General features: G+C 35.4%; 6 protein-coding genes, 2 long non-coding RNA genes and 2 pseudogenes across 8 annotated transcripts; 5 read left to right on the plus strand and 5 right to left on the minus strand.

Annotated features, from left to right (window-relative positions):
• The first annotated feature begins 2165 nt into the window (after positions 1 to 2165).
• LOC113321721 lies at positions 2166 to 5445 on the plus strand. The gene is made up of 7 exons (XR_003346856.1): positions 2166 to 2244; positions 3353 to 3537; positions 3729 to 3827; positions 4516 to 4592; positions 4703 to 5006; positions 5112 to 5324; positions 5408 to 5445. It is a non-coding gene; the product is annotated as an uncharacterized LOC113321721 (long non-coding RNA).
• A 23-nt stretch (positions 5446 to 5468) lies between these two features.
• LOC113321733 lies at positions 5469 to 6158 on the plus strand. The gene is made up of 4 exons (XR_003346863.1): positions 5469 to 5524; positions 5648 to 5755; positions 5923 to 5970; positions 6108 to 6158. It is a non-coding gene; the product is annotated as an uncharacterized LOC113321733 (long non-coding RNA).
• Positions 6159 to 6819: 661 nt separating this feature from the next.
• LOC113274638 lies at positions 6820 to 15828 on the minus strand (annotated as a pseudogene).
• Positions 15829 to 18744: 2916 nt separating this feature from the next.
• On the plus strand, positions 18745 to 20180 carry LOC113274645. The gene is made up of 3 exons (XM_026524046.1): positions 18745 to 18932; positions 19458 to 19472; positions 19571 to 20180. Exons 1-3 carry the CDS (start codon positions 18745 to 18747, stop codon positions 20178 to 20180), a joined length of 813 nt encoding a protein of 270 aa, XP_026379831.1.
• Positions 20181 to 22473: 2293 nt separating this feature from the next.
• LOC113274652 lies at positions 22474 to 23909 on the plus strand. Its single transcript, XM_026524051.1, has 3 exons — positions 22474 to 22661; positions 23187 to 23201; positions 23300 to 23909. The coding sequence occupies exons 1-3, from the start codon at positions 22474 to 22476 to the stop codon at positions 23907 to 23909; spliced, it is 813 nt and encodes a 270-aa protein (XP_026379836.1).
• A 6017-nt stretch (positions 23910 to 29926) lies between these two features.
• LOC113321660 lies at positions 29927 to 31225 on the minus strand (annotated as a pseudogene).
• A 147-nt stretch (positions 31226 to 31372) lies between these two features.
• Positions 31373 to 33153, minus strand: LOC113321653 (cysteine-rich receptor-like protein kinase 10). The gene is made up of 5 exons (XM_026569567.1): positions 32773 to 33153; positions 32456 to 32666; positions 32093 to 32330; positions 31844 to 31994; positions 31373 to 31757 (listed from the first exon to the last, which is right to left on the minus strand). The coding sequence occupies exons 2-5, from the start codon at positions 32487 to 32489 to the stop codon at positions 31398 to 31400; spliced, it is 783 nt and encodes a 260-aa protein (XP_026425352.1). The 5' UTR covers positions 32490 to 32666; positions 32773 to 33153; the 3' UTR covers positions 31373 to 31397.
• On the minus strand, positions 32522 to 33619 carry LOC113274661 (cysteine-rich receptor-like protein kinase 10). The gene is made up of 5 exons (XM_026524061.1): positions 33301 to 33619; positions 32992 to 33120; positions 32773 to 32900; positions 32583 to 32666; positions 32522 to 32533 (listed from the first exon to the last, which is right to left on the minus strand). The coding sequence occupies exons 1-5, from the start codon at positions 33617 to 33619 to the stop codon at positions 32522 to 32524; spliced, it is 672 nt and encodes a 223-aa protein (XP_026379846.1).
• Positions 33620 to 49674: 16055 nt separating this feature from the next.
• On the minus strand, positions 49675 to 53027 carry LOC113274670 (putative receptor-like protein kinase At4g00960). Its single transcript, XM_026524067.1, has 7 exons — positions 52175 to 53027; positions 51299 to 51427; positions 51072 to 51196; positions 50746 to 50959; positions 50384 to 50621; positions 50127 to 50277; positions 49675 to 50034 (listed from the first exon to the last, which is right to left on the minus strand). Exons 1-7 carry the CDS (start codon positions 53025 to 53027, stop codon positions 49675 to 49677), a joined length of 2070 nt encoding a protein of 689 aa, XP_026379852.1.
• Positions 53028 to 57450: 4423 nt separating this feature from the next.
• LOC113274680 (putative receptor-like protein kinase At4g00960) lies at positions 57451 to 68245 on the plus strand. Its single transcript, XM_026524078.1, has 9 exons — positions 57451 to 57468; positions 58072 to 58189; positions 58283 to 58609; positions 58942 to 59070; positions 59360 to 59484; positions 66012 to 66222; positions 66320 to 66502; positions 67596 to 67804; positions 67895 to 68245. Exons 1-9 carry the CDS (start codon positions 57451 to 57453, stop codon positions 68243 to 68245), a joined length of 1671 nt encoding a protein of 556 aa, XP_026379863.1.
• The last annotated feature ends 3615 nt before the right edge of the window (positions 68246 to 71860 follow it).

A 71860-nucleotide genomic window follows, 5' to 3' on the forward strand; every position in this document is an offset into this window, starting at 1 on the left:
GATAACTAGATAAACCAATCTATCTAAGAGAAACTGAATGAGGTCCAACGATATTGGGTAAGATTGATGGATAACAAGTTAAATTAAGTATGATAGTTTTTTATACCGAATTTGAAGTTCGGTAGTATGATAGTGTGTTATACCGAATTTGAAAAAAGGGGCGGTGGTATCAATGACAAAGCTGATTCAAGTAGTATGATAGTGTCTTATACCGAATTTGAAGTTCGAATGGACATTGAGCTTCATACTTAATGATTTCGATGATGTATCATGCTAAGTTTGAAGTCAGAACCCTCCTGAAGCTTCGTGGTTCATAGTTTGTATGCCATTATACCACATTTGAAGTACGAATCGACATTGAGATTCATATTTATCTATTTCAATGATGTATCCTTATAAGTTTGAAGTCATAACCCTCCTAGAGATTTTTGGTTCTTAGTTTCGTTGTCGTTATACCAAATTTGAAGTTCGAGTCGGCATAAAGCTTCATATTTATCGATTTTGATGATGTATCATGCTAAGTTTGAAGTCAGAACCCTCCTGAATCTTCGTGGTTCATAGTTTCTATGTCGTTATACCGAATTTGAAGTTCGAATCGATATTGAGCTTCATATTTATCGATAAATATGATGTATCATGCTAAGTTTGAAGCTAGAACCCTCCCGGACCATCGTGGTTCATACTTTCTATGTCGTGGAGTTAAAAACCACTTCAGACACTGCAAAAATTGGAGTTAAAAACCACTTCAGACACTGACAGTTCGTGGTTTGTATGCCGTTGAATCTTACCTATATATATGAATATTTGGATTCATCGTTATTACGAAGTTTCCGACTTATAGTAGTCAACTCCCAGCCAGGTTTCGAGCTCGTAGCCACTTTCTTTCTTGAAGTCTCCAGGAAAGGGTTTGTTTAAGGTTTCAGAGAATATTCCATGAAATCTTACCTCTGAATGGTTGTATTTATCATTATTACGAAGTTTCCGACTTATAGTAGTCAACTCCCAGTCAGGTTTCGAGCTCGTTGCCACTTTCTTTCTCGAAGTCGCCAGAAAAGGGTTTGTTTAAGGTTTCAGAGAATATTCAGATGGAATCTAACCTTTAAATGATCGGATTCATTGTTCTGACGAAGTTTTTGACTACAATACTCCACTCCAGGACAGATTTTGAGCTCAAAGGCACTTTATTTCTCGAAGTCGCCAGAAAAGGATTTGTTTGAAGTTCGAATCGACAATGGGCTTCATATTTATTGATTTCGATGATGTATCATGCTAAGTTTGAAGCCAGAACCCTCTCGGAGATTTTTGGTTCATAGTTTGTATGCCGTTATACCATATTTGAAGTTCGAATCGACACCTAAGTTTCATATTTATCGATTTCGATGATGTATCATACTAAGTTTGAAATCTGAACCCATTCGGAATTATATGGTCCATATCTAGTAATCTTATAACCTGAGTCTACCAGTGTGAACTAAAGCTACTTCATGACCTGTACGACTTGTCGAAATTACTTCATGACCTAAGCGCCTAGTCGAAATACAAATCGGAAGCACCAAGAGAAAGCACAAAGAAAACACACTCTCCTTGATCTGTATGATAGTTTTAAATCAAAATAAGGTATAAACACATTTCAATTTAGAATTGACACATGAAATCCATCTTTACGAGTTTCTATGATATAGCCTGCTAAATTTGGAGTTAGAACCACTTCAATTTGATCGTATAAGAAATAAACACATAGAAATTGTGTGTTAAAATGGTTTTATGGTAATTATTTCTAATCCAACGAACCAAATTTATGGAAATAAAATCATTGCCAATCTAACGGTTGGTAGCTGTGTTTGGTTTAACTAAATTTCTCAATCCGTATGCACTTCTTAAACCAATGGGATTGTCTAAAATTTGATCTAACGGCTACATATAAACTCATACAGATTTTGTGTTTCCCCACCCAAACACCCCGTCCTACTAGATTTTTTTTAAGTCAAAATCCTAATGTAATCTAACGGTTTCATAATAAAACATTTCTTTTAACGGCCACAGATCAACATCTCCTTCCTTAACGAGTTTCATTCACCTTCCTTTTCATTTCTTTCTCTTCTTCCTCTCTCTGTCTCCGAGAAGAAAAACCTCATCAAGCATTAAGAAATCAAATCCAATCGAACAATAAGAAATCAAACCCAATCAAGATATCAACCTTACCTCAAACCCTCTGCCGATTTCTGATTTAAACCTCAATCTCAGGTAGAAATTTCCTGATTAGGGTTTATTTTCTTCCGTTTTGTTTGATTTATTTATGATTTAGAGTTCTAATAGATATTGTTTTTTTTTCCTTGAAACTAGGGTTTTTATTTGATTTGCTGAGTTTTTCCCTAGAACCAAAATTATTGGTTTTTAGTTTGATTTTACTGTTAATTTTACAGAGTTCTAATTTGATTTTTCCCTTAATTCGAGAACATATGAGGAATCTAGGGTTCGATTAGCTGCTGAATTTGCAAGTTATATGGTTTTTAGTAATAAATTGGATAAATTGGTTAATTTTCCGATTTCGTTTTTGGAAATTGAAGAATATAATATCGTTTGCGAGACTAGGACCTTCTGTATATCTTCATGGTGATCTATAATCCCTAAACAAGACATTCAATGTGAACATAACATGATAAAAAAGCTTGGTGAATCTTATTTAAAAGCTCTAATCTTATTTAGTTTTTCCCTAAACCCAAAAGTATGGATTTTTAGCTTCGTTCTTCTACAAAACTGGTTTGCTTTGGCATGGATTGAATAAATTTGATCTTGCTATTTTGATACTCTGTCTTGCATTCTCTAATGGTGTTGTTTGCTCCGCTCTTTCTAAAATTTCATGGTTGTTTTTATGTCGCTTATGTTTTCTGTTATTTTGATAATGATTCATGTTGCTGGTTTGCTTTGTGTTTATTGCTCTTGCTTGTGTTTGTTGGTATTGCTAGATATTACATCTAGATTTTCCAGAGCTTGTAGTATTTTTCAAAATGTTGGTGTTGTTGTTGATATACTGGTGTTACTGTCAGTTAGTATTTTCCAGTTTGGGTTCAGTTATCATGAATGAACTCAAATAGATTAAGTTTTGTGTTAAAGTTTGCTAGTAGAAGGATTACGATCATAAAAGATTACTTTTATGTAGTCTTTGAAAGTTATGTTAAAAGTGATATTTCTATTTCATTGTTGGAGTGTTTAGATCTTTGTTATATTATATTAGTGCGGTTAGAAGCCATAGTGTATCAAGCACCCTATGTAAAAATCTAGAAATCCCATAGCATTTTGCATTTGTTAAAAGCTGCAGTTATTGTTTCTAATTTTGGACTTGTTTTTGTAGTTGTACGTTTTCAAAAATGGTGAGGACCGAGTTGTCTGCGAAGGCAAAGAATAAAGTAAGTGCATGCTTAATGAAGTAGGAACTGTAAATAAGCAAGATGAAAAATTAGAGTCTCTTCATTTGCAGAGAGACACTTAAATGGCGAACAGTGGAATGATGGACTATTATCTACAGTTAGGAAGCGGGTATTGTTCTTCTCAATACTTTACTGTAGTTAATAAAAGGAAAGCTTAATCATTATATGTGGTGCATTACTTAAACCACTATGGTGAACATGCTTTAGTTGCATTGCATGCTAAATGTTCATTTAAATTGATTTAATTGGTCAGCTACAGTTCAAGTGTGCTAATAAGCTCGATCATTTTTGTTGTATCAGGTTCACATGGAGTTAGAAAGAAAAGCAATGCAGGGGGATGCTAGCATGGCATTGAATTCTCACTTCCATGGGAAAATTACTTATAGAGCAGGAAATAAGGTATTCTTTTATCCAAGACATATAGTAATTTAGTGAATATGACTTTTTCTGTTTGCATAATATGCTAGAGTTGATGGTCAAGTCTGATTTCCAGCTTGTGGTGCTTTATGTTATCAAATTTGAAGAAATGAGTAATTCATTTGGTATTTTATTTGAGCAGGTAATTTGCTGTCTGGAGGGAGCTAGAATTGGCATCCAGTATAAGATACCTTTTGTCGTTAAAACCCATCATTTTTAATGTTTATAATTTTCTTTTCGTGGCCATACAAACACTGAAGTTCGGTCTTAGAAAGATCTTAAAAGTAAAATGCTTAAGAAACTAAAGAAATCAATGTTTTTAGGGATTTTTTTCTCTGATTTTTTAGTAATACTTGTCTGAGGCTTTAAGCATCTCATTTTGATTGTTTGATAAACATTTTGTTCCATGCTTATTATGTGTTTGTTAGTATTCCTCTGAGAAATAATTATTTTGGAGTGATTTATAGTGTAATTCATTCAGTAACTTGAAGGAAGTTCTTTGATAATATAGTTGGATTACAGTAGCCTTTGATAATATGGTTGATTATAGTAGGTCTTTCTCTGTATTGTTAGCATGAGAGATGAGGGTAAAGCTGTTAAAGTTTTGGTGAATTGAATATGGTTTAGTCTTTCATTCGTAGTCACTTATTCATTTTTGTTTCTTTCATAGTGTTTACGTTGGGATGAGCTAGAAGGGGATTATCACAAAGTCTTGGCGAGGTGATCCCTTGCACTATTCTCTGCCAGGTAGAAGTGTTTTGCAATTCTGACGAGTTGAAATTTAAGTCGCTTGACTTCTTACATTTTCTCAATTACCTTGTGTTGGTTTGCTAATTTATGCAAGTGGTTAATTGCAGGAACAGGGCAAATTAGTTCTCAATAGGAATCTGCAACAAATGTCCAGAATATAGTTTTCCAAGGGAGGAACAATTCCCAAATCCTTAACATAACGGAAGGATTTAAGTAATAGGAGCAGTGCATTAGCCGAAATGACTCAAATCAGTTGGAAATTGTCCGTTAATTTAGTCTCCATTTAGTGTTGCCTTCATCATCCTCAAAGATATCAACCTTCACATCACTCAGCACTGGTGGTGGGAGTGTAAACAATGGTGGAAGCTTCTTTCCATTACTTTGGATGGGTGGTAATATCAATGAACAAAGGTACATTTAGTATTTCACTATTTCTGTTACTACTACTTCCTTACGTTAGTTCTTATGAGATTTTTTTTGTTTCTAATAGCATTGTAATATGGCTTTATGTACCAGTACCATGCTTAGTTCAGCTTGGGATTAACCCACTGGATTAGGGTCTTCACGTGAGGGTTTTGGACTGCATATCAAGAAGGCCCTTAGAGGTGTGAAGGTTGAAGTAACTCATGGAGGAAGTATGAGCAGACTTATGGGTTTTCTATTCAATGAACACATTTTCCCTGTTTGCAAGTTAGAAATCAACAAAGGCCAAATCATATTTCCATGGAGGTTGATACATGCTCAAGCTTTTTTCTGTAGCTTTGGAGTTTTTATGCATTTCATTTAATGTGCTATAATATTTTTCGATGCAGGTTTGTAAAATTGTGGAGGGTCAAAGGTACTCGAAAAGACTCGATGAACGTCAAATAACTTCTCTTTTGAAGGTTACATGTGGGCGGCCACGGGAAAGGGTGAAAGATATTATGCAGGTAATGTTGGCATTTTAGCTAAATATTATGCCGAGTTTGTATACTTTTAGGAATTACTGCATTGTCTGCGTGTTCAGTATTCTTCTTTACCTGAAGATTGTTTGCAATAAGTTTTTGTTGTAGAATGTTCGCCACAATGCTTATTACGAGGACCCATTCGCTAAGAAATCTGGAATAAAAACCAGTGATAAGCTTGCTCAAGTTGGGGCTCGCATTCTTCCTTCCCCATGGGTAAATAAGCTTACACATCTCCACTGTTAGTTGTTATTGATAAAATTAAATTTACAAGGCCATGGAACTACTGTATGAATGAGATTGTTTTATATAGATGAATGAGATTGTTTTATATGTTGGTTCATTGTCTAAATCAGATTGGTTGTTTACACTGCTTACAACAGATGACTTTATGATCAGTGGGGGATAATGTATGTCAACGTATACAACAGGTGAGATATACAATGTCCACTCATCATCAATTATGCAAGAAATTTCTCTGAAAGCACGTAGCTCGTTTCAGTTTTTACATTTTATGATATGTTGTTGATGGTTTTGCTGACATTCATGGTTATATGTTTTCATACAGGATCAATTTGACACCATGTATTTGTCAGACAATGAGAGTTATGTTATGTACCCTCGCCCTCACTTTTTAGATGGTACGCCTTGTTTACTGTTTGGATCTCCTCCAAATTATTGAAATATGCAGTTCTATGTGTATTCTTAAATATATCCACCATCTCCTGACTATAATCATGTGAATCACTTCCCTCATGCTACAGCCTAATCCCTCACGGTGCTTTTGATTCCTTTCATGATGTTATTAGAGTGTGAGTACTCCATCAAGATCCCAATGATGAATGATCAGAGAGGAACTTAAACACAAGAATGATGGCAGTATGAATCTCTTATTATGAGCTTGGTGCTACAAAGTTGAAGGAGTGTTCATTTTTTATTTCAAAATTAAGGAAATTGTAATCATCATTTTTTAAAGAAATGATTAGTTTGTATTTTTAATCTTTTTGTTCCTGTAAAGATTGTCTTTCTTTTAAGAAATGATGTAAATTGATCTATGTGATATAAAAAAACTTGATTCATTTTTTATTTTGGTTCATAATTTGTTTTAGTATCAATTTTAATTGTAATTTAAATTTAAATTTAAATTTGGGATTATCTAAATCGAAATCGGCCAGATATTTCCGGCACCAGAACAACAGATGTAGCCGGCAAAAAGTTTGGTAGCTCAAAAACGTAAGCAACCAACTTCAGGTATTTCAGTTGCTTTATTATTATGGTTGGTCTATCTATGAAGCGATCGGCGTTTTACTTGCTCTATGATCGTTGGTGTATCTATGGAGTGATCAGCGTTTCACTTGCTGTATTTTGGGTGGTCTAGCTATAAAGCGATCACTATTTTACTTGCTCTAAGAAGGTCGGTCTAGCCATGAAACAATTAAGAAAAAAGACGCTACATGATAGTTGCTTGATTACTAAAGCGATTGCCTAGCTGCTCTAGACTTGTTGAAATCCCACCTTTTGCAACTCCAGAGCGAGAGCCAAATTAAGTCGCTTTAAGGGATAGAGCGACTCAATATGGGCTTTTCCAACCAAAAATGCCTGGTCGCTTAATCCAACTTTTCTTGTAGTGATTTCTTGAACACATAATAACGCAACATGGATGCATCTCATCGCTTCACTTCTAGAAAATGTGTCTTTCAATGTTGGATCTAATATTTCGATAGCAGATCCATTGTTCCAATGTGTCCATGCCTGCATGCATCAGTTTCTCCTCTGTTATACGTATCCATCGTCTAAACAAAATTACATTCAATGCAAAAGGGACATATTGATACTAACATAGCTTAAAAGGTCCCCTGCAATATCAGAGCTATAAAAACTTCTGTTCCTTTGTCCACAAAGAATCTCTAATACTAAGACGCCAAAGCTAAATACGTCTGATTTCACAGAGAATTCACCACGCATAACATATTTTGGAGCCATATAGCCACTGCAAATCCCAACACCCATACCAAATAGGAATACCACAATTTGTTATGATACAATCAATGAACAATTTAGATGTTCAAGAGTTTGAAGCTTATACTTACTGCGTTCCGACTATTCTGTTTGTATTATCTTGAATTTGGTGATGGCCAAAAAGCCTAGCCATGCCAAAATCTGCAATTTTAGGATTCATGTCTACATCCAACAATATATTGCTAGCTTTAAGATCTCGATGGATGATTTTAAGTCGAGACTCCTCGTGAAGATAGAGAAGTCCTCTTGCTACCCCTCCTACTATGTTGTATCGTCTTTCCAAATCCAGCTGTGTACATTTAATTGGATCTGCACATTTATCCGACAAAAAAATACAAACTTTAGACCACTGTTTTAGTCTATAAAAAAATCTCGATATCCACCTATAGTGATTCAGTAAGAATGAACAGGCACCAAACGGGATACACACCGAATAGGAATCCGTCAAGGCTTCCATTTGGCATGAATTCATAGATGAGAAGTTTTTCTTCACCAGCTAGACTGAAACCAACAAGCTTCACAAGATTTCTGTGTTGAAGTTTAGCTACTAAGGTAACTTCATTCTTGAACTCTTGTTCGCCTTGTCCAGAATTTTTGGATAGCCTCTTCACGGCTATTTCTTGCCAGCTGTCTGGAAGTGTACCTGGGGACATTTTCAAGCAGTACAAAAAACAATCACCTATAAGGAATTATATTCTAAGTTTCACTTTACATGGTTTTTATATGTTTTAGTACCTTGTAAACAGATCCAAATCCACCTTCTCCAAGTTTATTAGTTTGAGAGAAATTATCTGTTGCAGTACTTAATATAGCGAAGTTAAATTGCAATGATTCTGTAGTTAGAATCTCATCATTGATGTCTACCGGAGGAAAAAAACAATGATCAGTTCAAACCAATTAATAAGTAAGACTATCGAACTTGAGGAATAGCTACTCACAATCCAACTTCTTTGTCTTTGTTTTCTTTCTCCATAATAACCTAACGGCAGTGGCAGAAAGTACTACTACAATAGCCGACAGAACGCCTATAATAACAGCTATTTTGGAGGAGTTGTTCCCATTTGCTGCACAATTATGAACAGAACTCAACAATGAATAAAGCAAAAGGTGATAATTAATTTTATAAGAACAACCACTTTAGCTAGCACAAACATAAATAGATCATAAGAATGAATTCTTGATTGTCTAAGCAGACCTATGGGCACATGCAGAGAAAGAGTACTTCCAAACGAAAATTAAATTCTTCGATCTTAGTATCACAAATAATGAATTTAACATGAAAACAAAGGAGATCAATATTCACAAGAACTTACACTTCTATTTCTTATGGGCTGTAATGATCAAATGAAGAATATAACAAAACAAATGAGTACTACTTACAATTTGATGGTGCTGCATCCGGTGACGATGGTGGTGAATGAGCAATCGTAGAATTAAAGAAAGAATATAATTCATACCTAATACTACAACTAGGATTGATAACTCTTGCACCTTGTTTCCCATCACAGCAATCTGGTAAATAAGATATAGCTCCAAGAAAACAGTTATAACAACTAATTGGAGGTATATCTGCAGTACACCGTACTGATCCAAATATTCTTGCACTATCATAATTTGAATCTCCAGTAGCAAAATTAGTAATACTGTTATTAGCCACAGCTTCCGCTGCTATTCTAATCAGTAAACCTTTTAAGATTGGGTTAAATCAATCTCGATCCGCAACATTGCTATCATTTATGAAACCAAATCTTGGTTTGTCTTGCATAATATTAAAGTAATACTGATTTGAATACCTGATATTACATACGTCAAATCGAAGAATCGCTTGTTTAGAATTTGACATCCACCATCTCCTTTTATCTCTTGAATACCAACTTTAACACAACTTTGACAAGCATCTAATGTGACATCACCTCTACACTGTACAGACCCGTAAACAGTATCCTGGGTTCGGCCAATGGTGGCGTTACGGTAGTATCCATTTTTTATGATTGTTGGCAGTGGATAGTGAAGGAAGCAGATGGTTCAGATTTTTTTCAAATGTACTGTTAGTAGTGTAATTACTATCTCCTAAACAAAAACGATAAAAAGCTTGTGCAGTTGTGTATTGTATGGTGATCAATAGGCTAGAAAAAATATACAGCAAACAGATGAATAAGATTGAAACTAGATTCAAACAACCCATCTTCTTGTTTCTGATGCCCATTTCTCTTTTCCTTTTTTCAGAACGTTTTTTGTTTACCCCCAACCACAATCTTCAAGAGGGTACATATGGGCTGGTTATTGGCTCCAAAGTCTATTATGAAGACTAGAGAAATCATTCTTATCCACAAGTTTGTTGAATGTGGTTGTGTATAATTAAGTGTCAGTAGACAAGTCAATTAATCTGGATATTCTTCTAGTTTACTGTTTTAGCTACAATCTGTTGGGTGCAATAATCAAAAACAAGGAAAAATCAAATAAACAAAAGTCAAGTTGTTGATTCTACTTTCACCACCAGTAACAAAAAAAGGGTAGGTCTTGAAATCATTCACCTTCAGTGAGACATGTTCACAGTCAAGTTGCAGGCAGAAAATCAAGCACTAACACGGAATTTTACATGTAATGGGTAAAAGCAGTATTCTAAGTTATAACAGTAAAGAAACGTCAATCAACAGGTTCCTGAGCGAACTAAAGAAAATTCTTAAGAAGAAAATTCATAATTTGAATCAGCATAAAAAAAAATTTCAAAAATCACAAAAATAATATCTAAACGGCACAATTTGTTTTGGAAATCAAGAATTCAATTAGAAATTAAACCAGTACATTAAAACAGGAGTAAGAACAGAAACCACTACTGACCTTCTGTTACTTAACTCATTTGAAAGCTCATATTCGTGTTCTTGAAGGGTTGATTGAATCAATTATCAATGATTTACTTAATTAGAATTAGAACCCTTTCGTTCTATCCCTCCTATTTACCTTCCTCAACTTTTCATGGACAAAGTGAAGGGGTTCTAATTCTAAGGATGTTTCATGAGTTCATGTAAATCGCCATTGATGGGAGCTACACAACTTTGTTATAGTTTCTGGTTATGGTTAGTTAGTTACCCATGGTCTTATTACACTATTAGACACGTGATTAGTTACAAAAATCACGTGCAGTTCATTTCTGCTTTTCTAAACGTTATCCTGCACCACTACACCACCTTATCCGGCACCACTCATATCAGCTGCTCAAATAATTTTGGTACAATAAAACCAATATTATTCGGGCATTGCAGAACTAGTCATAAAAATCCAAGGTGACCAAACTGTGGTACAAAAAACTTCATTCAAATGTTGAGATCCATTAAATCTCCATCTTAAACAAAATTGATACAAAAACTCCAAATTTTTACAAATTGATACAAAAATCCAAATTTCAAAATTGGTTTCATCAAATTCTTTGATGTTTCATCAAGTTGTATGATGAAATCAGAATTGGTTTAATCAAATTCTTTGGGTTTTTGTGCTACTTTTGTTTTGTTTGGGTTTTTGTGTTACTTTTGTTTTGATGGATATTTTGTGGATGGATAGTGACGCATTTGGGGTTATAACTCGCGGACGGCCATGTATTTGTCTCTTTTTTTCATCTGACTTAAACTCTTAATTATTCCCTGATAAGATTGCATCAAGGTAAATTGGAATAATCCAACTTTATGGATATGAACACATCGGTTATGAAACCTTTTAGTCTTACTCAGCTTGTTTTCTAGACACCATTCTTCCTAAAATGTTTTCTGTTACTGAGAAATAGTACCGGATTTGCGATTTAGCTTCTCTACAGAGAGACAGGAGAAACCTCATATTCAGATTTCAAAAAATTTAGATGTCATGGGACGACAACCAACCTCTTGGTATGACTCAGAGACATTGTCGTGCATCCATCCCCTGCACATTTACGGGGAAATATCTCCTAGAGCCAACTAGACACCCAGAGACCTCTTTTCTTTCAAAAATGATAGAACAGTTGCAACTCCTCGATCTTTTTGATCCTCCATTTCTCTAGCAACATTCGCATTCGCCATAGCACATTTATCACTCAAAAGTGGTTGGCGATGTTTGGGCGGGGTACACTCTAAAAGCCCAAGCTTAAAACCCAAGTGATGGTCAAGTCTAAAGGACATTTTGGTTAATCACAATTTTACGTTGTCTATAAGATGAAACCCTAGATGTCCGCTTGATATTTCAGATAGAGAGAAAAGTAAGTGGAGAGACACCATTAACGCCGTCGGTGTTGAACAAACAAAAAATCTCATGGATCTGATCTGATCCGAAGAATGGAATTGGAGATCACAAGGGCGAACACAAAACAGATAGCACAACGATTTCTCCTCTCATGGTTCTCATATGTTGAGGTTTAGTGCTAGATCACAGAAATGCCCTCAAGTGGGAAACTCTATTTGTGGAATCTTAGTGTGAAACTTGGAGATCCTGTTGATCTCATTAATCAGCTGCTGTATGGATATGTTTGAAGGTCCGTTGTCTCTCTTTATACACATTCTTTTTTATTTTTCTCGGATACACTTTTTGAATGCTTAACTTGAGATCATTTGTGATGAATTTTAAGTTGAGATCATTTTTGAATGTTTAAGGTCAGCGGCAACAGGATTTGGGGTCAAAACTGCCAAACTGATCAATGATGGATGCAGTGAAAATTCTGCCATATATTAGAAGAAGAAGTGCCGGAGAAGGAGGCAGGGGGAGATACATCAAAGAGAAAGCTTAAGGTTTAAATCTATTGACATTGTAAATCAAGATCTTCCAAAAGGAATGTTTGTGACTTTGTATGCTTATGACTTGAGAGGAAATGGGTCTCTAAATATCTACTCAGAAAGATTTTGTGCTAGATGTTTATATCCTTAATTGATTTATAGCAAATATGATAATACTCATTCAAATTCTAGCAAAATGTAAATACAAAAGCTCATAATTACTCCAGACTTTGGCCGAATTGCAGTTTCATAGCAGGTTACAAATTCAATATAGACCAAAAACAAGTCTAATTCTCTGAAACTTGCATATCATTTTCTAAGTATTATTACTGTGAGATTTCAAATTTTCCAATCTGCAGCTAAAAAACGAATTAAGCTCACAAAAACGAAGTCTAATTTTCTGAAAACTGAATATCATATTACAAATATTACTGTAAGAATTGAATCTATCTCCAATTCCTAAATGAATGATGATATCATGTTGAGTATTATAAGTATGAGTGCCAATAAATTTAGAGAAAAAGCAGACAAAATAACAAGTTACAAGATTATATACATTGGAAATATAGTAGTGTATTGTTATCGAGGGTATAGTTCGGTAACTGAAATTTCATTCACGCTCCAAGTTACTGCTTGGGTGATTGGATCGGACCTCGCATTTACTTGTTCTTCACTGTAACCCAGGCTTAAGGTCGACGGGGGCTCTGTATGCCTAGTACTACCAGCAAAAAATCCAGGTAGTGATGGTGAATCGTGACTGATTACAGAATTGTTGAGCATTTGGACAACTGTAGGCATTGTCGGTCTATCTGCAACATTTTCTTGAACACATAATAGTGCAACATGGATGCATTTCATGGCTTCACTTCTAGAACATCTGTCCTCCAAAGTTGGATCTAATAACTCTATAGCAGATCCATTTTTCCAAAGTCTCCATGCCTGCATGAATTTTTCCTGTCTTTAAGTTAATCATCATGTAATAAAAATAAATTAGAGAAGATTGGATGCAAAAAAAGATATTATTGGTACTCACATAGCTCAAAAGGTTCCGAGCAATATCTGATCCTTGAAAAGAGCTATTCCTCTTTCCACTAAGAATCTCTAAAACTAAGACACCAAAACTAAAATCTTCCGATTTCACAGAGAATTTTCCATGCGTTATGTACTCTGGAGCTATGTAGCCACTGCAAAACCTAAACGAATTAAGAATCTCCTAATTTGGTTTGCTAAGAACTAGCTTGAGTTTGGTCAAGGAAAAAAAGCCTCGCCATTCTGAAATCTGCAATTTTAGGATTCATGTCTATGTCTAATAATATATTACTTGCTTTGAGATCTCGATGGATGATTTTAAGTCGAGACTCCTCATGGAGATAGACTAGTCCTCTTGCTACACCTCCAATTATCCTGTATCGTCTTTCCCAATTCAGATGTGTACGTTTAACCGGATCTAGCATTCAGCCAACCAAAAATACAAAGTTTTAGACCACCAATTTTAATCTAAAAGAAGTGCCTCTATATCTAACTATGCTGATTGAATAAGAATAAACAGACACAGAACAGTATATATACAAACCGAATAGGAATTGGTCAAGCTTCCATTTTGCATGAATTCATAGATGATTAGTTTTTCTTCACCGGCTAGACTGAAACCAACAAGCTTCACTAGATTTCTGTGTTGAAATTTCGCTACTAAGGTAACTTCATTCTTGAATTCTTGTTCGCCTTGTCCTGAATTTTTCGATAACCTCTTCACGGCTATTTCTTGCCAGCTGTCTGAGAGTGTACCCTGAGGACATCAAACAAAACTAACAATCACCTATAAGGAATTATATTCTAAGTTTCACTTTCCATTGTTTTTTTTTTTTGTTTTTAGTACCTTATAAACAGATCCAAATCCACCTTCTCCGAGTTTATTAGCTGCAGAGAAATTATCTGTTGCAGCACTCACTATACCAAAGTTGAATTGCAAGTATTCTGTACTTGGATTCTCATCATCCACATCTTCAAGAGGAAAAAAAACAATAAGTTCAAACCAAATATGTAAGATTATCGAATTTGGGAAAGGAATCAGACTATACGAAGCAGCATATATACAGCGGCGGAGCCAGGATTTAAATGTGGGGGGGATATAAAGATGTGTAAAAAAATTAAAACTAAGAACCATATATAAATTATTTTGCCAAGTAATAATGTAAAATAAAATTGTTATATATATATATCCCTGTGTGTCATGTTTGAGGGATATTTACTTACAATCAAACTTCTTTATCTTTGATTTCTTTCTCCGGAAACAGAAAAACCAAAAGGCAATGGTGAGAAATACTGCGATAGCCAATGGGAGGACTATTCTGATAGCAACTTTGGATGAGTTTTTCCACTTTGCTGCATGATTATGAACAGTTCTCTATTAGGAATCGAGTGAAAGTACGAGTAGATTGATAATTTTATGGGAACAACAATCCTACCTAGCACCAACATAAACAGATATCATAAGAATGCAACCCTTAATTATGTAAGCAGACCCTTCTATTTATTGGAAAACAAAGTATAAAAAACAAGAACCTATTGTAACATAAACTTAAGTTAAACCAACATTCATGTTAGTATCACGAGAAATGAAACCAAATTCGTTGTGTTAGGAATTATGGGCTTTTAGTTCATTATTTAAAAGAACTTAAACTTATATTTCTGAAACTATAAAATGAAAATTATGACTTAACAGAGAAGTACTACTTACAGTTTGGTTTAGGAGAAGATAACTGAGGTGGTGAAGGAGGAATCATCGTAGATTGAAAAAAAGGATCCAAATCATATCTCCAATTACAACTAGGGGAAACTAATCTACCACCACGTGTCCCGTAATATGGTATTTCAGTTATAGCTTCTGAAAGACATTGATAACAACTACTTGAAGTTATATCTTCAGTACATTGTACTAATCCATATACCCTTTGGAAATTGTTAAGCATTGCATGTCTAGTAGCAAAATTATTAGACGTCAGAACTTCTCTTGCTGTACTAATCCGTAAATCAGGTAAATCTGGACTAAACTGATCTGGCTAAGTTGCATTTTTAACACTCCAATGATAAAATCTTGGGTTATCTTGCATAATATTAAAGTAATATTGATTTGAATACCTTATCATACATATATTATACCAAATAATTGCTTGTTTAGACTTTGGACATCTATCATTTTCTTTTATCCTTTGAGTACAGTCTTTAACACAATCTTGGCAACCTTCTAATGGAACACCACCTCTACACTGTATAGACCCGTAAACGATATCAGGGTTCTTCCCAGCTGAGGTGTTGTAGTATCCTTTTTGGATAGCGAAGGGACTGCTGAGGAAAATGAAGGAAGAAGAAGGTTGAGATTATTTTGAAATGTACTATTTGTCGCGTAATTATCTCCTGAGCAAAAATGAGAAACATATCTTGATTGTGCAGTTGTGTACTGTATGGTGATGAGAAAGTTAGAAAGAGAAAAAAAGTAGATGAAGAAGATCGAAACTACATTTAAAAAACCCATTTTTTGGTTTCTGATCATATTGTACTTCTATTTTTATTTTTCTAATAACATCTTATAAAGATTCTAGTATGGATGGACTGGTTTGGCTCTAAAGTCTATGAAGACTATCGAAATCAATATTACCCATAGAAGTTTGAGAAATGTGGTTGCGTATGATTAACTCTCAGTGGAATAGTCATATGAGTGCAAAAGACTATTGAGTCAAAGTACTTTGGACATATTCCTACTTCATTCTCATCCAGTGGTTCTAGAAGAGAAACCAGAAATATCTCAATATGAAAGATCCTGTTCTGAATAGTACCACGTTTTCCTCTTCCAGCGGTAAAGAAACTTGTTAGATCAACGTAACTTCTTAGCTGATCTTCTCTAGACCCTGTTCTGAATAGAATCAGGGGTGACGGCAGAGAAAAAGAGGAGAGAACAGGAAAGCATAGAGAATAGAATTAGGGTTTGGGTTTTTCTTCGTGAGCATGTTTGATAAGTATGAGTATCGATCACCCACCCGACCTTGTGTGCGGCAAAAAACACCAAAAAGATCTCAAAATCCAAGATTCTTATTGGTTTATATTCTCTCAAGTAGGGTGAAAAGCTCCAGAATTTGGGCTTTGTTCAGCTTTTAACCACAACTCTCTAATTTGGACTCAAATTATATAGTATACAATAATTAGGGTCTGAAGAAAATCATTAATTACCGTACTCCAGATTTTATGGACTCTTCAATATCTAGCGCATAAAAATTTGGTTATCACGCAATAAGGTGCAAAATAACATAAGGAATAAGCACATTTAAACCGTCAAATATTTCATCTACTTATGTGCATCTTGTACATGTACCTTCCATTTTGACTAACCTTGCATAAATACTGTAGGAGTGAAATATCGCACATTCCTTACTTGTGCGAAGTAAAGGTCATCTAATATAAGCGAAGACTATCACATATAGTAAAATTAGGATGACGTATTTAATGATGTCAGCATAGTCACGAGTAAAGTGTGATGATCTGTGCAAAAGTGTCAAGTGTGCGAGCTTGAGTGAATGTACATGAGCGATTGTAACACACAGTGATTCCGAAAATAGGGGATCTATTAGCTGTCATCCACTATGTATCACCCTATATGAAGGGAAAGAAACTGTGTAATGAGGGATCTGTAGGGTGAGTGTTATAAAAGAAATTAGGAGAGAGAAATTTTATTTGAAGAGCAAGTAAAGTCTTTGTAATATTTTATATTCAATATTAAGATCTTGATGAATAAAAAAATGATTTTCACCATGATTTCTTAGAGAGTTACTTAATCTTGAATGGATGTGGTTGTAGGAGTTCCTGTAACTATGTTTTGGCGCTAGAAACAACTTGGAGTGATAAATCCTGTATACGAGTTTGTAGAATCTTGAAAAATTGGATCTGGAAATTTTGGAGAAGATAAAGATGAAAAGCGAAGAATCTGTAAGAGAAATAAAAATCATGACCATACAAGGAAGAGGTAGAGGCATACAGTGTAATTCTATAACTAAAACACCACTCTTTGATGCGTATTTTCAAGCAGCAATCACAGGAAAAATACATAAACGAGATTATAAAGGAAAGAAGGTGGTGAGGGTGGAAAAAGAACATCCTTTAAAGGAGTGGGAAAAAACGAAGATAATGTTTGCAGCAGGTGAAATTCCGGAAGAAAATTTAAAGCGAACAGATCCATTGGTGATTACAATAACGGCTGAGCGAAGCAAAATTGGTGAAAGGACGGAAAACTCAGAAGAGTGGGAGATTAATAGAACGTTGGTTGATACCGGAAGCATTGTTGATATTCTATTTTATCGTGCGTTCAGAGCCATGGGATAAAGAGATGCGGATATGACATGTCCAGCTTACAATATACATGGATTTAATAAAACAGTCACAAAATCAAAAGGAGATATTACAATGTGAATAATGTCGGGAGAAATAGAAGTGAAGACAACATTATGTGTGGTTGATATCGAATCACCATACAACATGTTATTGGGGAGACCATGGGTGCGCGCGATAAAAGCCGTTGCGTCCACACTACATTAATGCATTAGATTCCCAATTCCAAGTGTAATAGGTGAAATTAAAGGAGATGTTACAAGTACGAATATTTTCCATCATGTAGATGTAAAAAATTATGAAGGACGTGCAAAGAAGCGAAAGGATCGCTGGAGAAAAGCAAAGGAGTTAAGGAAAGAAAAAGAATTTCAGATATATATGATTAGAGCGAAGGAAGGGAAAGGAATACCAAGCGAGATACCAGAGAAGGAAGGTGAACCAATTCAAGAGATTAAGGAGTCAACACCAATGGGAGAACCAAGAGGGAATTTCACTGCAGCAGAACCAACGAAAGAAGTAAATGTTGGTACAGAAGAAGAACCAAAAATACTGAAAATAGGAACTAAGATGGATAAAGAAGAAGAAGAAAAAACAACAAATATCTTGTGCGAATATAGTGATATCTTCGCATGGAGTATGTAAGAAATGCCAGGAATAGATCCATCTGTTGCATTCCATAAATTGGATATTAAAAAGAATGCAAAGCCATTTAAACAAAGAATAAGGAAGATCGCAACAACATATCATCCTCAAATAGAAACAGAGTTATAAAATATGTTAGAGGCAGGGATTATAAGACCAGCAAAATATACAGAATGGATAAAAAACATGGTGGTGGTGCCAAAGAAAAATAACGGGATAAGAATTTTCATAGACTTCAGTGATTTAAATAAAACATGTCCTAAAGACAGTTATCCTTTACCAGCTATTCCACAAATGGTAGAATCGGCGTCAGAAAATGGTAGAATCTCATTGCTAGATGGGTATAAAGGTTATAATCAAATTCCTTAGGCTGAAGAAGATCAAGAACATACAACTTTTTTCATACCCCGAGGATTATACTATTATACGAAAATGCCGTTTGGATTGAAGAATGCGGGTGCGACGTATCAGCGAATGGTAGGAAAGGTGTTTGAGAAATGGATACATACAACAATAGAGGTCTATGTCGATGACATGTTAGTAAAGAGCAAAGAGGCGGAAGATCATGTTGATGATTTGAGAGAAATCTTTGAGCATATGCGAAAGTTCAATATATCAAGGTGAATCCATAAAAATATGTTTTCGGAGTATCATCAGGAAAATATTTGGTTTATATTGTCTCTAAGAAGGGAATAGAAATTGATCCAGACAAGGTACAAGCGATTAGAGATGTGCCACTCCCAGCAACGGTGAAGGATGTTCAAAATTTAAATGGATTAATAGCTTCGATGGGAAGATTTATTTCACGTTCTTCGGATAAGTGTAAACATTTCTTCAACATATTAAAGAAAGGAGCAAAATTTGAGTGGTCAGAGGAATGAGACAAGGCATTACAAAGCATAAAAAATTACTTAATGAGTTTATCCATTATGCAAAAGGTAAAGCCAGTAGAAGAATTGTTGTTATATTTGGCATCAACACCATATGCATTAAGCGCGGTCTTGTTACGTTCGGATCAGGGGGTAGAAAAACCAATATATTATATAAGCAAAACGTACAATTCTGCAGAGAAAAATTATTCAAAGATTGAAAAACTAATTCTCTCACTCGTGTATGTGTCATTTAAACTTCGCATTTATTTTCAGGCTCATAAGATTAAGGTATTAACAAAGGTACCAATTGAGCCTGCGATGAAAAATTCAAAAAGATCAGGGAGAATTGAAAGATGGAATGCACAATTGGGAAATTTTGAAATCAGTTTCGCAGTATTATCTTCACCAAAGTCACAAATCATCGCAGAGTTCCTGGCCGAATTTCCATTGGAGGAAGATGAGTATGTAGAAGATATGATGGACGTGGATGAGAAACATGGGAATCTTAAAGATTTATTGACAGATCGAAATTTAAACAGATGGGAGATACTAGTAGATGGATCGTCTAACGGAGAAGGAAATGGTATTGGTATTGTCTTTATTTCACCGGAAGGAGCGCGAATGTCTTGCTCATTCAGGTTGGAGTTCGCATCCACAAATAATGAAACCGAGTATGAGGCAGTTGTACATGCATTGAAGTTAGCAATTGAAATGGAGGTAAAGGAAGCGCGAGTAACTAGTGACTCCCAATTAGTAATTCGACAGATAAAAGGTAAATATTGTACAAATGAACCATCTTTACAGAAATACAAGAAATTGGTCATGGAATTAGCAGAGCGAATTCCAAACATAAGTTGGAGACATATAGGCAGAAAATATAATAGGCTCGCACATGCATTGGCTTTCATACCCTCCATGTTAATAGATCTAATTGCACGAGATATAAAGATGCAAACTCTTTATTTACCATCTATAAAGAAAGAAGACGAAACATAAGCAGATGTGATGATAGTAGAAGACAAGGAAGGAGAACAAATGAACGAAGACAAAGATTGGAGAACTGAGCTTCATTTATATCTAGACAAGGGAGAGCTACCAAGAAAAACATTATAATCACACAATCTAAAAAGTCGTGCCACGAATTATGAATTAAGGGATGGTATTTTGTATAGAAGATCATTTCTCGGACCTTTGCTTAGATGTCTCACGCGAAAAGAAGGAATGAAAATCTTAAAGGGATTACATTATGAGGATGCTGCAAACCATAGTAGAGGAAGATCACTCGCATACAGAGCGAAGATACAAGGATATTATTGGCCTTACATGCACGAAGATGCAAAACAAGTATCAAGACGATGCGAAGAGTGTCAACGTCATTGGAAGAAAATACACGCACCGGGAGCAATGCTAAACACGTCAGCAAACGCATGGCCATTCAGAAAATGGGGAATTGACATTGTTGGTCCGTTTATACCAGGAACAGGGCAAAAAAGATATCTAATTGTCGCAACATATTATTTCACAGAGTGGGAAGAAGTGAAAGCAGTTCAGCATATTCGTGATAAAGACATATTCACGTTTATTTTTGAAAATATCATATGCAGATTTGGGATCCCTGCATAGTTAGTATCTAATAATGGAAAAGAATTTGAGGGTGAGAATATAAAGATGCTACTCAATGCGTTCAAAATTCAAAGTGGAAAGTCTACCTCCCTCTATCCGCAGAGTAATGGACAAGTAGAAGTGATCAACAAAACGATCACAGACACATTAAAGAAGAAGTTGGATGGACATAATAAAGGTTGGTGCGAACAAGGACATAATATAGTGTGGGCATACTAAACAACAAGGAGGGAAGCGACAAGAATGTCATTATCCCTACTACAAAGAAAAAAGCTTGGGAGAAGAATCTATGTGCAGATTTAATTTTAACAAAAATTGATGACCTGGAAGAAACTCGAGAGGTCGCTTTGCAACATATGGAAAATTATCAAAGAAGATTAGCTCGAGAATACAATAAACGGGTTAAGATAAGAGAATTTCAACCAGTAGAATTAGTGTTGCGAGAAATACCGGTTTATCAGAGAGGATGAGATGGGAAGTTAGAAAAAAGTGTTGCAGAACTAGTCATAAAAATCCAAGGTGACCAAACTGTGGTACAAAAAACTTCATTCAAATGTTGAGATCCATTAAATCTCCATCTTAAACAAAATTGATACAAAAACTCCAAATTTTTACAAATTGATACAAAAATCCAAATTTCAAAATTGGTTTCATCAAATTCTTTGATGTTTCATCAAGTTGTATGATGAAATCAGAATTGGTTTAATCAAATTCTTTGGGTTTTTGTGCTACTTTTGTTTTGTTTGGGTTTTTGTGTTACTTTTGTTTTGATGGATATTTTGTGGATGGATAGTGACGCATTTGGGGTTATAACTCGCGGACGGCCATGTATTTGTCTCTTTTTTTCATCTGACTTAAACTCTTAATTATTCCCTGATAAGATTGCATCAAGGTAAATTGGAATAATCCAACTTTATGGATATGAACACATCGGTTATGAAACCTTTTAGTCTTACTCAGCTTGTTTTCTAGACACCATTCTTCCTAAAATGTTTTCTGTTACTGAGAAATAGTACCGGATTTGCGATTTAGCTTCTCTACAGAGAGACAGGAGAAACCTCATATTCAGATTTCAAAAAATTTAGATGTCATGGGACGACAACCAACCTCTTGGTATGACTCAGAGACATTGTCGTGCATCCATCCCCTGCACATTTACGGGGAAATATCTCCTAGAGCCAACTAGACACCCAGAGACCTCTTTTCTTTCAAAAATGATAGAACAGTTGCAACTCCTCGATCTTTTTGATCCTCCATTTCTCTAGCAACATTCGCATTCGCCATAGCACATTTATCACTCAAAAGTGGTTGGCGATGTTTGGGCGGGGTACACTCTAAAAGCCCAAGCTTAAAACCCAAGTGATGGTCAAGTCTAAAGGACATTTTGGTTAATCACAATTTTACGTTGTCTATAAGATGAAACCCTAGATGTCCGCTTGATATTTCAGATAGAGAGAAAAGTAAGTGGAGAGACACCATTAACGCCGTCGGTGTTGAACAAACAAAAAATCTCATGGATCTGATCTGATCCGAAGAATGGAATTGGAGATCACAAGGGCGAACACAAAACAGATAGCACAACGATTTCTCCTCTCATGGTTCTCATATGTTGAGGTTTAGTGCTAGATCACAGAAATGCCCTCAAGGATTATACTATTATACGAAAATGCCGTTTGGATTGAAGAATGCGGGTGCGACGTATCAGCGAATGGTAGGAAAGGTGTTTGAGAAATGGATACATACAACAATAGAGGTCTATGTCGATGACATGTTAGTAAAGAGCAAAGAGGCGGAAGATCATGTTGATGATTTGAGAGAAATCTTTGAGCATATGCGAAAGTTCAATATATCAAGGTGAATCCATAAAAATATGTTTTCGGAGTATCATCAGGAAAATATTTGGTTTATATTGTCTCTAAGAAGGGAATAGAAGTTGATCCAGACAAGGTACAAGCGATTAGAGATGTGCCACTCCCAGCAACGGTGAAGGATGTTCAAAATTTAAATGGATTAATAGCTTCGATGGGAAGATTTATTTCACGTTCTTCGGATAAGTGTAAACATTTCTTCAACATATTAAAGAAAGGAGCAAAATTTGAGTGGTCAGAGGAATGAGACAAGGCATTACAAAGCATAAAAAATTACTTAATGAGTTTATCCATTATGCAAAAGGTAAAGCCAGTAGAAGAATTGTTGTTATATTTGGCATCAACACCATATGCATTAAGCGCGGTCTTGTTACGTTCGGATCAGGGGGTAGAAAAACCAATATATTATATAAGCAAAACGTACAATTCTGCAGAGAAAAATTATTCAAAGATTGAAAAACTAATTCTCTCACTCGTGTATGTGTCATTTAAACTTCGCATTTATTTTCAGGCTCATAAGATTAAGGTATTAACAAAGGTACCAATTGAGCCTGCGATGAAAAATTCAAAAAGATCAGGGAGAATTGAAAGATGGAATGCACAATTGGGAAATTTTGAAATCAGTTTCGCAGTATTATCTTCACCAAAGTCACAAATCATCGCAGAGTTCCTGGCCGAATTTCCATTGGAGGAAGATGAGTATGTAGAAGATATGATGGACGTGGATGAGAAACATGGGAATCTTAAAGATTTATTGACAGATCGAAATTTAAACAGATGGGAGATACTAGTAGATGGATCGTCTAACGGAGAAGGAAATGGTATTGGTATTGTCTTTATTTCACCGGAAGGAGCGCGAATGTCTTGCTCATTCAGGTTGGAGTTCGCATCCACAAATAATGAAACCGAGTATGAGGCAGTTGTACATGCATTGAAGTTAGCAATTGAAATGGAGGTAAAGGAAGCGCGAGTAACTAGTGACTCCCAATTAGTAATTCGACAGATAAAAGGTAAATATTGTACAAATGAACCATCTTTACAGAAATACAAGAAATTGGTCATGGAATTAGCAGAGCGAATTCCAAACATAAGTTGGAGACATATAGGCAGAAAATATAATAGGCTCGCACATGCATTGGCTTTCATACCCTCCATGTTAATAGATCTAATTGCACGAGATATAAAGATGCAAACTCTTTATTTACCATCTATAAAGAAAGAAGACGAAACATAAGCAGATGTGATGATAGTAGAAGACAAGGAAGGAGAACAAATGAACGAAGACAAAGATTGGAGAACTGAGCTTCATTTATATCTAGACAAGGGAGAGCTACCAAGAAAAACATTATAATCACACAATCTAAAAAGTCGTGCCACGAATTATGAATTAAGGGATGGTATTTTGTATAGAAGATCATTTCTCGGACCTTTGCTTAGATGTCTCACGCGAAAAGAAGGAATGAAAATCTTAAAGGGATTACATTATGAGGATGCTGCAAACCATAGTAGAGGAAGATCACTCGCATACAGAGCGAAGATACAAGGATATTATTGGCCTTACATGCACGAAGATGCAAAACAAGTATCAAGACGATGCGAAGAGTGTCAACGTCATTGGAAGAAAATACACGCACCGGGAGCAATGCTAAACACGTCAGCAAACGCATGGCCATTCAGAAAATGGGGAATTGACATTGTTGGTCCGTTTATACCAGGAACAGGGCAAAAAAGATATCTAATTGTCGCAACATATTATTTCACAGAGTGGGAAGAAGTGAAAGCAGTTCAGCATATTCGTGATAAAGACATATTCACGTTTATTTTTGAAAATATCATATGCAGATTTGGGATCCCTGCATAGTTAGTATCTAATAATGGAAAAGAATTTGAGGGTGAGAATATAAAGATGCTACTCAATGCGTTCAAAATTCAAAGTGGAAAGTCTACCTCCCTCTATCCGCAGAGTAATGGACAAGTAGAAGTGATCAACAAAACGATCACAGACACATTAAAGAAGAAGTTGGATGGACATAATAAAGGTTGGTGCGAACAAGGACATAATATAGTGTGGGCATACTAAACAACAAGGAGGGAAGCGACAAGAATGTCATTATCCCTACTACAAAGAAAAAAGCTTGGGAGAAGAATCTATGTGCAGATTTAATTTTAACAAAAATTGATGACCTGGAAGAAACTCGAGAGGTCGCTTTGCAACATATGGAAAATTATCAAAGAAGATTAGCTCGAGAATACAATAAACGGGTTAAGATAAGAGAATTTCAACCAGTAGAATTAGTGTTGCGAGAAATACCGGTTTATCAGAGAGGATGAGATGGGAAGTTAGAAAAAAGTGGGACGGACCATATGTAATAAAAAGAATAGTTGGAAATGGAGCTTATGAGTTGGGGGATCCTGAAGGAAGAGATGTAGGACGAAAATTATCCATGAACATATGTGATATAAATCGCACAGGTAAAAAATGCGAAATCAAGAATGTGAGTTCATATTTTTTGAACATGGATGTAATGTTCAATTTAATAAAAAAGTTTGAAGATTCTGTTCGTTCTCAAGAATTTCTCTCATCAGAAAAAGGCAAATATAAGTCCTTATAATAAGACCTTAGTACAAGGCAACAAATTATATAACCGCAAAAGAGAGGCATCCAACTGCGGCGTGCACCCTAATTCGCATAAATGCAAGAGGCAAAAAGTAAGACCTATCGCACGTCACATTTGGGTAAAATCTGGTAAGCATGACTCAATGGAAAGCTATATCGACCCTGGAACTTGAGTCATGGATATTTTGGGTGAGAAAAAACGAAAAAGCCCATCCAGGAGAGGTGCCTTAAATTTTCAGTCTAAGTTCATTTCCTTAGAATGGAAGACCAAGGTAAGAAAGTATCTCCCAAGGAGCGCAAAAACTCGATCAGGGCTCTGAGGTACACGGTTGAGTCAAGAGTGCCCAGGCATCTGGAGCGTACCTTGATACTCTTGACAAGTCCTGACTATGATGCACTCGGTCCGAAGATACCCCACTTAGAGTGCGGTCTCGTAACCATAAACCTTATCGGTGGAGGGATAAGAGGCTGCGAAATCAAATGGTTGTTGTATTACCGGATGGGAGGATCCAACCTTAACCCGACAGAGGTAAGCTTCCTTGAAGGGGCAACCAGGGGGAATATAAGGACGACACCCTCCATTAGGAAGCTGAAATTGTGTCAAAAGACGTAAATGTCATGAGGCTTTTTATTCACGGGAGTATTAAGGCTTGTCATATTTACGCACGAGAAAAACCTGAAGAGGCAATAATACAAGAATATGATAAGGCGAGATCAAAGGGTCCTTACATTTAGGTGTAACGACCGCCTGCGATCTCGTCGGACAAAAATAAAAGATAAATTAAGGAAAGATAATACCTTTACTTAGAAAGGCAACATAAGACCTCATGAGAAAATTTATATATAAACTAATGTTGTTTTGCAGGAAATTTACGAAAAATAGCAAGATCCATAAAATTCATATACTTGTTTCTTACAAGACATATAATAAGAGGCGAGTAAGGGAGTAAAAATAAAAAGATATTATCTTTCTTGATTAAGAAACAAGTTCCAAATGTATCAAAATATAAGAGAGGAATTCAAATAATTAAGGAGTGAGAAGACTAAGCATTGTTGGAAGGTACATCTTGTTCAATCAAAGACTTTTCAGCATCAATCTTATGGCTTGGATTTGGGTCCTTAACTTCGGTATTAGTCTTATCAAATCAACATTGCCAGATTTGTTCTTATCAAGTTGATCCTCTGAAAAGGAAGCATCAATATCATGTTCATGATCTTTTTCATCATCGCTCACAAATTCATAGTCACTATCTGGCTCTAGATACTTCTCGTCTTCGCTTATATTAAGGGGAGGGACGGTTACTGAAGAAAGAGAATTGCTCAGAAGTATTTGATTAACTAAAGTCTGAGCATTAACATGAGCCTTGCGAATAACTTCTTTCTCAACATTTCTGGTATTGATTTCTGCGAAATTTTGAAGATATGTGAATCTTCTTCGCGCTCGGTCTCGAGAAGCAGTAAGAGAAACCTCAAGATTCGTATAAGCAATTTCCAGGTTCGTATGATCCTTGAGAACTTTAGCTAAGTCATATCTCAACTGGGATATAGTGGATTGATTCGACTTTTCGGACTCTGCAAATATTAATATCGAATCATAATTTGAAAGCAAAAATTCGAAGAAATAAATAAAAGGATTAGAAATTTAAGGCAGTGAACTCTAGCTGACTACCTTCGCAGAATTCAGAAAAGGAAAGAGTGTTATTCTTCATACTTTCCATAGCTTTATCGAAATCGCCACCAACTAAACCATTGAGACGAGATCGAATCTTCTTTTTATCAGCAAAGAGGGAATTATTCTTTTTCTTAAGGTTATCATGAGAATGCTTCGGTTGATCATATTGTTCTTAAAGCTGGTTCATCTTCACAGTCAAGTTTATTTTACTTTGGATGATTTTTTCATTCTGGGTGTTTAATTCCTTAAATGATGCTTCATGCTGAACTTCTAGTGAACGAAGAGCTTGTTCTTGATCATCATTTATTTTTCTGGAGAATTAAGTACTGATGCGAAAACATTGCTTCTTTCTTTAAAAAAGAGTCTTTCTCCATAGAAAGAGTATGGTTCTCTTATGATAAGGTTTGATGTCTTAAATCAGCATTATATAACAACTTAGACATTTGGGAAATATGAGCATTTAATACTTCAATATCTTGATTAAGATGACTATTTTCATGAGTTAGATTGTTAATCTGGTCAAACGAATATGAATGTTGGTTATTTAATTGATTTAATTGAATCTGCAACCTCTCATTATTCGCACGAATATCTTCAGCAAGAAATTGGAAGGTGAATCTCTCCGCAACTCGCTTCTGGTTTAAATCTTAATAAATGCATGGAGAAGTTTAAAAAGTGGGGATAAGCGAAGAAATATACTACAAGAAGCAATAAGTAAAAATAAAAATACCTCTAAGTTTTTGGTTCTGGTTGCGAAAACTTCAGAATCAAGGATTGCAACTTGGAGTTCTCCTTTCAGTTTACCAACTTCCTTTTCTAAAAGAGTGTTCCGGTGTGAAAGTTCTAGTTGAGAGCAACTAGATTTAAAATGCCCTTCAGCCAAAATCATTCGACGATGAGATTCCTAAGGAAGAAAGAAAGTAAGGATAAATAATAAAGATATTATAATCAAAAGAACACATACAAGAGGTACTTACCAAGACATCTAGAGCGGTATGAAAACTTGGATCAATTTGAGAATGGATCTCATCTCTTGTAGCTTTATTAGAAGGAAATTCACATAGAAGTTTACTTAAGCAGAACATATGGAAACTTTGTGAGGATCACTGGTGTATGACTGAGCAGAATTGATAATGTCAAGTAAAGTTTGAGAAGCAAACTTTACACTGTCCAAAGCTTTTCATATCAACAGAAAGGGATTCCAATAAGAAAGAGGAAGATAAAGAAGGAGAAGAAATAGTAAAATTCGCAGAGTTGGGAATATCCATATTATTTTGAATGGTATCAGTGCTTATGTGCAAAGGAGAGTTCACAAAGGTTGAAACAGTTTGAACAACATCCGAAGCAAACGTAGAGGCAGGAGTGGGGGTACCTTGTATACCTTGATTAGTAACGGTTTTCTCTTCGGGAGGAAAAATTTCTTCAAGAGTAACAGAGACATTCGCATGAGAAGGAAAAATATTAGTTTGAACTGTCGTTTCGAAAGGAGATGGAGAAATAACGTCTGCGACACCAAATTCAGGAATATAAATATTTGATTTAAGAGTTGTGGGCTTGCGAACTCTCTTAAGTGTCGGTCCTTTCCCTCCACCTATTTCACAATCGGAATCCTGCGAAAACAACGCAGATAAGAAATAAAGGCAACAATATTGTTTGATAAAAATAGAATATTTCTTACTCCTTTGTTGTGCGAAGTCTTCCTCTTAAGAAATTCTTTGTCCTTGATATCTGAAGAAGTTTTAGGGTTGGAAACAGTTACTTTGAGGCCACTCGAATAGGAACTTTTCCTACAAAAAGTAGGGGAGTTAAGTTAATCATAAGATCAACAATCGCGATCGAGATTAACAATTATGATCAATAATCGTAGTCAACAGAAGAAAAAGAGGATAATTTTGATAGAATGCACAAACCTTGGATTTGGATCCATGAGAATAATGGTGATAAAACAGCAGCAACAGTGACAGATGAATCAGGGAAGTAGAAGTCTCGAGGAAAAAGAAATATAAACAGAATCAAAAGAAACGAAGAAGTTATTTATCAAGGATAAATCAATAAATAAAAAAGAAAGATGACCGGTTAGAGACGGTTTGTGTCGGTAAAAAAGCAGAAGAATCGACACGTCCAGAAAGAAATGCTGAAATTACGGAAGAATGTCGGCAAAACAAAATATGAAGAAATAAACATGTGCGATAAGTTGGATGTTGAAAGTTTCTCACATCCTTCACGCTATAAAGGGAACGATGTGAGAAGGGGAAAAATGTAGGAGTGAAATATCGCACATTCCTTACTTGTGCGAAGTAAAGGTCATCTAATGTAAGCGAAGACTATCGCATATAGTAAAATTAGAATGACGTATTTAATGATGTCATCATAGTCACGAGTAAAGTGTGATGATCTGTGCCAAAGTGTAAAGTATGCGAAGTCGAGCGAATGTACAAGAGCGATTGTAACGCATAGTGATTTCGAAAATAGGGGTTCTATTAGCTGTCATCCACTATGTATCACCCTATATAAAGGGAAAAAACTGTGTAATGAGGGATCTCTAGGATGAGTGTTATACAAGAAATTAGGAGAGAGAAAGTTTATTTGGAAAGCAATTAAAGTCTTTGTAATATTTTATATTCAATCTTAAGATCTTGATGAATAAACAAATGATTTTCACTAAAAACTTTTATATCCAATGCTCCTCTCGTATTCTTTTTTGTCATTTTTATCAATAAAATCTCCTTGCAAGCTTTGTCAAAAAAAAAAAAAAAAAAAGGTGAAGAGGTAGAAGATGGAAGGCAAAAAGATTTTCCACAGTTCTTAAGACTTTGGAGATGATTCATACGCTAGTCGCAATTTTTCAAAACTGCAGCTAAAGATAGCTTACAAATAATTCCAACAGAAATTAACAACAAGTCTCATATCATCACTTTATAAACATTATTGTGAGAATTGAATTCCCAATTCTGAATGAACAATGATAAAAAAAAAATTAAGTATCGCCGAAAAGAAATAAAATAAAACCATTAGAGTGTCAGCTAAAAAATGAAAGAGACAGAATAACAAAATTAAATATTCGGGGAATGTAGTGGTGTATCGTTATCGAGGGTCTAGTTCAGTAATTGTTACTTCATTTACGCTGTGTGTTGCTGCATCACTGGTCACTGACTCGTTCTTCGAGCTTCCTTGTTCTTCGCTCTATCGTAAGTTCGACACGGGTTCCATATCTACGGTAGTCCCAACAAAAAATGCAGGTGCTAAAGGTAAACCGGGATCGGTGGCAGAGTAACTATTGAGCATTGGACAACTGTGGGCATTGTGGGTCTATCTGCAACACCTTCTTGAACACATAATAAAGCAACATGGATGCATCTCATTGCTTCGTTTCTAGAAAATGTGTCTTTCAATGTTGGATCTAATATTTCTATATAAGACCCGTTATTCCAATGTCTCCATACCTGCATAAGTTTCTCCTACATTTTTATTATCCGTTGCCTAAACGAAGTAGATTCCAAAGAAGATATTATTAATATTACTCACACAGCTTAGAAGGTCTTGAGCAATATCGGATTGATGAAAACTGTTGTTCTTCTGTCCAGAAAGTATCTCTAATATTAAGACACCAAAACTAAAAACGTCTGATTTCACTGAGAAATGACCATGCATTATGTACTCTGGAGCCATGTAACCACTGCGAATTAAAAACAAAATAGAAATATCAGTATTTTTTTTTATACGGTTATGAACAATTAGACGTTCAACATTTCGAAGTTTATACTTACTACGTTCCAACAATTTTGCTTGTACGCTCATGAGTTTGGTCATGAACAAAAAGCCTAGCCATGCCGAAATTTGCAATTTTAGGATTCATGTCCATGTCTAATAATATATTGCTAGCTTTGAGATCCCGATGGATGATTTTAAGTCGAGACTCCTCATGGAGATAGACAAGTCCTCTTGCTATCCCTCCTATTATCCTGTATCGTCTTCCCCAATCAAGCTGTCTACGTTTAACTGGATCTACACAATTATCCGGCCGACCCAAAACAAAACCTTTTAGACCACCATTCAAATCTAAAATAAGTATTTATATATCTAACTATGCTAGCTGATAGAATGAGAATAAGCAGATAGAGAACGGGTACAAACCGAACAGAAATTGGTCAAGGCTTGCATTTGGCATGAATTCATAGATGAGTAGTTTTTCTTCACCAGCTAAGCTGAAACCTACAAGGTAAAGATAGCTTACAAACTAATCCACAAGTCTAATTGTCTGTCAATTGCATATCATTTTATAAGCATTATTGTGAAATCTCCAGTTCTTGAATGAACAATGATAAAACAAAATAAAATAAAATTAGGTAATGCCAAAAAATAAAAGAACCTATAGTTTGCCAACCAACAGAATAGCAAGATTATATATTCTGGAAATGTAGTGGTATATATCATCATCGAGGGTCTAGTTCTGTAATTGTAACTTCATTCACGCTCCCCGCCCCTACTTCACTAATCACCGACTCGTTCTTCGAGCTTCCTTGTTCTTCGCTGTAGCCTAAGTTCGACTGGGGCTCCATATTTACGGTACTCCCAATAAAAAACGCAGGCGCTAAAGGTAAAGCAGGATCAGTCGCAGAGTAGCTGTTGAGCATTTGGATAACTGTGGGCATTGTGGGTCTATCTGCAATATTTTCTTGAACACATAATAATGCAACATGGATGCATCTCACCACTTCATTTCTAGAATATGTGTCTTTCAATGTTGGATCTAATATTTCTATAGCTGATCCGTCATTCCAATGTCTCCATACCTGCATCATCAGTTTCTCTTCCGTTCTATCATCAATTCCATAAATAAGAGTAGATTAGACCCAAAGACGATATTATGGATACTCACATAGCTTAAAAGGTCTTGAGAAACATCTGATTGATAAAAACTGCTGTTCTTCTGTCCACAAAGTATCTCTAATATTAAGACACCAAAACTAAAAACGTCCGATTTCACTGAGAAATGACCATGCATTATATACTCTGGAGCCATATAGCCACTGCAAATCCAAACACCCGAACAAACTAGAAATATCAGGAATTTTTTTGATACGGTTACCTACAGTTAGACATTCAAAATTTAGACGTTAATACTTACTACGTTCCAACAATTTTGCTTGTACGCTCTTGAGTTTGGTCATGAACAAAAAGCCTAGCCATGCCGAAATCTGCAATTTTAGGATTCATGTCCATGTCTAATAATATATTGCTAGCTTTGAGATCCCGGTGGATGATTTTAAGTCGAGACTCCTCATGGAGATATACAAGTCCTCTTGCTACCCCTGCTATTATCTTGTGTCGTCTTTCCCAATCCAGTTGTGTGCATTTAGTCGGATCTACAAATTTATCCGACCCAAAACAAAAACTTTTAGACCACCATTTAAATCTAAAATAAGTATCTACATATCCAATTACGCTAGCTGATAGAATAAGAATAAACAGATAGAGAACGGGTACAAACCGAACAGAAATTGGTCAAGGCTTGCATTTGGCATGAATTCATAGATGAGTAGTTTTTCTTCACTAGCTAAGCTGAAACCTACAAGGTTAACAAGATTTCTATGTTGAAGTTTAGCTACTAATGTAACTTCATTCTTGAACTCTAGGTCACCTTGACCAGAGTATTTTGATAGCCTCTTCACGGCTATATCTCGCCCATCTGGAAGTGTCCCCTGAGGACACCAAACAATACAAAAAAGAAAAAAAGTTCAAAAACAGTCACTTGCTCAGAGTTTAATTCTAAGTTTCAATATGCATGTGTTTTGTAGGTTCTAGTACCTTGTAAACAGAACCAAACCCGCCTTCTCCAAGTTTATTAGCTTCCGAGAATTTGTCTGTTGCAGCACTTATTGTACTGAAGTTGAACTGCAAAGACTCTGCTGTAACTGGAGTCTCATCATCCACATCTTCATGACCAAAACAACAAATTGTGCGAACCCATTAAGCAAGTTAGAGACACATATGCCTAGATGACATGTTTGAGGGATGGACACTTACAGTCATACTTCTTTCTCTGCGTTCTCTTTCTCCCGAAACAGAAGAACCCGAAGGCAATGGAAAAAAGTACTGCGACAACCAAAGGAACCACTATACTGATAGTAAGTTTGGATGAGTTATTCCTATTTGCTGCAAGAACATTTCTCAATTAGGATGTTTGAGTAATTTGAACTTATGTATGAGAAACAGCAGTCGTCCTGGCATGAATTTTGAATTCATTATTCACAATTACTTCCGCTTCAAAGTTGTTTCGGGTTGAAACGGTCAAACGAAGAATGTCACAAAACAAAAGAGTACAGTACTACTTACCATTTGGTACAGGTGCATTCGTTGACGATGGCGGTGTAGGAGAAGATAAAGGAGGTGGTGGTGAGGGAGTAACCGTGGATTCAAAGAAAGGATATAATTCGTATCTGAAGTTACAACTAGGTTTAATAACTCTTCCACCTATTTTCCCATCACAACAACTTGGTATTTCAGATATAGCTCCGACGAGACATCTATTACAACTTCCTGAAGATATATCCGCAGTACACTGTACTAATCCATATACTTTTGAAAAATTAGTAATATTTCTATCCCCAATAGCAAAATTATTAGACCCAGCTTCTGCTGCTAAATCTTCCATTAAATTACCTAAAATTGGGTTAAACTGATTCGGATTAGAAACATTACCTAAATTCCAATTATAAACTCTTGGTTTTTCTTGCATAGTACTAAAGTAATAATCATTTGAATACCTTAGCATACATTTCTCGTACCAAATAATCGCTTGTTTATAATTTGGACATCTACCCGTTTTGTTGAAATCTTGAATAGCAAAATCGACACAACTTTGACACTCATCTTGCTGGATATCACCTCTGCACTGTAAAGACCCGTAAACAGTATCCGGGCTTTGGCCATTGGTGGCGTTATAGTATCTATTTTGGATGCTTGAAGGAAAAAGGCGATTGAGATTAGCTTGGAATGTGCTGCCAGTAGTGTAATTATCTCCTAAACAGAATTGATAAACAAAATCTGGTTGTGGCTGTGCAGTTGTGTCTTGTATGGTGATCAATAAGATAGAAAGAAGAAATAAGTAGATGAAGAAGATCGAACAACTTTCGATCTTTTTGTTTTCGATGAACATTTTTCTATTTTTCTATTTTTTTTTTGAATGTTTTTTGCGTTACACCAACCACAATATTCAAGGGTACATATACATGGGATGCTGGTTTGACTCTGAAGTCTGTAATGCTGGTTTGACTCTGAAGTCTATTAAGAAGACTAGAGAAATCATATTTATCCACAAGTTCAAAACAGGTGTGTGGATGCGACTGACTATGTCACAGTAGACTAGTCATATGAATTCAGCAGACGTCAGTAAGACGTAAAGAAAACCGTGTGCAATTTAGAAAGAAAGGTAAAAGGCCGAATCAAGGCGGTCCCAAATGAAGAAAAATCTATGGCAACTAAAGAAAGTTCCTAGGAAGAAATTTCATAAGAGAAAAGTTCATAGGAAGATATTCAAAGGTATTTTCTTTGAATTCCATTTTTCCTATAGTAATAAAACAAGATGAACAAGATGCACCTTTTACCGTTGGAATATTCACAATATATCCGGAAGATTTAGTCAGCTAGCTAGCTGGATAGGCCTAGTCAAAGATATGTAGTTTGTTAGTTTGTTGCTATCTTTAGGTTTACTGTTTCTATCTTCCTATATAAATAGGAATCATTGTAAATGTATAATTATCCCAGAATGATCAAACTCCCTGGAGATCATTAATCTTATTCATCCTAAGGGGTTTCTCCGTGGACGTAGGACATTAGTGCCGAACCACGTAATATCGGTATGTCTCTATTTTTATTTTCTGTTCGTTATGATTTTGATATGTAGTTTAATTATTATCATTGATTTAATTTCACTGTTTACTAATATCAATGACACCCATCTTGAATTTGATCTACATATCAAAATTTAAGATGGTATCAGAGCGGGAAGATCCGCTCAAATCGCTTCCGCTACAAAATTAAAATCTTCATTTTCGCACCAATCAGCATTTTTTTGCTTGTTCGATGTTTTTATCTGTACATTGAATTTAATGAGATGTTTACATGGTGCTCATACTTTCTTTGCTACCCATATATGTTAAGGTAGTATCTTGAATAACAGGGAAGTTCAGAAAATCTAATTTCCTTGTCATCAAAATTGGGTATCAAACTTTGGAGAAGGATTAGTGTCTTTCTTCCATTATTCACTTTTGTTTGCATCTAAACTAGTCGACGCTCTTTCTGTTCCATTATTAAGGTTAGATACAAAATCTAAGATTCCTCGGTTCTATAATCTTCATACGAGTTCTATAATATCAGTATTTGGCTCGATTGAAAATTGATTATCTTATTGATTTTTTTTTCTTCTTCATTGCCATTTTATTTTGCAATTGATTCAATCAGACACGTTGTGGATGATCAATTATACATTCACCGGAATTTACTTGTTTTTCCTTGGTTTTTGTTTCCCAAGAAGAATTCAATCCCGAAAATATGATTATGGGTATAAATGGATCATCTTTATCGAGATATCCATCTTTTATCTCCTGAAAATATGATCTCTTTTCAGATTTGGTAACATCATTATTGTTTACGGTCTAAATATATCTGTTTTTAGATCTCATCTAAGCTCAAAATATTCAGCTCAAAATTTTCATGAGCTCATATATCCTTCATGGCCTAATTGATCATATTTATTATCGGTCTAGTTGATCATTATCTCAGTTTTTTTCCGTGTTCTTACTGTGATCTCCCAACACAATGACGCGTGAAATTCGTCAATATCTTGGATTTCTGCTTTTTGAAATCCTCGAGGCAAGATACTCTCATGATATTCTTGTCCGTATATCAATCATTAACCACAACAGATGCCATGATCCTTGGCATTATGCTTTTATTAGACAGGAGCTATTATAATTTTTAATTAATTGATCACATCAATCATTGGCATTTAGTGGTCTGTTAATACAGTGAAGAGATGAAGTCCATGGTCACAGTATCCATGATCTTATTATTCACGGGCATCATACACAGCGTTTAAGTTGTTGCTTTCTTTTTATCAAGGAATGTTTTCTCTTCTTCTATCAAGAGTATGGCCAATATCACGCGGAAATCTCCCTCAATATCAGGAGTTTCCTCCTCTAAAGATCGTCATTTTTCTTATCTTATTTCAAACGTTAGTTTTTCTTCCAAGAAAACTATTTTACACGTCCATTTATGTATCTCAGTATGGTCGATTTTTTATAAAAGACTACAAGTTGTTTGTATGTCTTATCTCTGTTTGTCGTCAACAAATCAAACCCATATCACTCTTTTAAACATTCTTCAAACCCCGTTATCCAATCATTCACGTTGTTGGTGTGTCTATCATGTCTTTCCTTGGTTAGTAATCAACATACGAAGCACTCGGCTACACTTTCTGGGAACATTAGGCATCGGGCAATGAAGATTACATGCTGCCGTTGAGAAGGTTATTTTGCTGCTGCCGTTGAACATTCGATACTTTTGTTCAAAGAGGATCTAAATGAAATCAAGTGACTGTTTTACAAGATTCTAATGGAAGTTTATGTTAAAGATTTAAAAAAAAAAAAAAGTGGTTACTGCTATTTCTATTATTTACTGATGACAGTTAGTCATTAGGAAAATGCGATGTTCTCCGGTCAAAGATTAATACAACATCCAGGAGTCAAGCTACATAATTCATGGTTGAAGATTTATTCAAGTTGAACACTACAAATTTTTCCGTGTCCAACTTGAGGGGGGGTGTTGGAATATTCACAATATATCCGGAAGATTTAGTCAGCTATCTAGCTGAATAGGCCTAGTCAAAGATATGTAGTTTGTTAGTTTGTTGCTATCTTTAGGTTTACTGTTTCTATCTTCCTATATAAATAGGAATCATTGTAAATGTATAATTATCCCAGAATGATCAAACTCCCTGAAGATCATTAATCTTATTCACCCTAAGGGGTTTCTCCGTGGACATAGGACATTAGTGCCGAACCACGTAATATCGGTATGTCTCTATTTTTATTTTCTGTTCGTTATGATTTTGATATGTAGTTTAATTATTATCATTGATTTAATTTCACTGTTTACTAATATCAATGATACCCATCTTGAATTTGATCTGCATATCAAAATTTAAGATTTACTAGTAAGATTTTAAAAAATTATACGATTGTTTTATCTACTTTTAGGAATCGGGAGAACTTTATGCGAAATTCAAATTCAATTTCTCTATTCGTATTTACAAGTTACAACCATCTTGTATTATGATTTATGACAATAAAATGATAAAATGCCTAATAAAACTGACAACAAGAAAATAATAACTAGCAGAATCACGATTAGTAGGATGATCGTACATATATATATACTTCATAACAATAAATTAATATATACAGGCTGTGCAGTCGTGCATTTGTATTGCAATGAAGAAGAAGATCGAAACTAGATTAACGTACTGCTACCCATGTTTTTGTTTCTGATGATCATATACCGCTTTCTCTTTTTTGGAACGTTTCTGCTTTACTTACCCCCAATGACAATCTTCAAGGATACATATACATACATACATGTTAATTTGGATATACTAGTTTACTGTTCTAGCTACAATCTTTAATAGGAGTGGTTCATCATTAATAGTAGTATAACAGAAAAATAAAACTAAAAATGAAATTCAGGTCTCGAGCAATTGTTTGCTTTTAGATTCACGAGCAGTAATCTCAAATACGAGAAAATAAATATCAGTAATAACGAAAATCCAAAGAAAAATATTATGTTGATGATTATTATGCTTTCAAAATAAAATAGATTATTAGTTGTACCATGAGTAAGAATGCCATTGCTACTTGAACCACCGCCATTTCGCCCTCACTCAGGTTCCTCATTAGGCCAACCAACTAAGTGTACAGGCTGATCGAGTCTGCACGTCGGTCAACGTTCAAAGTCCACGACTGGTCAATAATCAATAGTCAAGCATCGGTCATTAGTCAAAGTCAATTATCGATCAACGTTCAAAATCAACCGTATGTTAACGGTAGAAGCCATGTTGCTAGTGGCGCTTCCAGCCAGTTTCCGGCTTAGTTTCCAGTCTCGCTTCCAACCAGGATTTGTACCCACCACATTTGTGTCCAATTAGTTGACCATGGTCCCTTTGACTGTCGGTTTGAGTAAAAGATCTGAAAATTAGCTGAACAGAGGGCGTTTATGACTGTTTCCTTGTTTAATGGAGCTTCAGCTGCTGGGTTCCATTTCTTTTTGATTAAACCTGTCAGTACCCAAAACAAACCTATAAAGGGAATTGAAGGGGACAATAATCAATAAGATCACCACCAGATACAAAGCTTTATCAGTTTTTTGATAAACTTTAGTATTGTCGACCAACTTTAGAGCGCTTGCAGTGGCCGGGTTAAGATCTGCAAATTAATCCAAGTTACTTTCGATCCAGAAAAAGTGCTAAAGATTTGATTCACGACTCCATATTTGGTAGGTTATACGAAACAGATGTTATTTTGCCAATAAGTGACTAGTCTAGATTAAGATGTATATCTTACATATTTTAATCAGCTATAAAAAAAGAGAGGGAGGGAGTAGGTTGAAAGACAGAAATTTGAAAGACAGAAATTTGATACAAATCCATTTAAAAGCAATTGCTTAAAATCAATAGATAGATTCCTGGTTATTTTGGAATGTGTTTCATCGTTTCGATTTTCTCCAACCTCCCAACAAATGAACTAGAATGGCCACTCCTCCCATTGTTGATTTGTTATGAGTTGGATACCCACAAACTTTAACACCTCCAAGTTCCACATTATAGTGTATTTATAACTTGTAATTGTATGAAAATAATATCTGAGGTGAAATAGTTGTGTGCGGTACTATATGGCATGAGCAGTAAATAGTTTTTATGTGAAAATATAAGTAAATAAAAAAGACATGCAGCAACTTGTATGTACAGAAGGGCAATTTCGATGTCCACGAACAACAAACTTTCTTTCATTTTATTATAAAGTTGCAACTAGAAAAATTGTGAAAAGGAACACTAAGCAATTGGATTCCTATATTTAATGTCTTCTTGAATGGAAATGACAAACTTAGGTGGATTTTCCTGCACCACTGTTATCAGTTGTGCAAATACTTTTCGAAGTCCGTAAATTCCATTGTTCTCGGAACGCTATTCTTTATAAAATGTAAAATGTTTTCTGTTGCTGAGAAAGATTACCGAAAGCTAAGACCTAGCTTCTCTACTGAGAGGGTAGAATAACCTCAACATTCAGATTTCAAAAATCCTTTGTCATGCTATGACAGACAACCTTGCATGACCTGGAGGACATTGCATTTCATCCATCCCTTGCACATTTAACAGGAAAATGCCTCCTAGAGCCGACAAGACTACATGTGTCCTCTTTCCCTTTAAAAATGATAGAACAATTGCATCTTTGTGGCGTTTTCCATCCTCCATTTCTCTAGACATTGGCATTCAACTCAAATAGATTTATCACTCAAAAGTGGTTGGCCATGTTGGGGTCTGTACACTCCACTTCGAATCTCCAAAGGCCCATGCTTAAAAGTTAAAACCCAAGTGAAGGATGGTTTAAATGATATGAACCATTTTTTAGGCACCATGGTTTTTTTTGGGACCATGGTCTTATTAGGCCAACCTTCCTATACTTATAAGGGGTGTCCTAAAGTTAGGTAAGTACACATTTGCCCTTTACTTTAATTTAAATTAAAACTAACCTAATAACTATAGAAATCTAATCATATATATCTAATCTAAATGAATCTATTAACCAAAATCAAAATCAAAAACAAAAATAGGGGGAATCGAAATTTTTTAGTTTTGAAAAACAAAATTATCCTCTTCTTCTTCTCTCTTTGTTTGACGTTCCTCGTTCGATTGAAAAATGAGTATTAACCATCAAAATGAGTTGAAAATGGAAGTTGCAGAGAGAAGTTCGGCTAGGAATTATATGAAAAACTTTGTCGAACTAACCGAACCTAATGAAAATGATGAACATGAAGAACAGTTTGGCTATTTCGCAAAAAAAAATTCCCAACCGAACCCTAATAGTTCGGTTAGTAGCAAAAAACATTTCCCAATCGAACCCTAGCAGTTCGGTTAGTTGCAAAAACATTTCCCAACCGAACTAAGTAGCAAAAAACATTTCCCAACCGAAGCCTAATAGTTCGTTAGTTGCAAATAACATTTCCCAACCAAACTTTAGTTCGGTTGCATCGCAAAAAATGTTTCTTAACCGAACTTTAAGTTCGGTTTGATCGTAAAAAGTTTTAAATTTTTTTATAACCGAACTATTTAATGGTCACACCAAATATAGAGTTCGGTTTGATCGCAAGGAAAAATTTCAATTTTTTGTAACCGAAATTCTTACTGGTAACTAATCATTACTAATCATACTAATCACTAAGTTCGTTTTTGGTCTTAATAGCAAAAAAAATTAAAATTTCTCCCAAATTTTTTTTATAGAACTTCTTAATGGTAACTAATCATTACTAATCATTACTAATTATTAATTAATAACTAATTAATCATTAAACTAACACATTTAATTAAGGAGGGTAAGTTTGATATTAAGAAAAACATTTAGATAAGGGGTGAATTAGGATTACTTATAATGTCTTGCCTAAAATAGAATCATGGTCCCCACAAAAATTCCATGGTCCCCAAAAAAATGGTTCAATGATATCTCGAACTAGGATTGCTCGAACCCAAGTGAAGGCTGGTTTAAATGATATCTCCTAGTTGTGGGGTCATCTTTAGAAATAGTAATAGCTTGGCGGTTGGTTGTTTGGCTCAAGCCATTGGTGTTGATAATTCAGTTTCTGTAGAATTTTGGGGAGCCATATACGCTTTTAGGATTGCTCGAACTAGGAGGATGACTCGTATATGGTTTGAATGTGGATGCACGTCATTAGAGCTTTGTCCGATCCATCTTTGGTGCCTTGGAGATTAGCGGTGCACTCGGAAAATTGCATGAGATTTTTGTGGTCTATTCAGTTCAAATATTCTCATATATATATAGAGAAGGCAATGTTGTTGCTGATCTTTTGGCTAAATGGGGAGCTTCAACCGGTTCTCAATGGTGGAATGATCCACCTCAATTTATTAGAGTTACTTTGGGTAAAGACAAATCAAATTGTCTGCTTACCGTTTTAGATAATTGTAACATTTCTTTTATGCCTTTTTTTTCTTCTATTTCCTTGCTTCTTTCTCTTTCGAGGTTTCGGCCTAGTCCCCTGATTCTTTTTCTTTGTTTATATCAATAAAATCCTCATAGCGAGATTAAAAAAAAAAAATTAAATGATATCTCGGTAAACCACAACTTTGAGTTGTCTATAAAAGTAAGCCCTAGATCTCCACTTATTTTTCAGATTGAGAGAAAAGTGGGTGAGCGGAGAGACACCGCGGACAATATTAAACAAGAAATCTCAGAGATCTGATCACAAATATGGAATGTTATTATTGTAAAATTGGGTATGTATGGGAAGCCTTGCACATACCATGGAGATCTGACAATAAATTGCATCACAATGATTTCTCCTCTCATGGTGTTAATATTTTTGGCCTTCTTAATCTTTCTTCTTCCTTGATAAAACTATGGTTACCGATTGGATTGGAGGCATATTTGGCAGAAACTGGTAGACTCGCTGAAAGCTGATAGATTCAAAGAATAAAGCAGTGAGATTCGGTGAACTCACTGATTATCTGCGCCTCTGCGGTATGAATACTTTTGAAGGTATGTTGGCTCTTATACAGATTCTATTTTTGTTATCTAAGACACATTGTTTTGAATGTTTAGGTTGAGATCAATACTGATGAATTTTACAGGTTAGCCATTCAATTGGATCCAAAGGTCCCATGCCAGAAACTAATCAAAAGATTCAGTGGAAATAGCTTAGAAGAGGTAGGGGAAACACATCAAAGACATCAAGAGAAAGGATGACTGTTTACATTAGGGTATTAAATCTGTTAGGGTTCTAGACCAAAATACTAGGTTTATGTGACTGAAATAGGTATAGAACCCGGATAATAAGAAGAATTAAGAGAATGAGTGGATTAAGAAGAAGAAAAGAAGTCTAGAAGAGACTGAAGAAGATTTTTTCGTATTAATTCTTGAGTCTTTTACAAAGCTCATGAGTTGTATTTATAACTACGTATACTTGTGAAACAAGTAATGCTAACTATGGAGTTTAAACTAAACAAGGGGAACTAATATAGAGAAACTAAATAAGTAAACTAATATGAATAGGTGTTGGTACCGCAACATCCCACCCTTCTCGAAAAATGGCTTGTCCTCAAGCCTGAAATTCTGGAAATATATCACGATACAACGAATGCGGCGTTTCCTGTATTCTCCACATAATTCTCTTAAAAACTTACCACGATCAAACACAAAAGTCACTTCATTAGTGGTGGTCATGAAAACTATGCCAACAAGTACCACAATGAGCACAACATGGGTATCTCCTAACTTCTGAGCTATACCATGGAATGCACAACCAATTAACTCTTTCCTCTGCTGGTCCAAGAAATGGAATAACTCCTTTGATTCAATAACTACATTTATGTCTTGAGATAAAATCGACCAACCAAGTCTTCTAATTTTGACGTAACGTCTAACGTCAATTGCATCATCTAGAAGTGTCTCAACCGACGGTGCAGCAGTAGGTGCTGAAAAGAATATGATGTCATCTAACCATCTCTCGTCGGTATAAACTGATTCAAGAACACTTATATTTTGTCCGCCAAAAGGAATTGTGTCAGTACACATGTCAAAGTAATTGATCCAATCTACTCTGACTCTCAAGGCTCTAATCATTAAAAAGATCAGTAGCATAAGATACTCCACTCCAAATATATTATTTGTTATAGCTAGGAAAAGTGGCACACATTGCCGATCATTACCAGACTTACGTATTTGCATCAACTTAGATATCTTCTCGACCAGCGCCTTAACAAAATTAGTTTCTCCAAGGGATTCCTCTATTTGTAAAATTTTATGCCGATTATCTGAGTTTAAAAATTCTAGAAATACTTTGTCGCCTTTTGCATCATGTTCACTAACAATTCCCAGGCTCTTAAAAATTTCCATAGTGGATATGGCGGAAGATAACAAAACTTGGTGTTCGCCGTCATCGGTAATACTAGATGGTAGGAAGAAACCAAACATCACTTTTTCCCTAAACATCCACTCACTGGATTTATTAACCCGTACATCGACAACTTGGGTGGTAGGGATCTTTAGCAGCCGATGACTAGCGATATAAAATGACAAATCAATTTTCCACATGCATATTTTCCCTGCACAGCTCCCATCAAAGCTTGCACAACTCTTCTTCATACCACTACCTTCTGTTACAACATTTCGATGTACACATGGAACACAATTCTGAGCCAAATATATATAGGCTTCACAAACATTTAGCATCTCAAAAATTTCCACAGGTTCAAACGGCTGACCTTCATTACAAGGTTCAAAAATGGGGAAAGTTAGAGTTGCCCAGACCTTATGGTTCGAAGCATGAATAAGCCGTAGATACTCGTTCTTGCTGTAATACTTGGTAGTTCCAAGTTCAAGTAGTTTCTGACGAAAAAGCCATAACTTCTTTTGGACAGACTGAACCATGTAGACTTGTTGAATATGAGCAGCAGTTTGAGCACTTAACGAATCTTTCAGTGACAAATCTGGAGTACCAACAGTGTCTGGCATTGGACCGCGCTCTGAAAGTGTTTGTACAACTATCACATTAGAGAAGGTCTCTCGATGGTTCTTCCTTTTTCTTTCCTTCAAATTAAACGTAGAATCAGCAATTCCTTTGCGTCCGCAGGCAAAAACAAGATTAGTTGTTCTACTAGAAGCAAATTTCGGACTAGGACCTGATAATGTTCCAGGAGCATCTCGTAACGTTACTAGAGCACCAATAGTACTCCGCTTTCTTCCACAAAAAGCATCCCAGTGAAGTGAAGTCCATTCATTGACATTACTGAAAGTGAGACTACCATATCTGTCAACATTTTCATATACAATAGTTGAAGATTTCCCTTTAGGCTCCAAAATAGCTTGTTTAACGTTGATTTTTGCTGAGAAACAAAGTATTATTTTCCAGTAGCAGTTGATCTCGTGAATGCAGCCTTGTCGCCGTCCATGTATCTGGAAGGAACTCCAATTACGAAGATAACATTTCTCACTATTTTGTCTTGAGCAACAGAAATTTCGCCAAGAAGGACTTCAACTTTTCCATTAGTATCAGCATTAAGGTTTGGAAACTATGGATTTACGGCGCCACATACAAATGACTCCCAAATATCAGGTTCATATGCCTTCTGCTCAAAAGCTGTGTTATTATCTGCACATTTTAGCGCTGAAAAATCCATAGATGAATCTTTTATATAAAGATAAATTTCAGAACTCTGAGCATCTGTTTGTAGTGGCAATACTTGTGGAATAAGTAATGTAATTAGTGAGCTAGCTGGCTCCCGTCCAATATAATTATGTTTGTTCTTCTCAAAACTTGCAAATGAAAGAAATGGTTTTGAATATAGTACTGAATGCATGTCCATCACCAGTTTTCGAAGACCAACTTTGTGGGCTTCTACCACCACATTCGTGTGATTGCAAGATTTTTCCTTGTAAAATTCTTCATTGTAATAAGCAACAACATCGCGTATGTGCACAATAACTCCAGGAAGATTTACGAAAAGAATAACATAATTCTCACAGTTACAGTCCACCAAATCTAACTTAGTGTTAGCATCGTATTCATCAGTTTGTGTTAAAATTCCAGGCTCGAACAGAGATGAATGATTTGAAACCGAAAGGGGTAGATGCGCAACTGCCCAACTTATACTTCTTGCTGGTCACAATCGATTATCATTCATGCAAATACCAACGTCTTTATTGAAAGACATGTTGCTTCTTACAAAATATTTTGTCGTACCTTGTGCCAACGATACTCTCTCAGCGTTTGAGAAAATTCTAACACGAAATCGTCCATTGTAATTCTCTATACTTATATTTTCGTGAGATGGGTAATCAAGCTTATAGTCAGAATTATAAAACAATGATATATAGTTTATTCCTCTAGTTGGATATACCATGAAATAAATCTCAGGAGTTAACTCAACAAGATGATCCTTGTTAGGGTTTACATGAGAGACGATTGTACGTGTTTCGCCATGAGTAAGAACTTGATCATTCTCAACAGTAGACGAAGAAGACAAATATATATCATGAACTACTAAATCATTAGGTTTGTCGAAATTTGAAGACTCACCATTAACTTCTAGCGGAAATGTGAAACCTTGTCGTCTTGATTTTCTTCTTCTTTTATAAAAACAACATTCTCTTCATAACCAGCTGATGTGGTCGAAACAACGATAGTATCATTAGAAAACAATGATTCCTCTTCAATTGACAACGAAACATGTTTAAACTGACTGTCATCTTGCTTTCCAGAAGTAGCTTGTACATTCACATAAACTGATGTATTAAAATCTTGCGAAACATATGGAACCTCATCGACCTGTTGTTTTACTTCTTCCTTTTGAGAAGTAGTTTTGGTTTCTGCACTAACTTTTGTTGTGGAAATCATATCAATGCTGTTTTGAGTTGAAGATGAATCTATTTGTTTAGCAACAACAAATCTCTCAGGACCAAAATGAGCACCAACTAAAGTGCAAAACTCTACCATGTAGTAACAGTAATGGTGGTCTTCTTCCAACGAACCAAACATAAGCATCAACTTTAAGATACACGGAAGCGATAGTAATTTTTGATTGTAAGCCACCGTGTGTATACTAAAATATTGATCGGTACTAAAATTCCAATCATCAAGGTCATCTCCATCAAAAGTAGGAAATTTCAAACTAATAGCTCCATCATGAATAGGGTTTTCAAGAAGTCCATCACCAATATTAGGGTTAGTAGAGAACTGATGGTTTTGTTGATGACCAGTACCATGAGCAATAGGCTGAGGAAAAAATTCACGAAACACAGTACGTAAAGAGTTTTTTAGTTCCGAGCTCAGAGCTTGTGTCAAACTTGATGTCAGAGATTTTTCATGTTCAGCTAGGTCAAGTTTACACTTAGCTCTGTCATCTTCATGGGCTAACTTTTCTTCTACGCGAAATTCGCGTAAAATCTTCTCAGTGTAAAACATTGTAAAAAAAATTGGTCGAAAATTGAGTATAACGTGACCTGCTCTGTACCAGATGTTAGGGTTCTAGATCAAAACACTAGGTTTACGTGACTGAAATAGGTATAGAACCCGGATAATAAGAACAATTAAGAGAATGAGTGGATTAAGAAGAAGAAAAGAAGTCTAGAAGAGATTGAAGAAGAGTTTCTCGTATTAATTCTTGAGTCTTTTACAAAGCTCATGAGTTGTATTTATAACTACGTATACTTGTGAAACAAGTAATGCTAACTATGGAGTTTAAACTAAACAAGGGAACTAATATAGAGAAACTAAATAAGTAAACTAATATGAATAGGTGTTGGTACCGCAACAAAATCATTGTAAAATCAAGATCTGAATGTTTGTATGTTTACGAAGATACTTTTCTTTTGTGGAGTTTTTCTTTTAAATTTTAACAAAATGTAAATACAAAGCTCATAATTACTCCTGACATTGACGGATTTGCAGCTTTAAAATAGGTTACAAACTCAATCGACTCAAAGAAATTCTTGTATTATTACTGTGAGATCTGGAATTGTTGAATGAACATTCCTTCAAATTCATGTATTGCCAAGTCCGAATACTATTAAAAACAAAATAATATTCATAGGACGAGAATTCATACTTGTGTTCCTTTCTTTTACCCATCAGCACCTTTCATCTTCACCTTGTTTCCTATGGATGGCCACTAATTCATATGTTTAGCTCATAACGATATCTCAGTTCCTTGTTGATGCAGGGCGGAAGCGTTGAATAAAATTAAATCCAAAACCACATATTTCCGAGATACCACTCTCAAGGAAAATACTACTTTTCAATTAATCAAAATCTTCTCCTCTAATATGAAAACATGGAGCTCTTTATATAGATAACTTCCAGACAAATAAACAAAATACTTATTCCTTAAAATACGAGATTTCTAAACTAATATATAAAATTCCTAAATAAACAATTATATTTCTAAAATATTATTAATAAATGAAAACATCTTAATTAATTACAATATATCTTTCTAGATAATTAAAATATATTAAATAATAATGAAAATATCCAAGCATATTTTCATCCCATGAATACTCCACCATTCTCCCCTTCTCAGAAAAAATTCGCCCTCGAATTTTGCTAGTATTAGTTCTTGTATAAATAATTTGTCGATGAAAATATTTATAATCCGTCGACTTAAATAATCTTGGCATAATTGCTATTGGACTCAAAAATATTTGCGCTTTGAAAATGTGAAGTTGATGTCGTTGATCCACCTGACTACATAAAGCTTTTAGAGAGTATGAATCAACATAACTAGAACATAATATGATCTCATCATCAGGATAAATATCATAAATTGGTGGTAGATTCCAATCCACGGCAACATTATTTTTCTCAACCACAGAAAAAGAAAAAATGCCATCAAACCTTGGGATTTCAAGCTTTAATCCGGACTCCAACGAATCTCGTGGATCATGTGCAACACCTTGAAATCCTTCTTCCATGTCGCCAAGGAAGTTTTTTTGTTCATCACCGGTCACTTCCTCCACTCGTTGTAGGCTAGGACCATGATGGGGCTCTTGCTGATGATGCATTTCATCCAATTGGAGGGTGAGCGCCTTAACCTTCCGTTCTAGATCATCTATTACCGCTTGCTCTTTCTCATCGCTGAGAGCGGCTCTTCGAACAACATCATAATTTCTTCCTCGAAACATGATGCAGGAGCGTTGCCTGTCTCTGAACCAACTGATGCAGGGCGGAAGCGTTGAATAAAATTAAATCCAAAACCACATATTTCCGAGATATCACTCTCAAGGAAAATACTACTTTTCAATTAATCAAAATCTTCTCCTCTAATATGAAAACATGGAGCTCTTTATATAGATAACTTCCAGACAAATAAACAAAATACTTATTCCTTAAAATACGAGATTTCTAAACTAATATATAAAATTCCTAAATAAACAATTATATTTCTAAAATATTATTAATAAATGAAAACATCTTAATTAATTACAATATATCTTTCTAGATAATTAAAATATATTAAATAATAATGAAAATATCCAAGCATATTTTCATCCCATGAATACTCCACCACTTGTCCATAGATATTCTTTCACTCGACCCTTTCCTCAATTTCAATTTCTCCTTGTACATTTTCAATGAGAGTTGTAGAATTGTGTAGGTATCCTCTAGCAGGGTCTCTAAGAATTGTACCCTGAACATTCGCCCATTTGGTGAACATAATTTGATTGTTTGATATTTGTTGTATCCCCAGACTCCATTCTTGAAGGGGTAGACAATCGTTAGACACGTTTCATGTTTCACATTTCCTTCCTACTTATGATAGAATGTTTTGAAATATCCTCTCATGAATGTCTTCTGCTTCTTTCCAAGCTTTTAGTGTATTATCCTGATTGAGTATCTTAAGAGTTCACTTATGGGAATGAGCCGATTGGCAACCTGGTATGTCTGCTATACCAGAGGTCTAATTAGTTAACCCTTCATTCAATATACCAAGTCACTAAATATGTTATGCATAATCAAATATGCCACATCTATTTTTTTTTCCTCTAAATATCATATCTTAGTCTTACTATAAGAATTGAATCTCCAGTTCTTGAACGACTGATGATAGATTTGAACTATTGCCACACCATACAAAGTACTATTAGAAAAGATAAATAAAAGACGACAAAACAACAAGAATATTTTCTCTGCCTATCTGGAATGCAGTAGTGTATCGTTATCGAGGGTCTAGTTCAGTAATTGTAACTTCATTCACGCTCCATGCCACTGCCTCACTGTTGCCTGGATACAAGGTCGACTGGGGCTCCATATGTATCGTACTACCAACGAAAAATGCAGGCGCTACAGGTGAAGTGGGATCGGTCGCAGAGTAGCAGCTGAGCGTTTGGACAACCGTGGGCATTGTAGGTCTATCTGCAAAATTTGCTTGAACACATAATAGTGCAACATGGATGCATCTCACCACTTCATTTCTGGTAAATGTGTCTTTCAAAGATGGATCTAATATTTCTGTTGTAGTTGCAGAGAAAGGATGAATTCGTAGAGCTTGTTACAAGTGACCATAGTGTAACCAAGGGCTTGCTATGGCTAAATCAAGTATAATTTCACTTGATTCTGTACATGAAATATCAAAACATTTCTAGTGCAATGTTGCATGTATGTACATTGGAAAGACTCATGAAAGGTACCCGTACCAGGGGTATACTAAAGAGTCAATTTTCCAGTCTGCAGCTAAAACCAAATTAAATTCACGAAATCCAAGTCTAAATATATCATATAATAAGTATTGCTGTAAGAATTGAGTATCCAATGTTCCAATTCTTGAATGAATGATGATAACATTTCAGGTATAATGAGTGCCAATCAACTTAGAGAAAAAGCAGACAAAAGAACAAGATTATATACTTTGTAAATGTAGTGGCGATATTGTCATCGAGGGTATAGTTCTGAAACTGAAACTTCATTCACGCTCCAGTTTGCTGCTACAGTGCTTGACCTGCCATTCACGTTTCCTTGTTCTCCACTGTAGCCTAGATATAAGCTAGGATGTGGCTCAATATGTCTCGTAGTATCAGTAAAAAATGCAGGTGATGAAAGTAAATCATGACTGGTGACCGAGTTGTTTAGCATTAGGACAACCGTCGGCATTGTGGGTCTATATGCAACAATTTCTTGAACACATAATAACGCAACATGGATGAATCTCATCACTTCACTTCTAGAACATGCATCCTTCAAGGTTGGATCTAATATTTCTATGTCAGATCCATTATTCCAATGTCTCCATGCCTGCATCAATTCCTCCTCCGTTTTGTTATCCATGGCGTCAACATAAGTAGCAAACAATGGATGCAAAAAACAAATTTATTATTTATACTCACATAGCTTAGAAGCTCCCGAGCAATCTCTGTTTTACGAAAACTGCTGTTCCTCTTTCCACAAAGTATCTCTAAAACCAAGACACCGAAACTAAAAACGTCTGATTTCACAGAGAACTCGCCATCCCTTACATACTCTGGAGCCATGTAGCCACAGCAATCCCAACACGTACCGAAACAAATGAGAATATCGGTATTTGTTTTGATACAGTCATGTGCAAGTGCAATCAGATGTTCAATGATTCAAACTTATTGCTTACTGAGTTCCAACAATTCTGTTTGTACTAGCTTCAGTCTGGTCAAGCACGAAGAGCCTAGCCATGTCAAAATCTGCAATTTTAGGATTCATGTCTGTATCTAATAATATATTGCTAGCTTTGAGATCCCGATGGATGATTTTAAGTCGGTACTCCTCATGAAGATAGAGAAGCCCTCTTGCTACCCCTCTTATTATCTTGGATCGTCTTTCCCAATCCAGCTGTATACGCTTAACTGGATCTACACATTCATCCGACCATACAAACACAAATTTTTAGACCACAGATTTAATCTGAACGAAATGTCTCTATATCCAACTATACTCGGGGAATAACAATAAACTGACACAGAATGGTATACAAACCGAATAAGAATTGGTCAAGGCTTCCATTTGGCATGTATTCGTAGATAAGCAGTTTTTCTTCACCAGCTAGACTGAAACCAACAAGCTTTACAAGATTTCTGTGTTGAAGTTTAGCTACCAAGGTAACTTCATTCTTGAACTCTTGCTCACCTTGTCCGGAATGTTTTGATAGCCTCTTCACGGCTATTTCTTGCCAGCTATCTGAAAGTGTACCCTGGAGGTATCAAATGCAAACAACAAAGAACAGTTATTACTAGCAATACGATCACCTATAAGGAATTATTTCCTATGTTTCAATTTACATGGTTTCTATATAATTTTAGTACCTTGTAAACAGCGCCAAACCCACCTTGTCCAAGTTTGTTAGCTTCAGAGAAATTATCTGTTGAGGTACTTACTGTACCGAAGTTGAATTGCAGCGATTCTGTAGTTAGAACCTCATCATTGACATCTTCCGAAGGAAAACAACAGTAAGTTAAATTTGAAACCAAGTAAATAGGACTATGGAATTTGGGAAAGCTAAAAGTGTCATGCTTGAGGGGTAGCTACTCACAATCGAACTTCCTTGTCTTTGTTTTCTTTATCCAGAAACAGAAAAACCAGAAGGAAATGGCGGAAAGTACTGCAATAACCGATGGAACGACTATACTGATAGCAAGTTTGGATGAATTATTCCCATTTGCTGCACGATTATGAACAGTTTTCAATTATGAATTGAGCAAAAGGTGATAATTTAATGAGAACAACAATCCTAACTAGCATAAACATAAATAGATATCATAAAAATGAAATCTTCATTGTGTTAGCAAACCCTAAATAGCTTTAATATCAGATATTAAGGTATAATACAGGGAAACTTGGGGATGTGCCCCAAAAATTGATTGTCATCTTGGGGATATGCCTTCAGGATTCCAGTTTCGGGAATATGTCCCAGTCATCCAAAATTCCATCCAAAATCGTTAAGTAGTCAATATTCGCACACACCTAGGACTAAATATGCGAAAAGAAATATACTATATACTAACACCTTTATAAAGTTCAGGAACATATTCAGATATAAAAAACCTCGAAGAAATTAGAAAGAACGTTCAGACACATTTACGATAAATTGACTATTTAACGGTTCCTTGACGGAACAGTTACTTTGGGACATATTCCCAAAACTTGAATCCTCGGGCATATCCCCAAGATGACAGTGGATTTTGGGGCATATTCCAAATTTTCCCTATAATAAACAAGGACTTGTGGGAAAATATTGAGTCGGAGTTGTTCAAAACGAAAATTAAACAATTTGATGTTAGTATCAAGAAAAATGAATTGGAAATGAAACATTCGTTGTTCATTAATTAACATGAATTACACTTTTATCTCTTTTGGGCTAAAATGATAAAATAAAGAATATCACAAAACAAAATAGTGTACTACTTACCATTTGGTGATACAAGAGGAGCAGTAGAAGATGATTGAGGTGGAGGTGGTGGAGGAGCATTTGCAGAATTAAATGGATATAATTCATATCTAATACTACAACTAGGACTAATAAACCTTGCACCTCGACTGCCATCACAACAATCTGGTAAATAAGATATAGCTCCAACAAGGCAATCATAACAGCTAAATGGAGGTATGTCTGCAGTACACTGTACTAATACATATATTCTTATACCATTGGTATAGTTTGCATCTCCAATAGCAAAATTAGTAATATTCTTATTAACCACAGCTTCTGTTGCTATACGTTTCAGTAAATTAGCTAAGATTGGTCTAAACCGATCTGGATCAGTAACACTTTCATCATTCAAGAATGGCACTCTTGGTTTATCCTCCATAGTATTAAAGTAATATTGATTCGAGTACATTAACATACATATATCAAATCGAATAATTGCTTGTTTGGAATTTGGACATCCATCATCTTCTTTTATCTCTTGAGAAGCGACTTTAACACAACTTTGACAGGCATCTAGTGTAACACCACCCCTACACTGAAAAGACCCATAAACAGTATCTGGGGTTTGGCCAACAGTGGCGTAATAGTAGTATCCATTGTTTACGATAATTGAATTGTTGGCAGCAGTGGACAGTAAAGGAAGAAGAAGGTTAAGATTAGTTTGAAATGTACTATTAGTAGTGTAATTACTATCTCCTAAACAGATAGGATAAAAAGCTTGTGCAGTTGTGTATTGTATGGTGATCAACAGGTTAGAAAAAGAAAACAGCAAACAGATGAATAAGATTGAAACTTGATTCAAACATCCCATCTTCTTGTTTCTGATGACCATTTTTCTTTTCCTTTTTTCGGATGTTTTTGGTTTACCCCCAACCACAATCTTCAAGAGGGTACATAATGGACTGGTTATTGACTCTAGAGTCTATTATGAAGACTAGAGAAATCGTTCTTATCCACAAGTTTGTTGAATGTGGTTGTGTATGATTAAGTGTCATTTAATTTGGATATTCTTCTAGTTTACTGTTCTAGCTACATTGGGTGCAATAATCAAAAACAAGGAAAAGTAAAGTTGTTGATTCTACTTTCACCACCAGTAACAAAAAAAGGGTATTTCTTGAAATCATTCACCTTCAGTGAGACATATTCACAGTCAAGTTGCAGGCAGAAATCAAGCACTAACCCGTAAAAGCAGTATTCTGTTACCTCATTTGAAAGCTCAATATTGGTGCTCCTGTAGGATTGATTGAATCAATTATCAATAAATTGAATTACTTAAATAGAATTAGAACCCTTTCATTCTATCCCTCCTATTTAACTTCCTCTACTTTCATGGACAAGGAGAGTACTGAAGGGGTTCTAATTCTAAGGATGTTTCATGAGTTCCTGTAAATCGCCATTGATGGAGCCGCACAATTTTGTTATCGTTTCTGGTAGCCATAGTCTTAAGCGGCGTCAATCACGCTGTTAAGACACGTGAGAAGTTACGAAACTCACGTGCAGTTTCATTCCACCTTTTCTAAAACTTATCCTGCACCACTATGTTAGCTTATCCTGCACCACTGCTATCAGCTGCTCAAATAATTTTAGCATACTAAAACCAATCTTACTCGGCAATGTAATATATTCTGTATCTTTTTTTCGGACATAACTCTAAACATTCCCTCTGGCAACTGATTTGAAGATCGAATCAAGGTTAAATTAGAATAATCCAGTTTATTGGGATAATTGGAAACTTTTTAGTCTTACACGATTTGTTTCTAGGACACTATTCTTCATAAAATGTTTTCCCTAAATGAGAAGGAGTAACGGAAGCTGCAATCTATCTTCTCTAATAACTACTGAGGACTGAGGAGTGTGGAAAAATCTCGGTATTCAGATTTCAAAAGAACCGTAATATTGGGCATACCAAAATCTTCCAAGGCATACTGAATGAAGACAAAAAAGGTTGTGAAATAGCAAAATCAGATAACCCCTTAACCCAATCTTTTTTAATGGCAAATCTGCCCTTTACGTATTAGTGTTAATAATCTTGATTAGTGATTAAATATTTTGTTTAGTGATTAAAATAATTTTCAGAATTATAAGAGTTGTTTAGATGAAAAATTTGAGGAAAAAAAATCAAAGTTTTGGTTTGGTTAAGAAGGAGAGAAAGAGAAGAAGAAAGTGACAAAATTCGAATTCTTGATTCAATGGAGGATGAGGAGGGTCATATATCATCTAAAAAACCTAGGAAAATACACATAAACTACACCAATGATTCCCAAATGGCTGATTTCTTAGATTATGAGAATGATTTTACACCCACTCAAACTCAAGCTCAAACTCAAACACAAACTCAAGATGATGATTTTTATGAGTCAAATCCTGATGATGAAGACATTGATGAGGAACCCAATGCTTCTAATACACAGGTACACTTATATCCTATACTTAATCTCACTTTTATAGCTCTCAATTATCAAAAGTTAGGTTTTTTGAATCATGGTTCGGCGAAACAGGTTGAGGTTCGGCTCACATCTATGAGCCGAATCTACCAATTGATGAACGGTTCGGCTTACTGAATCTGTTTACTGCATGCGCCGAACCTATAATTTCCAATTCCAACCCTTTTGCTAGACACTCGTTCGGATTATATGAAAGTTTCATAGTAAGCCCAACAACATCCTGAATAGCCCGGAATAGAATCATTACTAATTCGGCTTACATATCCAAAATCGTATGTGCCGAACATAATTTTTTAATTTCTGGGTTGAAATATTGTTACTGGTTCGGCACATATGGAGAATATCGTATCAGCCGAAACCTCTTATGTTCAAGGTTCGGCACATAATATGATTATCGTCTGAGCCGAACATGAATTTGTTAATTTTTGGGTTAAAATATTGTTCGTGGTTCGGCACATATTGAGGATATCGTATAAGCCGAAACCTGCAAATGTTTATAGTTCGGCTCATAATGTGATTATCGAATGCGCCGAACCTTGTTATTATATTCCCTTTCTAGTGTTTAACCTTGTGATATTCTTTGTAGATCGTGCTTGGACCCATGGAAAATCAACCTGATCCAGTAGACATAATTCACGAGGATACCAAGGATCACTTCCAAAATTACTAAAAATGTTAAGAAAGTGAAGTCTAATGATGGAGAATACGAAGGTCCATATTAAACTCATTAAAATAAATTAGATCTTATCTTCAACTTCAAGAGAATGAAAAGACAAACACAACGCAAAAAGAATGAGGTCATTCCGACATTGGACGAAAAAGTTATGGACAAAACAAGATCGAAAAACTTGAGTGTGCAAAGAGAAAGTTCGGTTGATAACTCAACAACACGAGCTAGCCGAACCTAGAGCCTGCAAATCAATATTTTCGAAGTGTTTACAGAGAGAGGTTCGGCTTGAAAGTGATCTAATCGAGTCAGCCGAACCTGACAACCACCTGGGGTAAATTTCACTTCTCAGGTTCGGCCGGGAAGGTTTGCAAGGTATTAGCCGAACCTGGCACTGTTCTGGGACGTATTCAATACACATTTTGGGGTTCGGCTAAAAAATCAACTCAATTATCAGCCGCACTGTTCATAGACACTTTCAGGGAGAAATTTCAAGAACAGTTCGGCTCAAAACTCAACTCAATTATCAGCCGAACCCGCTACTGTAACCGTCAAAAACCCTAAGTTTTTAGCAATTTAACCCATTCAATCCATGAAAAATAACAAATAAAAGACTGAGTTTGTAGGGAATACCTTATTATCCTCATTTTAGTATTTGGAGCTTCAAATGGTTGAATTTCCGATTCAATTTCCGAATCAATTATAGTTTTTACACCTTCATCTTCAATTGGTTCTTCTTCTTTAATTCATGGATTGGAAGAGGATTTAGAACACCTGACGTTTGCTTTTTTCTTTGTATGATCCATTATATAGTTAAATTTAACCGATGATCGAATTTTCACGAATTGATAATTAATTACAGTGATGAAAAAAAAAATCTGAGAGAAAAGGAAGGAGGTTTAGCTAGAGGAAGAAGAAGAGATGTTTAGGATAGTTTATTTTTTGATTTTAAGTTCAAGGGTATATAGGTAATTGAACTACGCAATAGACACCCCTTATAAGGTCACCTAGGATGGAAAAACTATTTTGTATGCCTTGAAAGATTTTGGTATGCCCAAAATTATAGTTCTTTCAAAAACTCTAGATTTCATGCAATGAGCCCAAGTTGTGATAGTGGGCTTTCCCATACAGGTTTGTTGTTACCTCTTCAAGTGATCTAACAAGGGGAAGGGGTGGTCAAAGAGGATTTTTGGAGATTTTTGAATTGAGTGATTCTTGAAGATTCTCTAGAAATCAAAACTAGTTTTAAAGTTTCCAGAAATATCTCATGTTTTGGAGAGACTTATGCCATGACTATTTTTGTATAAAAATCTCCCAAAATCTCTGAATTTTTCAAATCCATGATTTTCAATTCTATAAATAATGACTTGAGCATTTAAAGGACTTTCTACAAGTCTCTAACCAATAACAAAGAACTTAATTTAAGACCTTATACACTAATAATAATGTTTAAAAACTCATTTAAAGTCTCTAAAGATTAACGGGAAATCTAATATCTCTCTAAAACTAGTTTCCTTCCGATTCCCCAGCTCTCACAGTTTTCCAGCATTGCATTTTAGGAATTTGAATCATCAAAATTGTTATGAAAATAAAGGTGAGAGTTACCAACATTGATATGTTGAGCAGTTGGGAATTTGCGGGAAGGAAACCAAAGCATTGTCATGGTCGCCGTTGGCATGAAAGCTGATGCCGAAAACGGAACCTAGTGTTTGCATGTATTCATGTTAACTTTGATATAGGCATGCATGCATGATGCATTTTTTTTTCTTTTTTTGAGTGAATTGTCCATTTAGCTAATTTATGTACTTGCTTTGGACATCAGAAATATAGCTGTACGTCCTTTGCCTTTTTGTTGTTTTAATCAGATTAGACTCAATAGAGCATATGTAGTTATCTAGCAATAGCATTTATAGCGATGGAAACATGTACTTACAACTTAGACCAAAGGTATGACTTGACTCTTGAGAGTAGACAAATCAACTAATAAGACTTCTGGTAGCACACACATCAAGTGGCCCAATTGGGTCGTTACCATACAGAAATTTACAATAGTCAAGGTAACAAATACACAAAAAATCTCTTTAAAGATTTGTCATATATAACCATTATGTGGAATTTCCCTCAAGGGCTGGACCTTCACAACAATGACGGGGTTGGGTCATGTGAACTCTAAGACGCAGAACACTTTGATCAGAAGATTAGATCATTGAGTGGGATCCCCGGCCTTGGTCGCTTTGGCATTTCTTCCTATAAATTCAAAGAAATTTTTGTAGTTGTTATAGTTTTTCTTAATTTGGGACCCCTTGATTTGGTCATGTGTGATTGCCTACTCATGCGGACATAGTCTTCTGCACTAATACGACTTACTAAGAAATAAGCGAGTGTGGATAAAAATGATTTCTCTAGACTTAAGAGTACAAAACCAGCCCATGGGCGCTTATTAGGAAAACAAAATTAGAAAGGAACACATGATCATCCTAGACAAAAACATGGGTTGTTTTAATCTAGTCTTTTCGATCTTCTTCCTCATCTACCTGTTTTCTATTTCTAACTTAGTGATCATCATACAATACACAACTGCACAATCAATATATATTAATCATTTATGTTCAGGAGATAATTACACAACCGGCAGTACATTTCAAACTAATCTCAGTTTTCTTATTCCTTCACTATCCTCTGCCAAGAATTTAGGTATCATAAAAAACGTTTACTATAACAACACTGTTGGCAAAAATCCGGATACTGTTTATGGGTCATTTCAGTGTAGAGGTGATCTTAAATTAGATGCTTGTAAAAGTTGTGTTAAAATTGGTACGCAAGATATCAAGGCACATGAAAGATGTCCAGATTCTAAACAAGCAATCATTTGGTATAATGATTGTAAGTTGAGGTATTCGAATGAGTATTACTTTAATATTATGCAAGATAGTCCAAGCCTTTATTTATTGAGTTCCAATAATGTTTCTAATCCAGATAAGTTTAATCGAATCTTAGGTGATTTATTGAATAGCTTAGCAACAAATGCTACGTCTAACAATGGTTTTGCTACTGGACATGCAAATCTTACGGATTCTTCCAGCATATATGGATTCGTACAGTGTAGTGAAGATATATCTTCAAGTGACTGTTATCAGTGTCTTTTTGGAGCTATAGCTCAATTACCAAATTGTTGTTATGGGAAAAAAGCTGGAAAAATTTCGAAACCAAGTTGTATTTTTAGATATGATTTAGATCCTTTATATCAATCAACAATTACTTCACCAGCTCTGTTATGGTCAACGAACACAACTGCACCAATCTGTAAGTAGTACTCCTTTGTTAAGGGTTAATCTTTGTTTGCTAATACCATCACAATAGAAATAAAAGTTTAAATTCTAGTGAACAGAGCATTGAATTTAATTTGGGCAGTGAATTCATTATATTTTTCCAGCGTCCCTTGTCTATCTGCGGTTTCTGATATATATGGGTCTACTTACACAATCAAGATTTTATTGCTATAATATATCTGTTTATGATTATGCTAATTAAGGTTGTTTTTTCTCACAATCAGGATTTTATTGCTATAACATATCTGTTTATGATTATTCATAACTTCACTCCCTTATTAGTTGAAAATGTTCATATTCATGCAGCCAGCGGGAACAACTCATCCAAACTTGCTATCAGCATAACTTTTCTTTCGGTTATCGCAGCGCTTTCTTCCATTGGATTATGTCTTTTATGTTTTCAGAGGAAGAAAACATACACGGAGAAGTTTGATGGTACGTAACCATGATCCATGCCTCAGACATGACACTTAGGGACACATCATCTGACATATATGCTGCTTCATATGGTTCGATGATACCCATCCCAAATAACACAATCTGATATATGGGTACCACTTATTAGGTTGTCATGCATGGGTGTGGGGAGGTTGAGCCTGTCCTTCCTGTCGTCTCCCTTCTTTGTTTGTTGCTTACTCTTTGTAAGCTTCTTCAATATATTTCTATTGTCGAGTAAAAAATAGGATATATCTGGATACCACTTATTGTTGGATTTTTCATGAAGATGTGAATGACGCGGTTCTAGAGACAGATTTCTTACAGTTCAGCTTCAGTACAATAAGTGCTTCAATAGACAATTTCTCGGAAGCTAATAAACTTGGAGAAGGTGGATTTGGCTCAGTTTATAAGGTATGGTACTCAAAATTATAAAGATTGTTCTTGGCGTTTTACTGATATGTTCCCTTTCAAAAGTGGTTAACAAATTCCTCATGTTACTGTTACTTTATTCTAGTTCAAACAGTTCGTTTTTAGAATGAACTCCTATATATTATAGTTAATTTTAGCGGTTGATTTTTTAATCGTAATAATACTTCATAATTGTAGTTCCAATTGTGGAATAAACACGTAATAGGTGTTCGTATCATAGAATGAACTCATAACGATACTTCGTATCGTAAGAATAATATTTTATTTTCTAAAATGAACTCGGAATAATAACTACAAGAGGGCCTTAGTGCAGTTGTAACAAGTAAACACGACCAAACTGACACACTGTATTTTATGCTAAGACTAATTGGTAATTTTCAACAATTTAAAAGAACAATAAACTCTTCATTTGTGAAAAATCCATGGGTTATAAACAGATGTACCCCTATATTTACACCCGACTTAACTATGTACCCCCGTTTTTTTCACATTTACAAATATAGGCCTGTTGGATGTTTTCCATCCAAAACTGTTAGAAAAGTCAATTTCTCGTCAATTTCTCGTCACTGGTCAATTTATTGTGAGAAATTTACGCCACGTGTTTAAATCGTGTGAGAAAATAGTGCCATGTATACGTGTACCACGTGCAAAGATCTCGGGCACACATCTGGGTAAAGGAGATCTCGTTGAAAATCAAGGGTTCGGATTTAGTGTATTTGTTACCTCCGCCAACACGTGTAGTATTTATGTTTTTCTCCGCCAACACGTGTGTGATATTTGGACCGTTAATCTTAACATGTGGGCTAATGTTAACCGTACATCTTAACGAGATGAGAAAATGGCCGGTGTGAGATTAAAGAAAAAACTAAGAAGGGGGAAAGAAGAAGGAAGGGTCAACCTAATCTCTTTTCTCTCATCTTCTTCCCTCGTCTCTCTCTTTTCTCTCATCTTCTTCCCTCGTCTCTCTCTTTTCTCTCTGTTTCAAGGACCAGTAAAGATGGTGAATCTAAGGCGTGGAAAGAAGAAGGAGAAGAAGAAACCAGAAAAAGAAAAGGAAAGGTTAGGGAAAGAAAGGTTAGCAACACCAATGTTTTCTTGTACACAGAGATTTAGGGTTTTCATTTTTTTTTTTCGATTTTGGAAAAGAAAGGGTTTTCTTCTATTTCATGAAATAGGGTATTCGTGTATGATAGTTATGTAGGGTTTCCGTTAATTTGTTTTTCAATTTTGGGTATTATGTAAATTGTTATGATTATTTAGGGTTTTTAATTTTTTTTCGATTTTGAGTCTTCTGTTAGAGTTCATGATTATCGAGTGAAATACAGTTTTAGGGTTTATTTCTAGGGTAATTTTTTTTTACGATTTTGAAACTGTTATTGATTTATGGGTGTTCTGTACATGTTTTTGATTTTAGGGTGTTCTGTTTAATTTAGAAACTGTTATTCTATGTATTTTTTTCGATTAAATGGTGTTGTGTGTATGACAGTAGATGTATGGATTTAGGGTTTATTTTTTGATTAATTTTGCTATTACTCAAATGAAACGTGCAAAAATTGTTATAGAAACTGCCAGTGAATATGAATGTTTGAATTTGAACTAACATGAATCTCTCATTTTTGTGGAATATTATATGTGTATGTGTTTCTGTATATGAATGTTTGAATTTGAACTAACACTGTTTATGTACATTTGGCGTAGAAATGAAGTTGAAGACAATTATGCTAAGAGAGACATAAAGGTGAAGGTTATGAACACTGTGATGAGTTTTGAATTCAAAGGGTTGGCTAGAACAGATATGGGTCTCCTTCAATTGAAAGAAAAGATCAAGCCCCTAATTAGATTGCAGCCTAATGAGGAAGTGGATTTAATATGGTATAGTGACCCTTGTTTACCAGATTCATTGCTTACTGAAGAAGAATTTGGAGGTTTTGGGATAATGCAGAAGTACATGATAATTGGACTACACTGCATATGCAAGTTATCATTCCACATGAGTATTCAGAAGGGTTAACAGAGGTAGCTATTCCACACAAGTATTTGACACCAACAAAGTCTTCAACACCAAAGAAACCAGTAAGCAAAACCAAGAAAATTCCTATAAGAACAAGTCCTAGACTATCTAAGAAGAAGAACCAATGTCAGGCAGCAAACAAGAAGTTATTCATTGACTTAGATAAAGAAGAAGTATATGTTCCTCAATTTACACAACAAACACAGTCTAGTGTAGCTGACAACATACCTGAAGAACAATTTGAAATATTTAATCATGACTTTTGGTTTGAAGCAACACAGGCAGCAAGCGTTGTTGAGGATGATCAGTATGTTGTACAACTTCCAAATGAAGAACCTGATGAGTGTCACCCTGAGCAGGATTTAGAAAACTTCAACTGTGGGTATGATAATGAAGAACAACATGCAAAGGACTATGAGGAATTTTTGAAAAAGGCTGCGGATGGTGGCTTGGCAGATAATTTTGATGATCCTAACTTTGGTGAGGTGGAGGTTGATAATGATAATGAAGGTAATGTTCTCTTTTCTTGGGTATTTGATTGTTTGTTTTGTTTTTGTTTTGTGTTTGTTATAGTATCTCAAGTATCTGAAAAATGAATTTTGTATGGTTGTTTTGTGTGTTGTTTCAGAGGATCATTATGGAGATATAGTGAGTTCTGATGGAGAAGATGAAGGTAATGATATGCTTGTTTAATTTGTTTCAGTTCATTATTTTTAGTTATTGTATTTTCAAAACAAGTTAAGATGAAGGTACTGACTGGTAGGATTTGTTTGTTTGTTAGGTGGACAAGAACAAGCTAAACCAGGTGGGCCTGAATGTAATGCAACTCACCAGTTTAATGGACCTCAAGCTAATGAGCCCTGTCCCACAGCAGAGTTTGAGAAAGAACATGCAGAGCACTTTAGGCAAGAAGAAGAGGAAGACTTGTTCCAAGAGGAGATAGGTGAGGAATTTAATCCTACTAAACTTGTAGTTGGTACCAAATATGTAGATAAAAATGAATTTAAGAAACATGTTAGGCATTTATGTGTAATGAATGGACATGAATTTGTATGGAATAAATGTGATAATAAGCAACAAAGAGCAGTATGTGTTAATTGTGAGAAGACGGAATGTAAGTTCTTTATATATGGCATCAAGCGAAAAGGTGAAGGAGACACCTTTACACTCACAGGGTATAATATAGAACACAACCACCAAGGTCGTGGAGATGGGTACAATAGAAGTGCAATTGCTCCTTATGTAGCTGATTGGTACATGGAAAAAAGAAGGGAGACAGGTTGTGATGCAGAAATACCTTGTCCATATGACTTAGCAGCACAATTTACAAGGGACACAAAGGTCACCATTGCATACCATACTGCATGGAGGGCAAGGGTTATGGTGTTGGAGAAGCTATATGGGAGTTATGAGAAGAGTTACCAACAAGTTCCTAACTTTTGTGAAATGGTTAAGGTAATGTTACTCTTATCTCTGACATTATTTTTTCTTGTTAGTTGTTTTTGCAAATAATATTCATTTTGTCATTCTTGTTAGTTATTAATTCTACTATGTTGTATGCAGAGGAGAAACCCAGGAATCCATTGTTCTTTCTCATATGGCACTCTAGACAATACGTTCCTTTCTTTAACCATATCATTTGCTCCTCCAATAAAGGGGTGGAAGGCTGGCTGTAGAAGGGTCATTGGCTTGGATGCTTGTCACTTGAATGGAAAGTTTGGTGGTGTGATGCTATGTGCAACAGGTAAATTCTTCTTTTTCTTCACTTATACATTCTTGTAATTCAATTTATATGTCATTTTGGATTATAATTCACTTTTTATATGCAATCAAGTCTGGATGGTCAGAATGGCTTAGTTATGCTAGGTATAATGGTGTGTAGGAATGAAACCATAGAAAATTGGAAGATTTTCCTTGGAGATTTGAAGCCTCTGGTAGATGAAGATGGTGTGCGTATCTGTTTCATCTCAGACAAGCAAAAGGGAATCTTGGAGGGTGTTGACTATCACTTTCCTTTAGATGAACACAGATATTGTTTTAGGTATAATGTGTATGATTTCAGATTACTATTCCCTTTTTTCTTTCTAGATCACTTGTAATAATTCTATAATGTATTTGAATTTACATGTGACAGGCACTTGCTTGCAAACTTCAAGAAGACCTACAAGAGTTTTAGTTTGCAGAATCATCTTTGGAATGCAGCTAAATGTTACAAGAAAAAGCATTTTGAGGTAATGTATAAGCACATTTCACTTGTTTAAGTATATTTCCTCAAAATTCTTAAGTTATGTAACCATAAGCATTGTTTTTGTGTTAGGAACATATGGCCAAGATGAATGCTGAGAATGCTGATGCTGCTTGGTATCTCTTGAAAGAAGAAAAACCACAAACCTGGTCCAGGTCCCATTTCGAAAAAGACAGCAAATGTGAGCACCTTAATAATAACTTTTCTGAGTCCTTCAACAATATGGCAAAGAAGATGAGGGATAAGCCCATCTGCAAGTTAGGCCTGATGTATGAAGATCTGGTGATGAATACTTGGTATAAGAGAAGAAATGAGTCTGCAAAATGGAGAGATGGTGACATAGTTCCTAAAGCAATGAAGTTGATATAAAAGATGATAGCTTTGAATCCTAATTTTAAGTTGGTTCCAGCTGTGAAGTACAAATTCTATGAAGTGATTAGTGTGCATGAAGCAGTTTTTATTGTGGATCTTGAGAAGAAAATTTGTAGCTGTTTGCAATGGGAGTTAAGGGGATTTCCATGCCAGCATGATGTATGTGCTTTGGCTCCAATGAGACCTAACTGGGCTGAGTTAGTTTCCTAAACTTGAACCCCTTTGTACATTTTGGTTTGTATTACATTTTTGCTTGGACATTGTTTAACCAAAGCCATTTTGTTTTGTTATATATTGTAGGTACTGTAGCCCTTACTACACAGTGGACTACTACAAGAAGACATATGCTCCTGAATTCAATCCACTAGAGGGTCTAGCTGACTGGATAGAGGTACATTTAATTTTAAATATTTTTTGTTTAAAATATTATATGTTTTGTCTTTATTGTTTGTTGTGCAATAAATCGGGGTAATAAAGTAGATTCCTTTAGGGTTTCATTGTACTAGTATAACAGCCTCCACAAGTTTTCTAACTCTTATATTCTTCTTCTTCTTCTTCTTCTTACTTCTTTGCAGCCAGAAAAACCAGAAATGATGAAGCCACCAGTAGACATTAGAAAGCCAGGCAGGCCAAGGAAGAAGAGGATATTTTCATATGATGAACCAAGAGGTCAGAAGAAGGCTAGAAGATGTAGTAGGTGTAAAAATGAAGGTCACTACTCATCAACTTGTGTTGGTGGTCCAGTTGGAGGAAATCCTAAGGGATTCAAGCCTAGAACATGTCTTGATGGCACAAAGCAGACAACAGTTGAAGCTCCACCAAAGAGAAAGTACAAAGCTAAAGCTGCTGCAAATTCTGGAGGTGCATCTGCTGCAAATTCTCAACCTTGTGCTAGCAGATCTAAGACGCAAACAAGCGTTGCTCAATCTTCCCAACCAGATGCAACATCTTGTACAAAATCCAAAGGTGTCATGAGAAAGGCAGGTGATGAATCTTGTTCTCAGCCCAGTTTCAGTCAGCACAACACCCATGTTGGATCTGTTAGCAACAACATAACCTTTACATCTCCAAACCCAAAAGGAAAGAAGAGAGCAAAGAAGTATATGAAGCTTTAGATGTACCTATTTTATGTTGGTTTGTGTTTATGATGACTTTATTTTATATTTGAATGTTAAGACAATTTCTGGAATGTTATGTTAAGATAAGACAGTGTAGAGTTACTGAAATAGATAGTCTTTTATTACTATTGCAGTTACATTTGCAGATTTTTCTTGAATTCCTTGCATACTTCATATACTATTGTTTCTATAACTATTGCATCTTACACAAGTTCAATTTGAGTTTGGAATTACAATTCTCTTTGGAGCACTGTTGATTGTTAAGTGAACAATTTTGAAAATAGTAAGGATTGATTGTCTTCTCCACAGGCTGAGACTTACACAAGTTTAATTTGAGTTTGGAATTACAGTTCTCTTTGAAGCACTGTTGATTGTTAAGGGACCAGCCACGTGTACATAACTTACGTGGAAGAATAGACGAGTTGGCAAGTGAGTTGGAAGATTTAACTGCTGACATGGAGGTAAACTTTCCGTTAGCCGTTTTTTCAAAAAAACGGTCAAAACAGGAGTACATTTGTAAATGTGAAAAGAACGGGGTACATCTGTATGCGCCCAAAAAAACAGGGGTACATCAGTATTTCACCCAAAATCCATTTGACAAAAAATGTGCGCAAACTGATTTGTCTTGCATTTGACCCGACACATATAAGAGGACAAAACTCAGTCATGTTAAACCTGACACTTACATTTGGAGGCCACTAAAACAACCTTTCCTGATGGCTTACTGCTTTTTTTCTTTTTTTGTACCTTTTGATGTCCTAAGGGTACACTTTCAAACAGGCAGGAAATAGCGGTGAAGAGGCTATCAAAAATTTCAGGGCAAGGTGAACGAGAGTTTAAGAATGAAGTCACCTTAGTAGCTAAACTTCAACACAGAAATCTTGTGAAGCTTGTTGGTTTCAGTCTAGCTGGTGAAGAAAAACTACTAATCTATGAGCTCATGCCAAATGCAAGCCTTGATCAATTCCTATTTGGTTTGTCTCCTTCTGCTTTATCACATTATATGGTATTTAAATTGTAGACTATGATGTTGACCACAAAAATTTGGTTTTGGGTCGGATTAATGTGTAGATCCGATTAAACGTAGACATCGTATCTGGGAAAGACGATACAAGATAATAGGAGGGATAGCGAAAGGGCTTGTTTATCTGCATGAGGAGTCTCGACTTAAAATCATCCACCGAGATCTCAAAGCTAGCAATATAGTATTAGACATGGTCATGATTCCAAAAATTGCAGATTTCGGCATGGCTTGTATCCCAGTCACTGCCCCGTTAAAAAAAAAAAATCCACACCCTCCCCATTCCCCGTTTGATCTGAGACGGGGCGGGTTTTTTACGGGTTACTCATAACATTAAGCTTAAATATGATGAGTTAATTTAATAATAAATATCTAAGTTCAACCAATAATAATAATAATAATTTAAAATTTCAAACTCATAAATTCATCGTAAAACAAGCAAAGAAAAACAAATTGGTCTATAAACGAGCATCACTCATTTTAGTTCTTAATTATTTCTTATCAAGTATCTTCCTCCATGTTGATCACCTCATCGTCTGCTTCAGTTTCTTCCCAAAATGTTTCACCATCGAATTTTGATCCACCTAGCCAAAATAAGAAAGTGTATCATATAACCATAATGATGTATTAAATGTAAAAAAAAAAACATTTCAATAAAAAGAGAATTTCATTACCATTCAGCATATAGTTGTCATTTAGGGATCATTGTGTATTATACACATAAAGTAATATAATATATATAATAAAGAAAGCTTAAATAATATAATATAATCAATACAATAATTAAATAATATAATATAATATAATATAATTTCTTAGTTTAAATATAATATAATTAATTAATGATATCTTATACTTTTACGTTTTCTTTTATAATATAATATAATATTATTTCTTAGTTTAAATATAATATAAATAATTTATGATATCTTATACTTTTACCTTTTTTTTTTATAATATAATTTCTTAGTTTAAATATAATATAAATAATTAATGATATCTTATACTTTTATCTTTTCTTTTATAATATAATATAATATAATATCTTAGTTTAAATATAATATAAATAATTAATAAAAATATAAAATCCTAAAATGTGAATGTACGGGGCGGGTATGGGGTGGGACCTAAAATCCCATCCCGTCCCATCCCCGCTTCACTAATTTCGGATATTATCCATATCCAACCCCAACCCCGTTTGTATGGGTAAAATCCTACCCAATAGGAACGGGTATTCACGGGGATAGGTTTGGGTGGGGCAAATGGCCATCCCTAAGTACAAACAGAATTGTTGGAACTTAGTAAGTATGAACTTTGTCTTTGTAGTAAGTGCTAGTACACATCAAACCAGATTAGGAGATTATAATTCGTTTGGGTTTTGCAGTGGCTACATGGCCCCGGAGTATATAATGCATGGAAAGTTCTCTGTGAAATCCGACGTTTTTAGCTTTGGTGTCTTAATTTTAGAGATTCTTAGCGGGAAGAGAAACAGCTGCTTTCATGGGTCAGATATTGCTCGGAACCTTCTTAGCTATGTGAGTACCAATAGTATCTTTCTAGCATCCATTCTTCTCTAGTTTTTGTTACTTGTGGAATGATTTAAATTGAGGAGAAAATTGATGCAGGCATGGAGACTTTATAGATACGGTTCGGCTATAGAACTATTAGATCCAACTCTGAAGAGCACATTTTATAGAAGTGAAGCAATGAAATGCATCCATGTCGCGCTATTATGTGTTCAAGAAAATGTTTCAGATAGACCCACAATGTCCACAGTTGTCCAAATGCTCAACAATTCTCTGATCAGTCACGAATCACCATCACCACCTGCATTCTTCGCTGGTAGTACTATAAATATAGAGCTTCTGCCTACCTTACACCTTGGCGATAGCGACGAAGAACAAGGAAATGCGACGAACCATTCAATCAGGGAAGCAGTAACGTGGAGCATGAATGAAGATTCAATCACTGAATAATGGCTTCGATGACGACTTCTACACTACCTAGATTATTATCATCGTTCATTCAAGAATTGGAGATTCCATTCTTACAGCAATACTGTTAAAATGATATGCAATTTACGATGAGTAATCATTTGTATTTTGCACTTTCTGTTGAACTGGGGCTTGAATTTTATTAGGACATACGTTTGCATCACTATATTTTGTAAGTCATAAAATAGCTTTGTCAGGAAAGATTTTATTTTGTAACAAATATATTTTGGGGATCTCATAGTTAGTCACATGAATACCCGTTTAGTAATCAAAGCTTTTAGATAATAAGAAATCTTCATCTTCTCTACTTGTCGTTTCATGGCATTTGAGTCAGAAAAGATTTAATGTATTTAAATTCAAATCAGAAAACAGTGTTTAAGATTAGCACCGTGAGTGTTGTAGCTAATGTAGCGATTAGTACCATTAACTCTGGTGGAGGATCTCTATCGTCACAAGATCGACTAGGTCTTGCTAATACTTTTACTGGTACCCAGTAGGAAACCATTGTGCAAAGACTTAAAACTTCGAATAACGATTCGAAGGAGAAGCTTTCTGGTAAATAGATACTGGATAAAAGGGCATCACGACATATGACATGAAGTAAAGAGTTTTTATTTAACACTATCATAAAATAGGTTTTTCTTCCATAAAGTTTCTGAACGACACATACTTTCATGCTCCATGTGAAGGCACTCTGGTGTTTAGAAACAATATAAAAGTATTTCGTGTTTTATTCGTTCCTGATCTCCACTGCAACTTGATTTCTTTAGCATGTTTAATTAAAGATTTGAGATGTATTGTCACTTTGACTGATAAATTATGTGTGATATAGGACCGCGCTACGAGGACGGTGTTTCGTGTGGGTGAGGAACGCATAATTACTACAAATCGAGTATCTGCAGGAGAAGATTATCGTTTATGACATAAACGTTTAGGTCATGCGTCTAATAAGGTTGTTTCTTTACTTTTGAGTATGAATATAGTTGATTGTCAGAAATCTCTTAATAAACCGTGTGATATTTCCTTTAAAGCTGAACAAACTAGGATTACTTTTTCGGTTAGTGAGAATAAAGCTGATGACTTCTTCGATTTAGTTAATTGTAACGTGTGGGGTGCTTATCATACTTCATCTTCTTGTAGTGAACATTATTTTCTTACAATTGTCGATAATTATTCTCGTTGTGTATGAGTTTATTTGATGGCACACTAAACTGAGGTGGTGCAAAATTTTTAGAATTTTTGTACTATGGATAAGTCACAGTTTGAGGAACGCATAATTACTACAAATCGAGTATCTGCAGGAGAAGATTATCGTTTATGACATAAACGTTTAGGTCATGCGTCTAATAAGGTTGTTTCTTTACTTCTGGGTATGAATAAAGTTGATTGTCATAAATCTCTTAATAAACCGTGTGATATTTCCTTTAAAGCTGACCAAACTAGGATTACTTTTTCGGTTAGTGAGAATAAAGCTGATGACTTCTTCGATTTAGTTAATTGTGACGTGTGGAGTGCTTATCATACTTCATCTTCTTGTGGTGCACATTATTTTCTTACAATTGTCGATAATTACTCTCGTTGTTTATGAGTTTATTTGATGGCACACTAAACTGAGGTGGTGCAAAAATTTTAGAATTTGTGTACTATGGATAAGCCACAATTTGAGGAACGATAATTACTACAAATCGAGTATCTGCAGGAGAAGATTATCGTTTATGACATAAACGTTTAGGTCATGCGTCTAATAAGGTTGTTTCTTTACTTCTGGGCATGAGTATAGTTGATTGTCAGAAATCTCTTAATAAACCTTGTGATATTTCCTTTAAAGCTGAACAAACTAGGATTACTTTTTTGGTTAGTGAGAATAAAGATGATGACTTCTTCGATTTAGTTAATTGTGACGTGTGGGGGTGCTTATCATACTTCATCTTCTTGTGGTGCATATTATTTTAGAATAATTGTCGATAATTATTCTCGTTGTGTATGAGTTTATTTGACGGCACACTAACCTGAGGTGGTGCAAAAATTTTAGAATTTTTGTACTATGGATAAGTACAATTTGATTGAAAGGTAAAGAAGGTATGCAGTAATAATGGTAAGAAATTTCTTCCATTAATTCTTCTTTTTCTTGAACAGGGTTTAGAATTTCAGACTTCATGTGTGGATACACCACAGCAAAATAGGCGAGTTGAATGCAAACATCTTTAAGCTTTTTTAAATGTGGCGCCTCCTTTATTCAAAAGTGGTCGGCCGTGTACACTCCAAAGGCCCACGCTAAAACCCAAGTGAAGGTCAAATCACAATTTTGTGATGGCTATAAAACGAAGCCTAGATCTCCACTTATTTTTGAATAGGGGTGTGTGACGGACGGACGGTTGCGGATTAGGGGTCACCCGTAACTGAACCGTCAAAGTTGCGGATTTGCAAAATTGAACCGTGACCGGCCCAATCACCCGCGGATTTAACCTTTGCGGATCCGCGGATTGTACGGGCCGGTTGCGGATTAACCGCGGATTTGACCTAGTTTTGATTGTACTTGTTGGGCCTAAATTCAGTTAGTGTCTTAACTTAGTTTTGATTGTATTCAGTTAGTTAACTTAGTTTGATTCTATTTGTTGGGCCTAAATTCAGTTAGTGATTTAAGGACTTTACTTCTTTCTCTTTGGGCCTAAATTCATTTAGTTAACTAAGTGATCAAAGAACTTCACTTCTTTCTCTTTGGGCCTAGGTTCATACTCAGGTAAGAAAACTTTGCTTTTTTCTACGGTTGCGGTAATCCGCGGTTTTCAAATGACAACCGCAACCGCATCCGCACCGCATGCGGATTTGAGAATCCCACCCGTTTCCGGCCCATACGTCTTGCGGTTTGAGTGAAATCCGCAATTTTGCGGACGGATACGTGTTAAATTCGCGGTTCCGGTTTTTACGCTCACCCCTATTTTTGAACGATTTTATGGGGACCATGGTTTTTTTGGGGGACCATGATTTTATTTTGGGTAAAGACATTAGAAGTAAATCTAGATCATCCCTTATCTGGATATTTATATTAATACCTAAATTACCCTCCTGATTAATTTTGGGTGATGATTAGTTAGTGTTAATAATAATTAGTGTAATGATTAGTGAGATGATTAAGTTAAAGATAATTAGTGAGATTAAAAAATCAGATTTTTTTCTTAAAGAAGTAGAATTATTGAGAGACTAAAGTTAGAGAAGTTGAAGAAGGAAAGCATGAAAAACGATGGATTTTACCCACCACAACCGGAGGAAGGGTATTTGGGTACCCAGGCGTGCTTCAAACTTAGATAATGTTGGTTGAATTGCTCCAAACTTTCAAAAAAAATGAAAAATTTTATGTATATTTGGGTCAGTTCGGTTACCATATGTCAAGAACATGTAACCGAACACACCTGAAAGTGTAGTTCGGTTACGTTTTCCAAACACACAGGTTACCGAACTCGCTCGTTAATGGAGGTTTTGGTCGTACAGTGTAATGTTCGGTTACCTAGGATAAAATGGTAGGTAACCGAACTTTGAACTTAACAATTTATTTGGGTACATCTTTTGTGTTCGGTTAGGTCGCAAACTTCAACGCAA

Source organism: Papaver somniferum, chromosome 1 (genome assembly GCF_003573695.1).
Source record: "Papaver somniferum cultivar HN1 chromosome 1, ASM357369v1, whole genome shotgun sequence".
Taxonomy (NCBI): domain Eukaryota; kingdom Viridiplantae; phylum Streptophyta; class Magnoliopsida; order Ranunculales; family Papaveraceae; genus Papaver; species Papaver somniferum.

Excerpts from the sequence above, each read along its gene's own strand:
- LOC113274645 (XM_026524046.1), top strand. The coding sequence starts at position 18,745 with ATGCCGTTTGGATTGAAGAATGCGGGTGCGACGTATCAGCGAATGGTA.
- LOC113274652 (XM_026524051.1), top strand. The coding sequence starts at position 22,474 with ATGCCGTTTGGATTGAAGAATGCGGGTGCGACGTATCAGCGAATGGTA.
- LOC113321653 (XM_026569567.1), bottom strand. The coding sequence starts at position 32,489 with ATGCCAAATGCAAGCCTTGACCAATTTCTGTTCG. Across the intron at positions 32,331-32,455 it reads CCTTGACCAATTTCTGTTCG|ATCCGACTAAATGCACACAA; the intron begins GTTTGTACCCGT and ends ATAAATTTGTAG. Across the intron at positions 31,758-31,843 it reads CTCAAGACCTTTTAAGCTAT|GTATGGAGACATTGGAATGA; the intron begins GTGAGTATCCAT and ends CTGATGATGCAG.
- LOC113274661 (XM_026524061.1), bottom strand. The coding sequence starts at position 33,619 with ATGGAAGATTTAGCAGCAGAAGCTGGGTCTAATAATTTTGCTATTGGG. Across the intron at positions 32,901-32,991 it reads GCAGAGAAAGAAGTATGACT|ATGTGGATGATGAGACTCCA; the intron begins GTAAGTGTCCAT and ends TTGGTCATGAAG. Across the intron at positions 32,667-32,772 it reads GGTTTGGTTCTGTTTACAAG|GGGACACTTCCAGATGGGCG; the intron begins GTACTAGAACCT and ends TGGTGTCCTCAG.
- LOC113274670 (XM_026524067.1), bottom strand. The coding sequence starts at position 53,027 with ATGGTCATCAGAAACAAGAAGATGGGATGTTTGAATCAAGTTTCAATC. Across the intron at positions 51,428-52,174 it reads TCCTCTTGTATCACCAAATG|CAAATGGGAATAATTCATCC; the intron begins GTAAGTAGTACA and ends ATAATCGTGCAG. Across the intron at positions 50,035-50,126 it reads CTCGGGAGCTTCTAAGCTAT|GCATGGAGACATTGGAATAA; the intron begins GTGAGTATAAAT and ends GAATTGATGCAG.
- LOC113274680 (XM_026524078.1), top strand. Across the intron at positions 59,071-59,359 it reads ATACACGGAGAAGTTTGATG|ATGTGAATGACGCGGTTCTA; the intron begins GTACGTAACCAT and ends TTTTTCATGAAG. Across the intron at positions 66,223-66,319 it reads CCTTGATCAATTCCTATTTG|ATCCGATTAAACGTAGACAT; the intron begins GTTTGTCTCCTT and ends ATTAATGTGTAG.